The sequence below is a fragment of the Cibotium barometz genome, chromosome 8, assembly GCF_041138505.1.
Source record: "Cibotium barometz isolate CiBa-2024 chromosome 8, ASM4113850v1, whole genome shotgun sequence".
NCBI lineage: Eukaryota > Viridiplantae > Streptophyta > Polypodiopsida > Cyatheales > Cibotiaceae > Cibotium > Cibotium barometz.
In genome coordinates, this window is record NC_141053.1 from 33745989 (window position 1) to 33818077 (window position 72089).

At 42.5% G+C, this 72089-nt stretch overlaps 1 protein-coding gene across 3 annotated transcripts; it reads right to left on the reverse strand.

The window, feature by feature from the left end:
• Positions 1–8311: 8311 nt before the first annotated feature.
• LOC147636172 (remorin-like) lies at positions 8312–34855 on the reverse strand. 3 transcript variants are annotated; one of them, XM_086801611.1, is made up of 7 exons: positions 34655–34855; positions 33553–33706; positions 23680–23751; positions 23473–23562; positions 23201–23288; positions 8842–8923; positions 8312–8746 (listed from the first exon to the last, which is right to left on the reverse strand). In XM_086801611.1, exons 2-7 carry the CDS (start codon positions 33668–33670, stop codon positions 8552–8554), a joined length of 645 nt encoding a protein of 214 aa, XP_086657737.1. In that variant the 5' UTR covers positions 33671–33706; positions 34655–34855; the 3' UTR covers positions 8312–8551. The 3 variants fall into 3 exon arrangements, with proteins under 3 accessions (XP_086657737.1, XP_086657735.1, XP_086657736.1); XM_086801609.1 differs by lacking the exon at positions 34655–34855 and adding an exon at positions 34520–34648; XM_086801610.1 differs by lacking the exon at positions 34655–34855 and adding an exon at positions 34270–34435.
• Positions 34856–72089: the final 37234 nt, after the last annotated feature.

Sequence of the window (72089 nt, forward strand, 5' to 3'; positions counted from 1 at the left end):
ACTGAGTGGCCCACAAATTTTACATGTGGATTCAAAAATCTCTACATGTTGAATAGGATCCCCATCCCCAGAATTTTTGAACAAGCTTGGAAATGGTGTGGCTTCATTTGGGAGGGTCGGGATATTTCCCTAACCATTCCTTGGCCCATTTCCTATGGCCATATTCAATAGATCCATCCTTGTAGCTGCATTAAGATCAATGGTTGGATCCACCCTTGGTCTTTGAGGAATTTCTCCCCCCTACCTAGACCTCGTCCTCTTCCTATGTTGGCTCTTCTAGGCATCTCCGATCTATGGGATAGTCCTGACACTTCACTTTAGAATGGCTCATCATTAGCCGCCTCTGTACGCCTTTGCAGAATTAGGAGTTCCATGTCCTGTAGGAACGTAGGATGATTGATTATCTACTCGATGTCCTTTTTCGTGTACAGGTGGTCTTCCACTTTGCCCGCCGCTCTTGCTAGGTTATCCTCTTCTTCTAGGGTTTGTTACAACCCCTTTCTCCGCTCTTCGGGCTCTTCATTTATGGGTTCTAAGTTTGGAATTTCTCCCTCACTTCTTCCCATGACTATTTTCAGCTCTTTACCCCGTGATTGGAGTAAGTTTACACTTCCCATGTCCTTTTGTTCGACTCTCGTCCTTCGAGTATCGAGCTCTTATTTCCTAAAGCTTAACTTATATAGCTGTCGTTCCACCATGACCGTTTTCAGATCCAACTCTACTTCCTCTGAGGTTGGGAAGAATACTTGACCCGTCCTGGCTGCACTTTCCATGTCTCTTCTCATTCGGGGGGTGCCAGTGTTTGACAACCTCGAATTTGACATTTGGATGATGGGCACTTCTTGCCTTGGACCAAGTCTAGCGGCGCTGGTTGATGGACCCATGCCTGTAGATTGCGCTTCTTCATTATTACTGGTTTGGAGACCCGAAAATCCCCGAGCGATATCAATGATACCATTGGATTTGGTTAGGGAGGGTGGTTTCTCCTCTTCCCCAAACCCAGAGTACCGCAACCCTTCTTCCATGGATTCTTCACTACTAGTTTCAACAGTGGTCAGATTCCTTAAGACACTCAATTAAGTGCTTACTGAGTGGCATGAACCCGTACTTTTTTGATAGGAAGATCCTAGGTGATTTAATGCACTATCGTTTAGGAGTAAGGTCATCTCCGATGAGCTTTCCAGACCTCAAGTGCATGTATGTATGATTTGATAAGCTATTTTGTTGCCCCAATTAAATCACAATGCACTACCAGAATGCAAGGCAATCATGAATCTTATGCAATGGGAGCTGAAACTCCAAGAGGAAGGTCTTTCCCATGCAACAGTGCCAAAAATGTTATGAGCTACCACACCTCCAGGAGGGAACTTAAAGCATTCACCTAAAGGAAGAGAAATAGAACACAACTGTCGTAGGGCACTTACCAATGCTTCGAACTTGAGTCCCTTGAGGCCTCCAAGCTCACTTGTTAAGCTCCAAACCTCCAAGCTCCACCTCCACGCTGTCACCGTAGAGTCACTCGCATCGTCGCATAAGATAATCACTCTCTCTTACTTTCCCACACAAGCATGAAACATACAAGCATAGAAGAGGCACAAATGCTAGAATGCTCTCTCTCAATCTCTCTCAAGACACAAAGAAGAGCTCTCAATAGCATAAAGGGGGATTGCGTCTATTCATTTTATGAGAAAATGCCTTATATACATTTGGCCCTTATTCACATTTGGGTGCCTAAAAACTTACTTAACTAAGGCCTTGGGTGGCCAATATCTCATAATGTACAACTTTTATAGTGCCTTTTCATGAAACTTATTAATGTCCTCAATTAGAGGAGCATACTTGTGAGTCCAAAATGGGATTAACACACTCTCTCTCTCTCTCTCTCTCTCTCTCTCTCTCTCTCTCTCTCTCTCTCTCTCTCTTCGTAAATAGAAGATATATTATCAAAATTACTTTACAAATGGCCACATGGCCACCATGTGATGTACTTTCTTTCGCTCACTAATTACTCCGAACCACAGGTGTAGGTCGGAGTACCCTCATCCAATATATACCCATGTCATTCTCTGCCAACAAATGAGCTGACCACAAGGAAGAAACTTGCCACAATAGTAGCCCTTTTATACGACCTATGTGAGCCATAATACCAGCTTTTACATCAAATATGAAGGCATTCCTAGTTAACTAGATATGCCACAAACCTATCCACCAGAAAAATGAAAGAAAACTAAATGTTCTGGGTTATCTGACCCATTTGGAATCTTGCCAAAAATCCAGCCTTTAACCTTTATGAGCCTATCTATCAACGAAGTCCATACACTGAGAAAGGAAATCCCACACCTTCTTTGCCATTGGACATGAAATGAAAAGATGCAAGCATGTTTCCAAGCATGTGGTACAAAACACACAATTACTTGAAGCAATCCACTGCTTTCACAACTGGTCCTCCAATGGTAGGCCTCCAACTGGTCCCCCAATGGTAAGCCTCCAACTAGCATGCGCCATAGGAACACCTTCCCTTGATATGGAATCTTAGACCAGCAACCCTGTAAGATTACTTTTCCTTCCACCAGGTCCTACTCTTCCTGATGTTCCATACCCTATTAGCCCTCTCTCTCTCTCTCTCTCTCTCTCTCTCTCTCTCTCTCTTCCCCATGTGAGCCTTATGCAAATGGAGTAATACATAAGGTAAAAATTTAGGTGATTTCAAATCCAAATGTGATTTTAGATTCAAATGAAGGCTACTAGCAACCTAGCAGTGCTAGGTTGCTAGCCTCTTTTCCCCCTCATATGAATGAGACAGATTACTAAACATTTGGGTGCCCGTTACATGTGCTCTCTCTCTCTCTCTCTCTCTCTCTCTCTCTCTCTCTCTCTCTCTCTCTCTCTCTTGTATTGAAGAGCGCGCTCCCTCTCTCCCCTTGAGGTTGTAGGGCCATAACTTTGAAATATGGGAGAATGGAATTTAATTCAGCTTCTTGCTTTGACTAGAACAGAGACAAGGTGGTCTCTGAGCAATGTGTGCATGCACAAACCACCTTGTCTCTGAAACATGGGCATGTAAGCAGATGGCATGGAAGATGAAGGTTTTTGCTTTTACACACAAGTGCAGGTTACATAGGAGTATATCAATGGAGGGTTGGGCTAGTGTGAAGTGATGTAGTAGAGAGAGAGAGAGAGAGAGGGGGGGGGGGGGCACCCAAGTAGAGGGATAAGGCATTTGTATGCATTTGTGTGTGTGAGAGAGAGGGAGAGAGAGACAGAGAGAGTGTGTGTGCACAAATATGCTTTGTTTATGTCCAGGTGTGTGTGTGTGTGTGTGTGCGCGCGCGCACGTGCATGCACATAGGCAATAGAGAGAAACATTTATCATGTGTGAGAGAGAGAGAGAGGGGGGGTGCGAGGTGGGCAGACAACTGCTAGAGAGAGTAGACAAATCTATCACAAGTGTGGTGAGAGAGAGAGAGAGAGAGAGAGAGAGAGCTGAGGGAGCTAGAGAGAAAGCAAGGCAACTAGAGAGAAGCGAGAGGTAGCTAGAGAGCTGAGAGAGAGAGAGAGAGAGAGAGAGAGAGAGGGTGTAGGATTCCAGGGGAGAGAGAGAGCACATAGGTTTCCAAGGGGAAGAGAGAGAGCACCCGACTATAGAGAGGATTGTAATATAGAGAGAGAGAGAGAAATGGCGAAGGGGCAAGGCGACATTCAAATGCTACTCGCTTGAAGGCTACCCGTAGGATAGATCATATTTGGTCTCTTGGGATTGTTCCTACGACTTTAAAAGAGCTTCTTCTTCTTCTTCTACAAAATCTCTCATGAGCATGGCTACCCAAGAACAAGAGCGAGCTTGTCTCCTCATGTCTTCATCGCCATCATCATCATCTTTCTCCATTTCAAACCTCTATCTCCCTATTTTCCACCAAGTCTATTTGGCCTTCGGTTGGTTTGTCCATTCTGGTGAAGAGATGAGCTGAGGGCGGGCGAGCAATGATAGGAGTAAGTGAGAGAGAGAGAGAGACAGAGAAATGGCAAAGGGGCAGGGTGCCATTCAAATGCTACTCGCTTGAAGGCTCTCACTCGGCTTCTCTTGCTTATTTCACACTATTGGCCGTGTGTACAGGCAGCCTCTTTTTCTCTACAAAAGCTCTCATGAGCAATCAAGAATGTCGATGGCTACCCAAGAACAAGAGCCATCATCATCATCATTAGTCTTGTGAGAAGATGAGCTGAGGGTAGGCGAGCAGTGATAGGAGTAATTGGCCGGTAAGCAGGGATAGAAAAGTGCTTGCCAAAACCATTAAGAAATGCTTATTTGTACATAATACGAGGACTTTAATATAACACACACTCCATGTCATTATGTAGTTTTTTTAGAATCTTTTTATGAATTCCTTTATATTTGTTCGTCAACTCTAAAACCTTTCTTTGCAGTATTCTGAAAACAAGTTGTTTACTTCTGTTTAAGTCTAATTTAGCTTTAACATGTCTTTCTTTCTTTTTTAGATATTTAGATGTGTTTTAAAAAAATCAATAGGAAGTTTATAAAGAAGACTATTTATTGTGTTGCGCATGTGTACATACATATGTACATTTGTAAACACACACACATGGTTCATTTGGTGCACAAGAAATATGGGGATTGTTTGATCATCACATTGTGGTGGGCTCCCCTAGCAACTCATTAAATTGTCATGCTTTTGACAAACCTGAGCTAAAGACTAACCTTCTCAAGATTGTTAACACATTGTGACATCTTGATTCATTGTATCAACCAATGTATCTTTGTACCTCATGTCCCTTATGACATTTGAACAATATCTGCACTAGTCTTTAAAAGAGAGATTTGTTTACTTTTGTGTGGGGAAAGCTAATGAATTTGCCCACACTCCTATTTATTACTCTTTTGAACGGGGAGATGAGAGGGAACAAGCTGAAAACTTTGCCATATTCAAATTTTCAAACTTTAAAAGTGAACTTGAGCGAGGCACATTCCAAATTCAAATCCACCGTGGCATGTCACTTGCAAATAAAAATAATAAGTTTACAGAGGCAACAAGATGTTTGGCCATAAGGCTTCCTTCTTGATATGTTTGGCAAATGTGAAAGCACACTGAGCGCTTTAAGTATTCAAGACGAGGCCACCTGGCTCCTCCAATGTGTCACTCAATGGTTGCTCCGCTTTAACATATGGTCACTCTCTCAGTCTCAACAAGCAAGAGGCACAATGTATAACCTAATCTCAGGTTATGAATTGTGCCTCATGCACAACGTAGAGTTGAGCGCATCTTCGGAGCCAGAAAGCTCATATGGACACCCAGAGAGGAGAGGATCTGTCGACTATGCCACACAGAGGTTGAGACGGAGGAGCATTACATATGTCGCTGCCCAGTATACTATGAGATCCGTGGGAGGTTTCACTGTCTATTTCATGAGGGATTTGGTCCACTCTCTAGGATCATTGACTTCTAAGACCAGCGTTGCCTGGGCCTCTTCCTGCTTGAGCTCTGCAGACACAGGGACACCTTCTTCAGACACAGGCCCCAGCCACCCCGCCCCCTCCCTCGGTAGCCAACCATCACCAGTTTCTTCCGGGCCCATGAGGTGGAGGACACCGACATAGTGGATCTTGTGGACCCTCCACGAGCTGCTCTGGACCTACCTCGCCCAAGAGGAGTTACCTCGGACCGAGCCTTTGCACTCCAGCGTGCCCAACGCCCTCGACCCCCTAGTTGGCCACGATCACCTCATCAGCTCCAAATCCAGGACATGCTCCACCGCCATCGAGCTACCTTTCCATGTGACATAGCTGAGGGAGACCTCTCGGCCATACTCGTCAGTCCCATGCTTGACATTTTGGAGAGTGGTATACCATCTACTCGGAGCTGATGTTGCTCCCATGTTTTTATGTTCTTAGTATTACATGATGAGTTTCCATGGACAGTTTTGTATCACCCCAGTGAGAGAGCTATATTTATGTTTTCTTTCTGTTTTATTTTCCATTCCATGATGAGATATGCCATGGACATTATTGTATCACTTTGGTCTCATAGGCCCATTGGGTCTTTAGTAGACGCTTAATCTCTCTCTCTCTCTCTCTCTCTCTCTCTCTCTCTCTCTAACATATGGCACAATGCTTAACCTAATCTCTCTCCCTCTCTCTCTCTCTCTCTCTCTCCATCTAATGGTCTGCACATATCTCAAGCCCTGACTAGACATTCCCATTCACAGAAGTATGTGGTGATTGCTTTTTCTTTGAGAGTTTGAGAGGAGGTCCCTATAACATGTGTATGCAAAAACAAAAACCCAATATTTTTTTTATTAAAGTGCAAATAAAATAAACATGTACATGTGAAAAACAAAAACAAATGAAAAAGATTCAAATGGAATGCTACCTGAAGATCTAGTTCTTTTTTCACACCACAGATTTTGCAGGTCAGCATCACCTTCTCCTTGGGTAGTTAACACTGTATCACACACATGGGTACTAGCAAACTATCTTGTTTGATTCTATGGAGGCAGCCCATGTGAATGCTACTTGAAGATCTAGCTCTTTTTTCACACCACGCAAATTTGGTCAGCATCACCTTCTCTCCAAGGGTGACAATACATGGGTGCTTAACATTTACATCACATAGGTAATAGCAACCTACCTTGTTTGACTCCAAGGAGGCTGCCCATGTGAAGAGTATTATGCAATTTGCCAGTGGCAAAAGACGGGAATAGATGGAGAGGACCTACCAGTGGGGCAGGTGGTTATATTTAAAGAAGATATGCCACTACACATTCTACAAAGAGAGCAAAACAAAAACCCGAAACTCAAAAAATGGAAAACCAAAAATTATAGGGAGCATGATTCAAATAGAACACTTTTTATTACCGTACTCTGCAATCAAAAGAGAAGGATGGCAGGGATAGCAATCATATGTCGCAAAAGAGCAGCAGAACACCATGCATATACCGGCATCCTCTAGAAGATGCAACACAAGTGAACATAAAATAAACTTTCCCATTCACAGAAGGATCTGATGACTGCTTTTTCTTTCAGAGTTTGAGAGGAGGTCCCTACGACATGCATACGCAAAAATACAAACACGAACACTAACCATCTCATCATCGAGAGAGATGGGAGGCAGAAGGCAAAAGAGACAGTGTACTCAGCAACACCAAAACAGTTGTTGCTGCTAGAATGTGATAAGAGTTTTCAAACACCTCCCCTGCAACTGGGGTCCTTGTTTTTCTCCAAGCATTGATGGGAGTTCATGTTCACGGAAATAGAAAGCCAAGAGTGATGCCATGCAGATATTACTAAACTTTCATCTCCAAGCTTACAAATTTATAGATCTCAAGAAATGATAATGGATCAGCCTTGCGACGTATTCTTTTATGAACCAAGAATGCAGTGCCCAACGATGGTCTTATGTGTTTATGTGTGAGTAAATTGGACGTGATGACGGTTAAAACATTCCATTGGGTACTCTTGCTGAGCACTTATACAGGCCCATTGAATATGTCAATCAAAATGGAAGCTTGTAAGATTCTCTCTCGAACGCGTGTACCTTGCACAAAAATGAAAATTGGTAGATTCGAAATAAGCAGAGCAAGTCTCAACAAGTCTGGCTACCTTCTCGGTTGAGGTGGGCATCTACATCTCCCTCTCACTTTAAGTTTGAAAGGAACATAGCCGCAAAAAGGTAGGATAGAGCAAGAGGTAGTAAAGGATGAGCTTTGAGAACACCCACAAATTTCTGCTTTTAAGGTATATCTTATTCATTAAATCACTCAACCTTTAAATGTAAGGTGTCCTAATATGTTCCCCTCATGTCTTTCTTTTGTATTTTCAATTTATGCGAGGGATATGCTTCAAGAGCTCTCTCTCTCTCTCTCTCTCACACACACACACACGCATTGTAGGAGCAGTTGGCAAGGATGCAGTCAAGGAGTGGCCGGCGAGGAGCTTCAGAGGGTATAGGGGAGGGGCCCCATAATTTTGGGCTTGAGGATGGAATCCTCCCTCTACATCCTTACATGAACTCTTGCTATTTATTCTAACTTGAAATCCTACTTCAAACTTACAAGTAATGCTGTAGCGTTCCAGCCTAAATCAATCATAATCAAACTGATAGATCTCTGTAGCCAAATCAACGATTTCTTTTTCACATTCTGGAAAGTTGGCAATGATGCACGAATGCCTTCCTCGGAGATGCATTGATTGTGTGATGAAAACTTCTCCATAAGGTTAAGTCTTGTGCAGCAGTGTGGGAAATAACAGCAAAATAAATCTATCCAACAAAGTAATCAGACACAACTGCTAGAGCAAATATAAACCACATGATATTAAAGGGCCAGAGATGCAAGCAGTAACCCTGCAGCCTCTTGGGCTTTTTTTCTACAAGAAAAAGAATGTATTGTATATGCTGTGACCACACATGGTCCAATAATCAAGACAGACATTCATACAAGTTTCCAACAAAAATAAAACCAATCCATTAAAAAAGGTCATTGGCAGCTTTTGCTAAACATCATGTCCCATAAAACTATGAACACCTGGCCAATCTGCTCAAAAACAGAATGTGAACCTCCGGGGTCGAGCTCCAGATGCCCGACATTTAGCGGCGACCTCCTCAGCTTTTAGCATTTCCTGTCCATGATGAGCTTCGGCAAGGGCTCTCTGCTCCTCTGCGATTCGCTGCACCAGAGCCACCTTGTTCTTGGTTCTCTCAACACAAGCAGCCTTCGCATTCTCCAACCTTTCCTGTGGTTTCCAATATGTTCCTTCTGTGAGCATTGCAAACCTATGTGACTTCCATTATAACTCTCAATACTCTTTCAAAGACATTTGTAACTCACCTCTGATGTTCTCAAGCTTGCCTCAGCCCTTGCTTTCGTGGCCACCTCCCATGCGCCTATTTTGGCTACTTTCTTGTTATAACTGTGAATGTAAAGCAATCACATTTGAATGATAAAGGTGAGAAATAGAATTCAATAGGCTTAAGTAAACTTTATAATTTGCAAAGCTAACTTTATACAAGAAACTACCTCATCTAAAGCTTGTCTTGACAGCAAATTGCTTGTCAATGCTCCTAGCAGTACTTAAAACTATTAGCTACCAATTCGGGGAGGGGAGGGGGCAAGAGAGAGTCAGTCAGCCACTTTCACTTCTATTGATAGCAACTGGGCTGAGTAAGATGCATTGACTACCTTGACAAGCTGGAGTGCATCACCATATGATCATTCACGAAGCGTTCTGAATTGTGTGTACAAAATAGAGAGGGCTGTTTTAGGACACCTTACAAAAAAATCTGAAAACGCAATCCATGAAAGAGCGGGGGTATCGTATTGAGATAATCGAGCTCAACTAGTGTGGATATGGATGACACACCAGGATGATAGCCCCGCACTTAACGCCACTGGCATAGTCGGTGAGATTATGGTTGATATGCCGCCAGTGGTTTACACGCTGCATGACAGCCACTTTGGTTTACTAGAGTTATATGGCGTAGTTATAGTGCCAACTCATATAGTCGGGTTCACACTATGAACCGACCTTGTATGTTTTAGTAGACGAGTACTTTCCCTTATAGTATGTACTCTTATCTTTATGTTATAATTGTAGAGAAGTGATAAGATAGAAGAAAATTCAGCCATCCATTTCTCTTGTGTGCTTGTCTACTTGTGTGTGTGTGTGTGTGTGTCATGTGAAGAAGAAAGTTTGCAAGGAGCTAGCTTACCCAATCCCCCGTATAATTCTTATGGCATCAAAGCGCACATTCGCATGAAGGGCTAAGGGGGAAACAAGAGGCAAACAAAGGAAGGGGTACATGAGTTGATTGTGTATGTATCTGTCAAATAGATTATTGGACATTGCAAGATTGTTGTGAGTGCAAAATTAACTAGTGTCATTGGTATAAAAGCACAAGTTCGCATGAAGAGCTCAAGGAGCAAACAAGAGGCAAGCAAAGGAAGGGATACAGGGTGATTGTGTTATGTACCTGTCAGACAGATTATGCACGATTGCTATGTGCAGAATTTACTACAAGTGTCCTTTGGATAGAGGAATATCATTTATGTTACATGTGAAAGTTACTGCAGGTAGCTATAGCTAAGAGTCTATCCAGCATTGTGAATGAGAAGTTGGACAAGAACTTTCAAACATGTAAGTTCAAGATGAGAAGTTTTGTACCAGGAAAAGGCTATTGGGAATTCATTACAAGTGATAAGCAGGAGTCAAAGCTTCTCGAAGAAAATCCCACTCTGCAACACGTACAAGATTTTAGAGCATGGCATAAGAGGGTCAACAAAGGGCATGTACTAGCTCTCTATTAGTGTGTCGGACTCTATGATTGGTCACATACAGGATGTAGGGACACCTAAAGATGCATCGGATACCTTGGTTAAGCGTATAACAAAAGTGAAGACTGGAAAAAAGATGCACTTGAACCAGAAGCTGCATAATGTGACAAAGGGAAAGCTATGTATCAATGATTATTCATTAAAGGTTAAAGAGCTTGCTAATGCCCTCGGTTCTATTGGAGCACTAGTGTTGATGATGATGACTTGGTGTCAGCCACATTCAATGGGCTAGGAAAAGATTATGAGCAATTCCGGACTTCTATCCAGACTCAGAAAAAAACCCCCTTCTTTCAGGACCTTCTAGCCCTTCTAATCAACGAGAAGAGAAATGTCGGGAGTAAATCATCTTGCGAGAATATGCAGGAGCATGCCTTCTACTCGGACACGGGCAGAGATAAAGGCAGATCCTCATCACCAGGCCAAGGTGCACGTCAGTATGGAAACAGGAGTCATGACAACATCAAGACTCTTAATCACAAACAAGTAGAAGAGGTGCAGGTCAGTATGGAAACAGGAGTCATGACAACATCAAGACTCTTAATCACAAACAAGTAGAAGAGGCCACTCTAGAGGTGTTCCGGGCATTGATAGGTCTGAACCACAGACTTTTGATCGGGCACTTTCACTTGCGCAAAGTGCCAAGACAAAATACAACAATGGAAAACTGAAGACCTCCTCACCCGGAGTAGCCAAGGCAACCACTGCCACTAGTAAGAGCCAAAACTAGACCCAGTTAGGGTCTACTCCGGGAGCCTGTAGCTCTAAGAACTTAAACCTCGCCTTACTCTAGACTAGAAGGCTCTAGCCGGCAAAACAAGCAGCAAGCTCAGTCTCGAAGAGCACAAACAATACAAGGAGGGACGATGCTTCTTTTGCCATACAAAAGGACACACTTCTAACACTTGCCCTAAGCCTCAACACTTTTCGTGGTAAGCCAAGCTCCCACACCAACCCCCCTAGTTGTCACTAGTCCTCTAGCTCCCACTCCTACGGTTGGCGTCGTCGTCGGCCGGGAGCTCGAATATAAGCAAAAGGGCAACCATGATCAGGAGTATGAGCGAAAAGAATTGCTAAACACATTGATGGCCGGAGAGTCGTCGTCTTGTTTGACAACGGCAGTACAAAGGACGTGGTCACGGAATAGGCCACTCAACGAGCCCGTTTCTCGTTGACCTCAGTAGATAAGAAGGTGGAGGGATTTAGCATGGGCATGACAACGAGCATCAAGTTTGAAGCTCGTTGTGCTGAATTAGTTATCCAAGGCATAGAATTTGTGCGCGATTTCATGGTTGCCCCTCTCGTAGGTGCAGATATCATCTTAGGGATCCAATAGTTTCACAAGACGTTGACTAGGACTAGCACACGTTCCGGATTACCCAAAATGTGTCAAAGGCTCCCATGATCATTAAGTGTGCACCAGGCATACCGGTCATTAGGTATATCCAAGCTAAACGAGAGATTCGAAAAGGTGCACAGTGTGTGGTGATATATGTTCAGACCACCCAAACAGTTACAAGTGCTTCAGAGAAGTACAAGGCCCTTCAAAAGATCTTTCTTCAAAATAACCTACCTCCTAAATTTCCCCCTTATAGACCAGAGGACCACAAAATTGATCTCCTCCCAAGTTTCGAACCCCCAAGTAAGTTTCCATAAGGCCATGGACTCAGAGTTGGACCGTCAACTCCACGAATTACACTCTAGTGTGTGTCCATTCATAGCCCCCATTCTTTTTGTGAAAAAGAATGGATGGATCCTCCCGGCTTTGCGTAGATTATCACGTGCTCAATAAGCCGACGATTAAGATAAAGTTCCCACTGCCTCGGATTGATTACATCTTAGAGAGGTTGAATGGAGCGAAGGGGTTTTCAAAGATTGACCTCAAGAGTGGATACCATCATGTGCGAATTGCGTACGGAGACATTCTCAAAACACATTCCAAACTGAGCGAGACCACTACGAGTTCATGGTCATGCTCTTTGGTTTAACAAACGCCCCAACTACAATTAACCACGTGATGATGCAGGTTTTCACGACTTGATAGGCAAGTGTGTGTTCATTTTTTTGGATGATATATTGATTTTTTCAGCTACATAAGAGCAACATGACATTGACGTAGAAAAAGTGATAAAATTGCTAGAATGCAATGAGCTTTATGTCAATGAGAAAAAATCAGAGTTTTATTTATACGAGATTTCACTACCTCGGATATATAATTAGTGCTGAAGGTATCCGATTAGATCCTACAAAGGTGACAAAAATCCTTAATAGAAGATTTCGTAAATTGCATATGACATTCGATCATTTGTGGGCATTTGCCATGCATATTCTACCCACATCAACAAGTTTTGTGATGTCTCATCAGCTCTCAGTGATCTGCTTAAAGGTGTAAAGACTCGGAGGGAATGGATTCATATGACCCCTCGGGTTTTACAAAGCTTTCAAGGACCTTACGGTTGCATTATCTGGGACTCCTTGTTTAGTGTTAGTCTCCTAGGATGACCCATTCCAAGTGATCACTAACGCAAGTAACATTGCTTCTAGAGTGAGCTTGCAATAGAATGGGCATCTAGTTGCTTAGACGTCCCGTAAGTTGATCCTTGCAAAAAAGGACTACTCAGTCTATGCCTCAGAACTCCTCAAGCCCTGAAGCATTGAAAGCATTATATTTATGGGTGCGACTTTGAGATTCGCACAAATCACTAGGCTTTGAGTTGGCTTCAGACGATGCCAAGCGTGACTTGGAGTGACTGTCAACACCGCTGGAGCCAGATTTTCGAGCACTTTGGTGAAATGATAGAGCACCTTCCAGGCAAGGCCAACCCAGTGGTTGATGCCTTGAGCAAGAAAAGAACCGTGTTCCACATCCAATCCACAAGGATGAATCTTGCTTGTACAGGACAAGAGGAGATGAAGCACAAGTATGTAGATTTTGTGGAATTCAGTACTCAATGGAAATAGGCGTTGAACGCCGTAGGACCATGCCATTTGTTGATACCTCATGGTTGGCTTTTCTACAAAGGCCACCTTTGTATATTGAAACAATTCCAAGCAACTCTTCTCCACGATGCCCATAATGCCTTATAGACAATCATAGGGGCATGAACTCGACTTTGGAGAAGTTAGAGCGGTAGTTTTACTAGCCCAAAATGAGGCAAGCCGTGTTCACTCATGTGCAATACTATTTGGTTTGTCAAAAAGTGATTGCCAAGAATGTATGGCTATATGTGGATGGCACTGAGGAGCGTCCTCTCGCACCTGCTCCAGTGGAAGGTGAAGAGCGTCCTTTCGCACCTGCTCCAGCGGAGGGTGAAGTCGTCGTCCTCCTACCCAACAGCAGCGTACTTGGGATGCTAGGGATGCTCAGGCCCATGCATTGATTGCTCTCTCGTGCCGCAGGCATATCATTCCGCACATTCGTTCTTGGACCACTGCAAAGGGTGCTTGGAATACCTTGGCAGCGTTGTATTCAGGTCACAATGAGGGTCGTGTAGCTTACCTTCGGGGCAAGCTTGAGACTGACCGCATGCTTGAAGGTGACTCTATCGATCAATACCTTACGCATGTGAAAGACCTACGAGAGCAGCTCATTAACATTGATGAGGTCTTGACAGATGGCTATCTTGTTCAAACAGTTTTGTGTAATTTACCCAACTCTTATCAGACATTTGGCACCACTTTGCGGTTGTTGGCTGGCAATGCACCTAATGCGGTCACTTTTGGCAAACTTCTGACTCTCTTGCTCAGTGAAGAGCAATCCCGTTCCAACAGGAACAACATGATGTCTGCTGAGTCAGCAATGGCTGCTCCCTTTCGTGGAAATCGATCTAGACCTAAACTTAGCCCATCAGATCCTCCCAAGACAAAGGACAAGCTTGAAAAGAAAAAGCGTTGTAATTATTGCAGGAAAACAGGGCACACCATAGAGGAATGCAGGAAGCGTATTGAGAGTGAAAAAAAGAAGAAGCTGGCATGTTCTTCCACAGGTGCAGATCAAGCCAATTTGGCTACACATGTATTAGCCTTGACCCTTACATCTTCATCACCTATAGAGATGTCTTCTGATGCCGTTGCTTTTGATGACTATGCCCTATAGTCAGTACTTCTTGGTATGCATTGTCTGGCAAATGCATTTCAAGGGGGGATTTTACTTGCCCACAACAGTTGGTGATGCTTCATGGTCACTTATGCTTGTTGACCCTTATCCTTGTCTATGCTAGACGCTTTCTCTTATGTGGTGTCTACTGGAGATGCCTTTTATGCTGTTTTCCCTTGCAGCGGGATTGTTTCTACAGTGTTGACATTGTCACTTTCTCACATGTGATGTTTACTGGGAGTGCCTTCTACACACTTGGCCAGTGTTGGCTTGCTCCTCATGGTTTTGACATTTCACATGTATATTATTCATTGTGGGATTATGCATCTTTACACTTGCCACTAATCATGGCATTGCTGAGAGTTTACTCATCCTCTCATAGCATTAGCTGATGCCCACCCCAAGCCCCCACTTTTTCTCCCGATTTTCAGCTTTTCCCATTGCTGAATTTTTTCTTTTATCAGCCCTACCATTGCTGATTTTTCCTCATCGGATCCTCCATTGATGAGTTTCCCTCTTGCAGCTTACATTGCATGTCTCACAGGCATGACTTATGGATCCTATTGCCTTTACACATGCGTATATCTGCTACCACTTCTTATGCTTATCACTGGTGCAATTACAGAGCTATGCTTTGCTCTATCGTTGTCATTGATATGGATCACATGCAGTTCAGCTTGGCATTTGGATGCTTGCCTTCAGGGGGGTATTATGCGATGCCTCTTGATTTGATGCAGTTGATGTCCACATGATCTTTGACATGCATTTAAGGTGATGCGTTTATGTACTACTGTACTCTAGCATTAGCATTGTAACATTGGGGATTCTCCTTTTCCCCGTCATATAGTGCTTGCTTTTTCAATTGGCACTGCAATTCATCTTTGCCATCGTGATCTCTCTTGATCACTCTTACTGTGGAGCATAGCGCAGGGCAGCATTCACAGCTTTAACACCTTGCTGCCTGCTACCCGTTCACACCGTTCACTTGGGGGGGGGGAGGGTGTTGGTTATGTCCACTCCCGGCTAGTTCAGCTGTGAACCCAGCTTACTCACGGCTGGACATGGGGTTTTTCCCCATGTGAGCACACGTGATCTCTCTTGATCACTCTTACTGTGGAGCATAGCGCAGGGCAGCATTCACAGCTTTAACACCCTGCTGCCTGCTACCCGTTCACACCGTTCACTTTGGGGGGGGGGTGTTGGTTATGTCCACTCCCGGTTAGTTCAGCTGTGAACCCAGCTTACTCACGACTGGACACGGGTTTTTTCCCCATGTGAGCACACGTATGTGTGTTGGGCACTTAGCCCTAGGCTTTTTAGTACTCACTTGTACTTTCATTTCAAATCATTATTGAGTACATCTTTTCCAGTGTGTGTGCGTGCATGCTAGCTTCCCTCGTCATCAGTGTGTTAGTTTTTGTGATAAGTAGAGTCAAGAGATAAGGCAAGGGACATTGTACTTGATTATTTCACAACATTAATCATAAGCTTCTTTGTGCCTAGCAATTGTCGCTCTCTCTCTCTCTCTCTCTCTCTCTCTCTCTCTCTCTCCATGGAGCATCACGATCCACCATAGCCTTGATTTCACAATTGGTATCAGAGCCACTATGTGACGTGTGAGGTCTTTGACCGTCACAAACACAACCTTAGTCTGACTAAACTGCACTTAATGATGCTTAAGAAAGACAGATAGTGTCAATGCAATGCAATGCAGCTATATTAGATGAATGGGTTACAATGAGATCTGAATAGATCTATGATGTTTGTCCTAGATGACTATCCTTCTCGGGATGAGAGGAATAGGCTGGATGTTATTCTTCCCCAGAGAGTTCATGGGCAAACATGTATGCCTTGCAGATGCAAGTCTGACTGCTAAGATGACTGCTAAGATGACTACTGTGCAAGCCATGTGCAACCCTATATGCTGTGCAAGAATGCAGATGGATGGGTTACTAATGCATACCTAAGGGAAAATCCCTAAGGGTGGCCTGCAAGATTTTGAGAACTGGGTTTAACTGTGCGGAAGCGATTAACATGATGTCTGACTGAATGACTGATGGAATGAAAATGATCTAAGGCTGGTTACCCTGTAACGCTCTGATACCAATGTGACATGTGAGGTCTTTGACCATCGTAAACACAACCTTAGTCTAACTAAACTGCACTTAATGATGCTTAAGAAAGACAGATAGTGTCAATGCAATGCAATGCAACTATATTAGATGAATGGGTTACAATGAGATCTGAATAAATCTATGATGTTTGTCCTAGATGACTACCCTTCTCGTCGGGATGAGAGGAATAGGCTGAATGCTGATGCTGAGGACTGTTCCCTGCTCCAATGCTGAGGTCCACCCTTCGATGCCGGCTTCCCTCTATGTAGGAGATAGGAATGATGAACTATATGCTGAATATGCTGCCTATATGCTGAATATACTGATATGCTTGATGAACTGCTGTCCCACTATCTTTCCCTTGTCTCCTGGGAAGGAAACACTGAAGGGATGGCTTTGGGACTGATGCAATGCTGATGCGATGCTGAAAACACAGATGCTCTCCTGTTGCCTGGGAAGGAAACGCTGAGGAGATAGATGCGTTGGCTAAATCTGAGGGACTGAACTGGATGAGATGCGCTATGCTGAACTGGATGCGTTGATGGGCTGAAAACGCTGATGTCAGATGCTATGATGGACTGAATGCTGATGCGCCTCTATTTATATGAGGGACTGGTGCTGGTCGGCCAGCCTTGCTGCAGTCGGCCAGATGCAAATGCCCACGACTGCCATAAATACCATAAAATGCCAGTCGGCTGGTTTATACATGCTGTCGGCTGATGCATATGAATGCCTTACAATGCTCATGATGATTAGGATGCTGATGTTGGTGATGAAACACCTCCATATGATGCTCATACTGATATATGCCTGAGTGAATATCCTGATTATATGCCTGATGATGCCATGCCACTTGTACACCTGATGGGTGTGCACGTGACACACTAGCCCGTCGTTGTCTGGACCTCGCGCGCCACGCATCTTTGGTTATGTTGTCTCCGCCTACGCCGCCCATCCTCTGCCACCACTGCCCATTTGCGTCGCCCGCCTGGCGGACCCCATGGTAGGGTGCCGACCGGGCTGAGCTTAGCGCTACCGCTATGCTGGCTCAGCAAACCGCTCGGGGGGGGGGGGGGGGGGGGGGGGGGGGCATCCCAACTGAGCCGCTCGTTCGACTAGGCGGAGCTGGGCACACATCTACCTTACCCAGCTACCCCCTATTTTGGGCTTATTTGGAGATTTTTTCGCTACACGTCTCTCGCCTTGGATTTTTTCACCCTCGCGCCGTTTTCAGCTCGTCTTGCTGCTCGACTACTTGACTGCTTGGAGCCTCCTGACCGCTCTCTCCAAGTACAGAGCTACCCGACTGCTCTCTCTTGCCCGGCTCCTCCAGGGCCTCTCGCCACTACAACTTTGCCTTTGTCAGCATCAGCATCTACAAACCCTAATTTCTAAACTTGAGGTTTTTCAAAATTTGGTGTAAAATCATTTAATTAAAGCTTCTTTATTCAATAAAAATTGGGGGTTTCTTTGAAATCTGCAAAATCAGTCAAATTAACCCTCCTACACTTGTTAAAATTGGGGCTTTTCCTTGATTTGTCAAAAATTGGCAAAATCGCAGCCATCTCCGTCACTTTGAAGACGCCATAAGCCCATAGACAGGGGGATAGCCTAGAAAAGACGTCGGAAAATGCAACATCACCAGCATCAAGAGGAAATTTCACCTTGATTTCCTTTTTTTATGTGTTTGAGTCAGGGTTCTCTGCTCGGAATGTCCCTCGAAAAAGGTTTTTAATAAATGTTCATGCATTTCAATGTTTTCCCATCTATGTTTGTACCACATTGTGCTATAAAAGGCTTCGTAATTTACTTGATTATCCTGTTTTGAGTCAGGGGGTAGTCTAGAAGGGTTGAGGAATCTTATGTGTGGTCAAGCTCCATTTGCAGGCTTGACTATGATCCGTTGTATCACGTCAAGTATGGCCACTGTGATCGTTTGCATCACGTGGTGCCAACGAGCCCAAATCAACGTAAGTATGAAGGCCACTTCATAAGATATCACCTTTTCTCCAAAGGGGGGTTTTTTGGGTATTTCGGAGCTTCACGTGTAACCATCATGTGTACCCGTGTAAGTGTCCACATGTGTACCCACGTGTGTCCGTGTGTAAACTGGCCCCAGAGGGCTAGTATCTGTGTGTGTATCCTTATTCATGTATGTGTGTAGCAAATCTCTCTCTCTCTCTCTCTCTCTCTCTCTCTTTGCAGCCATGGAGCACCACGATCCACCATAGCCTTGATTTCAAAATTGGTATCAGAGCCACTAGCTCGTTGTTGTCCGGACCTGCACATCTTTGGTTTTGTTGTCTCCGCCAGTGTTGCCCATTTGCGCCGCTCGCCTAGCGGACCCCATGATAGGGTGCCGACCTGGCTGAGCTAAGCGCCACCGCTTGGCAGGCTAGGTGGCTGGGTGGACCAGGGGGGGCAAGCACCCCGACTGTTCGACCAAGCGAAGCTGGGAGCCCATCTACCTTACCCGGGTACCTCCTATTTTGGGTCGTCCTCACTAAACCGACTTGAATCTGGGCTCGTCTGGTGATTTTTTCTTCACGCATCCCTTGCCTCGGAATTTTTTCGCCCTCGCGTTGTTTTCAGGTCATTGCTTGCTACTGTCCGCAAGCGGTTGCCCGATTGCTTGGAGCTGTTCGACTACTCTCTCCAAGTACAAAGCTGCCCGACTACTCTCTCCACGCACAGACCTACCCAATTGCTCTCTCATGCCTGGCTGCTCCAAGGCCTCTCGCCACTACAGTTTCACCTTTGTCAACATCAACATCAGCACCTACAAACCCTAATTTTTGAACTTGAGGTTTTTCAAATTCTGGTGCAAAATCATTTAATTAAAGCTTTTGTATTCACTAAAAATTGGGGGTTTCTCTGAAATCTGCAAAAATCAATCAAATTCACCCTCCCACACTCGTTAGAATTTGTGACTTTTCCTTGATTTGCCCAAAATTGGCAAAATCGCAACCATCTCCGTCGCATTGAAGACTCCATAAGTGATGGTAGTCTAAAAAAGACGCCGGAAAAGGCAACATCACTGGCATCGAAAGGGGATTTCACCCTGATTTTCCTCGGAAATCTGTTTTTTGTGTGTTTGAGTCGGGGTTCTCTGTCCGGGATGTCCCCCGAAAAAGATTTGTAATAAATGTTCATGTGTGTCAATGTTTTCCCATCTATGTTTGTACCGCCTTGTCCTATAAAAAGCTTCGTAATTTACTCGATTAACCTGTTTTGAGTCAGGGGAGTAGTCTAGAAGGGTTGAGGAATCTTATGTGTGATCAAGCTCCATTTGCAAGCTTGATTGTGATCCGTTGTATCACGTCAGGTATGTCCACGACAATTCTATACAAAGTTCAAGGACCGAGGCACTCATGAAGTCGTATGGCTAGATGAAGAGTTCTTCCAGGAGTACTCACAGATACTGTCGGACTACTTGGAAGCCATGAACCTGCCACCAAGCTAAGCAGGAGGGTGGGGCTATGTGACATACTGGCTCAGCATTTTATGTAACATCATACAGTATTAATACTCTTTTTAGGAATATTTATTGTATGTCATGACCCCATTGTGAGCCCCAATTCGGAACATGTCAGGCACGAGCTACGTAGGTCACTCTTCCACGCCTTAGAGCATCTACATGTGTCAGTCCTTTTACCCACTCGGAGAATTCATCATGTAGGAGCATGTAAGAAGTCAACCTAGCAAGCACTAAGTCAGTCACATAGAAGCATTGAGAAGCATGTACACATAGGCCAGCCTGTGGGCCAGCCCATATGGCACCCCGTGATGGGGGTTGCGTTGTATATGGTGCTAGACACCATAGCTACCCTTCGAAAGCAGTCGGCCAGCATATAATCAGCATGATATGCATATAATGTCAGTCAGCCAGCATAAGTAGGCACCCAACAGCACTCGGCCAGCACTTAGCATAAAATGCTGTTTTCAACAAGTCGTGGGACATATGAAGCTGGCCGTAAATGGACTGACCAGCAGCCCCTCACTCACATATAAGCAGCCCACAATCCCTTGCATAAATCACTTCATAATTTAGAATTCAGCAAAGCAGTTCAAGAGAACATGTGTGTGCTTGAGATCCCCCGGCTTCTTGGAGCGTACAAACAGCCTCAAGCACTCCGTGCTTCAGTCCAAGGCAGCATAGAAGATCCTCTCATCTTCAGCCAGCATGTGTGTATATCCTCAACAGTTCTAGATTTATGTAAGTGGCTTCATAGAGAAGATCTTCTACAATGCTATTGGTTCAACATATGGTTCAGCTTGCATTCGGTCTTCCTTGTCCTTGCATTGGGCAGTCCTTAGTCATCATTCATTATCGTTGTAGAGAGTTCTCCAAAGAAATACAAGCAAATACTTGTGCTTGCAGGGGGGCCCTTTAGTGGGTAATTGGGACCCAACCTGGTGTCAACTCTCATCTTCTCTCTATCTACTCTTCTCTCTCAAAGTAAAGTGGATTGCATAAACTCACAGGTTTAAAGAAGGCTTTGTTGTGCATTACAATGGTCAACTTATTGCATGCTACATGTATTTTTATAGAATTGGCTTCATAGAGAAGGATTTGCAACACATAAAATTTTATATGTTTTTGCATACCTCATTATGAAGAGTGTGACTCGTCTCCATAGTCATTGACACAATTTGCAGCTGCTAGGAGTGCTTCTTGCACTATGCTAAAATGTTGCATGTCATGCTAGGAACGGGTACTGAGTCTAAAAGGCTTGACCAATGCTTGAGTGACATTGAAGGATTACAGTATACCTTAGAGACTAATTGGCCACATGACAAAGCATTGGGCGAGGGGGAGTGTGGCTCAGTGTCATCAGCCTAGAAATTTCCCAGTATGAAAGGGATCTGGTGGACTCCAGGATATCTAAATATTTGGAAAGTACAAGCTTTGGGAATGGGGGATTATCTTGGAATACAAAGGACCACACTCCTAAAATTTAGGAGAGTTGCTATTTTCGGCCCGACTCCGATGGAAATTCTGTTCGCGTCATTACATCTGGAATTGAGCAAATACCAAGAGTTGGCAAAGTGCCTATGACAGAATGTCTACTAGTTGGGATATTTTTAGAGGTAAAGATTATTGGAGAACCCATCTCTTAGATTGGGATATGTGGCAAGAAAGTGGATCAAAGTGAGACAAGGGGCCTCACACTTGTCAGAAAGTGGATCAAAGTGAGACAAGTGGCCTGACACTTAGTCAGAAAGTGGATCAAAGTGAGACAAGTGGCCTGACACTTAGTCACTCTAGCTATTGTGTGGCTCTCCACTTGTCATCATAGCCTTCTCTTTTCATTTTCACTCATGGGAGGCTAATTCTATAAATTGGAGCCCTCTCTCTTCATTAATGGAGGCTCTCTTGCTGCACACTAGCCTCTACCACCGTTACAGGCTGCCCTAATGATGGCTACTCTCTCTCTCTCTCTCTCTCTCTCTCTTGAAGGCTTCCCATGAAGAATACCGGCTGTTGGGGACTGTTTTGGAGACTTCCATCGCGAAGAAATACTCAAGGCAAGGATATGTAATCATTTATTATGATTTCTAGCCATTGTACTTGTACCAGCCCTTGTACTTGTTGTACCAGCCACTGTACTGGCTGTACAAGCCCTTGTACTTTGCTGTACCAACCATCGTATTGATTGTACCAGCCCTTGTACTTGTTGTACCTGCTATACCAACCCTTGTACTTGTTGTACCTACTGTACCAACCACTATACCTATTGTACCAGCCACTAATTTTGGCTGTACTAGCCCTTGTACCGACTGTACCAGCCATTGTACCTACTGTACCTATTGTATCGGTTGAATGGAGAGTTGAACCTGTTGTACCAGCTCTATTGCATGAAGACCCGTGGTTTTTGGGGAAGAACCAGTACCCACACGGAAGTATATGGATTATATTATTGGCTCCGCATTTCTACAGCCTGTGTTCCGGCTTGGTTGCCTCGTGTTGGGCTATGTTATGGCATTTGTATATGGATAATCCGGCATCTCCCGTGGGAAGAGTAAGGCCCTCAAAGCTTGTACATGATATTATTCTCCTTGGGTAATAAAATACTCCAAGGGGGGGGTCGGCCCATTCCGGCCTCTATGTGGTGTCACATGTGCAAGCTCCATTTTTCCGTGGGGAGAGCAAGGCCCTCAAAGCTTATACATGATATTATTCTCCTTGGGTAATAAAATACTCCAAGGGGGGGGGTCGGCCCATTCCGGCCTCTATGTGGTGTCACATGTGCAAGCTCCATTTTTAGCATTTGTGGATGTTTTGTCCAGCTTTTATGTTTTATGCAAAGTGATGATGGATATGTGTTAAGGTTGTGGCCATGTTTAAGTGTTTTAATATGCATTGATGGTATCAACAAGTGTGTCAAAGGCCCTAGTCCCCCGGGCACCGCCGCAAGTTACACTCAGCATGTGATAGAGGCCACAAAACATGAAATGCTCAATTGAGGCTTTAAGGAAAAAGTCATGCTGTAGACAAGCCATACTATGGTTCGTTGGAAAAGTGCAGGAAAGCTACAAAAGCAATGAGGTAATTAAGTGCAACACAATGTCTGTTTCACAACAATAAACACAGGCCCAGAATTTTTTTTTAACTGCCAAGTTAAAAGTGCATCACCAAGAAGTGTACCTGTTCTGAGACTTTCTTTTCATGTTCTCTTCCCATGCTTTGATAAGAGAAAGCACCTTCTCTTTATTTAACTTAGCCAAAACCAAGTCTGCCAAGGAAATGCAGGTAAGAGAATCTCAAACCTCGTTAAAGATTAGAAACAATTTGATACTCTACATAGGCATGCATGAATTACCAATAAAACTATAGTTCTACGCATGTGTGTGCTGCCCCCCGCCCCCCCTCCCCCAAAACACACACACACACACACACATAGAGGGAGAGAGAGAGACCCCTGTTCAATGAGCTCCCTGCCATGGATACACTGCCTGGAGAGCCTTCGCCAACAGAGAGCAACTGCACCTTCCGTGCCATATCTAGTGCTAAAAAACATCAACTATATGTTATAAAGTTTCCACTAACGGTAATCTGAGGATCAACAAACCTTGCCTTATAGTAATCTCAATTAACAAAAACAATTACAGTTGATATAGACTAACCAGGATTCAAGCAGACTCCTGCTTGGGACTTTGGAGTGGCAGGGGAAGCGAGCTCAGAAATCACATCATCCTCTGAAGGGTAACACAGAAAACAATGACAATGACAAAAAGTACGAAGTCCATGAACACAATCCCAAGATGTTTTGAAAGACAATAACCAAGATTGTAGGAGGAGAGCGCACCAAGCCTCTACCAAGTTTCTCTTCCACAGAACTTTAGATTAAGAGCATGGCCTCCTTTACATACACACACAGCGGATATCCTCTGAATTTTCATCCCGCCAAAAAGGCCACTCCCAGGTGGTTACTAATACAGTCATGAAAAGAGTTGAACTAGCCAAATGATGAGTTGTGAATATTCAGGTGGACTAAAAACATTCAAGACACTCCAATTGCCACAAACGAAATTCTCAAGCCCCCGTGAGTCCACTTCACAGTGAGAAGAGATGATGGGATTGATGTGATAGACTGTCAAATGCAGAAGAACTGCCTATACTAAGAACTGTGCAAAACGCAGAGATGAACAGAAAGAAGAGAGAGAAAAGTTGTTGTAACAGTGTTTTCTGTATATATGTATCAATAGGTACATAGATCCTAGCCAACATGGCCTCCACAAGGAAACACTTTAGCCTATGACCTGTCCCACAAAACCTCGGATCAGATGAATACAATGGAAAAGGTTATGCCTATTCATATGCTACAATTTACCCTATCTACAGCCGGTTTCTAGAACTGCTGTTGGCCAACAAGCCGACCACCACAGGACATGCATAAAGGTGCATAAAGTCCTCAATATGCCCTTATGCTCCTTATGACTGCCTTGGGTAAAAAATCATGGTTATTCAATGCCAAAAGCAAAGGAGAGAGAAGAAGAAGATCCTGTGGGCGCCTGAATATTCAGCCACACAGCAGCCAACCAGTCCTCCAAGAGCCAAAGAGATAGAGAAAAGAAGGCCTGTGTCTCTGCCCTGTAGCACAGCACAATAGCCAACTTTTATATCCCAAGAAACATGCGTAAAGAAGTATTAGGCTGCGCCTCTGCACTCTGCAACACAGCCCGCCTGTATCCCCTTCCAAAAAGCAACATATGACCAGCAGCGCAGACCCCTTCTGTAGCTGTTTTCCAAAAGCCAGAATCCAGCGCTGCCCACCAGCACCCCTTTCCCAAAAAGCATGAGAGAGAAAAAGAGGCATGTCCCCCCAAAAGTAGAGTAGCCTCCATAAATAGCCTAAGGGCCTCCCAAGGTTATAAAACCTTTTAAATTTTAATTCCTGTCCCCTTCACACTTGGGGTTGTCCACACATGGGTTTCCTTTTTAACTCCAACCTGATGCCATTCACACTATCCACCATGTCCCCTTCACACTTGGGGTTGTCCACACATGGGTTTCCTTTTTAACTCCAACCTGATGCCATTCACACTATCCACCATGTCCCCGTGCACACCTGCATACTGTCTAGAGAAAAACACAGGGTCACGACAATAATACATCATCATCATGATCTGAATCTGTGTCGGTATCAACTGCATCCTTAGAAACATAATCATGGTGGCTCAAGAGTGTGGGACACTCGTATAAGTGGCCAAAGAAAGAATCATCCCATGCGAACAATGCCGAATCCTCCGTGTCAGAGTAGCCAAGCAATGTAGCAAAGAAGTCGCTGTGTACGGATGATCTGGACCATCTCGCATGAATCTCCTCCTCATCAAACAAATGCCTCTGATGGCTAGGCACCAAACTCTCAAGCTCAAACAACCAGCCATGACATGAATATGCCACCTTGTAATATAATAACAAAAAGTCGATGAGTCGGGATCTAGAGGTCTAGGCCTCGATGTGCCGAAGTATGTGCAAATGCCACAAATGAGATGTGCTCCCTAACAAAAAGTGACCACTCGTGATAACAAGCGTAGAGCCATGAAGACAATCCATGCGCGACCCTCCTAAAATCAGGATCTGAGATATTGTCATAGTGATATCAATGACGAAGATGATGTGTGTGGTGTGTCGGTCATAAGAAGGATAAAAATAGTAAGAAACACCCCTAGTTGCGTGTGAACACAACTCCAAGTGTGTGAACAAAGTCTACAAAACCCAAAATGTGCTAACATGCGTGAACACGCCCTATAAAAGTCCTAAGCATGTGAACAATATCCAATGAAAGCTCAAAGCGAGCGAACACCTCACACAAATGGACTCGTGTGTGAACAAGGCTCACAATGTGTAAAAGCATGTGAAACTCAAATAGTGTGAGAAAACAATAGCAATACCAAAATACTTGTGAATCAATGCATAAAACGCACATCACGCATGAACAAGCCCAAATAATTCATCAACATGTGTGGCACACCACAAATGATCATCCCTTGTGAACACCCCAAGTGAGAATAAAAGAAACCCCACAAACACAAAAACTATGTTGCGTATAAGCAATCCCCAATAGACCAAATGGTTTGTATATGTGAAGTGGCCCAAACCCTCAAGAGAATGTGGAAAGATAAAGAGATTGGACAAAATAATAGGAAGGAGTGTGGACAATTGGAGTATGGGCCAAAGAAAATGGGTTGGACAAAAGGAATAAAGGTGGGAAATGTGGACCAAGGCACTGAAAAAGGGTTAGAACCCTAAAAGAAATTTTAAAGATGAAGTCCCCTGCTCCTTCACCTTCACCTTCACACTGGTGGCTGCAGTTTTGTCCTCTTCCTCCTCACTGTGGCGTTCTCACTGTGGGCAACCACCTGCACTTGAGTTGGTTGAGCCCTCTATGGCAATGAAGCTGTTTTTCTTTCTTTTTATAAAAAAAAAATGTTTGCTCTTAGGATATGCTTGAGAGAGATGAGTTGGCTGAGCCCTCTAAGGCAATGAAGCTGTTTCTCTTTCTTTTTTTTAATTTGTTGTTTTTTTTACACGTTAGATAGTAGCGATGATCTGCTATGACTTGCTGGCCTGCAAATTGAATGAAAAGCCCGTCGCTCCTATACTGGCCTGCAAATTGTTTGCACTGCTTTGGAGTAACGCTGTGAAACGCCTGCTAAAGAGCCCGTTGCGGTGCTTGCTGAGACAGACGAGCTGCTGGGCTGAGCAATCACAAGAGAATGCCTGAGCTTGCAAAAGCGATCCGACTGTGATGCTAGCTAAGCCTCCTCGGCGATATGCTGCGTGCTTGCTTAGCTGAGCCTTGCAGTCAAAGGCGATGAAGCACTCGTGTAGGAAACGACCACAGTATTTTTTTTTAAAAACACTACGGTGCATGCTTGCTTAGCTGAGCCTTGCAGTCAAAGGCAAGGAAGCACTCGTGTAGGAAACGACCACAATACAAAAAAAAAAAAAAAACTACGCTACCTGCTTGCTTAGCTGAGCCTTGCAGTCAAACGTGATGAAGCACTCGGTTGCATTGCTATGAAACGCTTACATCAAGAAGCGCTGCAAGAACAGAACTATACTTGCAAAGAGCACTACCAACAGTGATGCACTCTAAGCGATAATGCGCACTGAAAATCTCCACTGTTACATGCTATAGAAAGAAATGAACCAAGCTCTCCTAAGCCAACACAGAATACAGAAGTGTGAGGACAAGGGGCCATTTTATATGGCCCCTGGCTCCTGGTCAGCCAGCTCAAAACAAGCCGACAGAAGCCTGACTGCTCACGACTAGCACAATGGTCAGTCGGCCAGCACTAAGGGGGTGGTCAGGCATCAGTAGAGCAGTCGGGCAACCAGCAGACAAAGTCAGCCAACACCTGGGGGCAGCCGACAGCCCACACACAGCTCCAAATAAATGGGAAAAAATACGGAGAGTGAGGAAAAATGGGAGGACACCGAATACGGGCAGGCACACCCACAACAGAGGCCCTGACATAGTGTACAAACAAGAGATGACTGCTAACACCCCCTCTTAGCTCCTGGATGTGGAACCAACCCCATTGAGCTGGAGTGCTGCCAGAGCATAGCCTGTTGTAGAGACTTCGTGAAGAGGTCCGTTGCATTGTCCTCCGTCAAAGAATAAAGAAGCAAGATGTCACCAGCCAAGATCTTCTCACGAACAAAGTGATATTGTATCTCTATGTGCTTGGTCTCGGCATGGAAGACCGGGTTCCGAGCAATAGCGATAAAGCTCTGGTTATCGCACTGGATGACCGTGGGCTCCTTCTGTGGAAACCCAATCTCGCCAAGCAACCTCCGCAGCCACACAACCTCGCAAGCAGCACCACAAGCAGCCCGGTACTCTGCCTCTGTCGACGACAAGGCAATAGTTGGCTGCCTCTTGTTGCTCCATGAAACTGCTCCTGAGCCGAGGGTAAAACTGTAGCCTGATGTAGACCTCCTCGTGTCTAGATCTCGTCCCCAATCTGAGTCACTCCAACCTTGGAGTCGAACTCATTCCTTTGTTTCACCTCCAGTGGTGTAGAGTTTCACCTCCAGTGGTATAGAACAGTCCAAGATCCTTCGCACCCTGCAGATACCGCAAGATCCGCAATCTTGCGTCCGAATGAAACTTCAATGGCGTCTATATAAATGAGCTCAACAGCCCCACAGAAAAGCTCAAGTCCAATCTGGTGTTCAACAACCAGATCAATGAACCAACCAGCTTCCGGGTACAAAGAGGCATCAACTGGCTCACAAGGATCATTCACTGTAAGTTTTGTGTTCGGGTCCATCGGTGACGTGATAGGCTCGCAGTTCTCCATCCCAAAGGCCTCAAGCAACTCATGAACATACCGCTGCTAAGAGAAAGAACCCCCTCTAGGTCTGCCAGATCTCCAATCCCAAGAAGAAGTGGAGTAAGCCTAAATCGATCATCTCAAACTCCTTTGACAAGGCAACCTTCGTCACTACAATGTGCTCCATATGACCGCCGGTGAGAATGACGTCATCCACATAAAGGATGATCAACGTGACCATGCCGCATTCCCGAAAGAGATATAGGTTGGGATCTGCAACCGATCTCTGAAATCTAGTCTGTAGAAAGAAGGAATCAATCTTCTGATTCCAAGCCCTGGTAGCCTGCTTAAGACCATACAAGGCCTTCCGCAACCTGTAAACCATCCCCCTTGATCCTAGAACCTCGAAGCCTGAAGGCTCCTCGACATACACCTCCTCCTACAGGTCACCATTAAGGAACGCAAATTTAACATCCATCTGAAATACGGGCCACCGCTGAGAAGAAGCAAGGGAAAGAACAGTCCGAATCATGGTCATCCTCGCTGTCGATGAGTTTGGTACTCAATACAATTTGGTCCTCACTTCTGAGCTTGGCTATTACTCAGTGCAGAACGGTTGGTTGTTCTACAAGAACCGCCTCTCATTCGGGAAAAGCGAGCAGCTCTTCTCCATGATGCCCATGACTCCTTAGTTAGAGGACATAGAGGTGTCAACAGTACCCTCGAGAAATTAGAACGGTCCTTTTATTGGCCAAAAATGAGGCGTGATGTTTATTCACATGTTCAAGCCTATAAGATTTGTCAAAAAGTTAAGGCTCCACATACGAAGAAGGCTAGGTTACTTAAACCTTGCCTATCCCCGACGGACCTTTCTTCGATATTTCTATGGACTTTGTAGAGCCTCTACCAACATTCAACGGATCTCGTAACACTCAATGTTTTACCATTGTGGATCACTTCAATAAATTCTGCATGCTCATCCCATGCAAGCATACGGCCACAGTTGAGGACGTAGCCCGCCTTTTTCTCAAACATTGGTACCCCATTTGTGGTTTGCCCTAGCACCATTACATCAAACAGGGATTCCAAGTTCACCCTGCATTTTTCGAGGGTATTATTCGAGAACTTTGGAACCAAGTTACAATTGTCTAGTGCATTCTATCCACAGACAAATGGCCAGACAGAAATCTATAACCACTTGGCCTTTGATGTTCTCAAGTCATACTGTCATGACCAGCAATCCAAATGGGAGCATTATCTTCCATTGGTCCAAGCCATCTTAAACGATACTCATTCATCTAGTGTCGGATGTACTCCGTATGAGGTAGCCTTTGGTTGCCGTTTCTCCTCTTTTGACGAGAACAGTGTCTCCATCTCTTGACAACGGAAGCATTTTTCGAAATCATTGAGTCAATTAAAGACCGCTTAACCAAAGCCCAAGAATCTTATAGCAGACAGGCAAATAAGTCTAGACGAGATGTCCACTTCCTTGAAGGAAGGGAATTGGGTCTATTTGTGCATCATGAAACAGAGATTAAAACAAGTGGACAAACGTTGTCCCAAGCTTTCTTTCCGTAGTTTTGGACCATTTCCATAGTTAAAAAGATAAGTGATGTCTTCCATGAAATTGAAGTTGCCTAACAGTTGGACGATGCATGATGTTTTCCATGATTCTTGGCTAAAACCATATGTTGAACAAGAAGTGTTTGATGTTTCATATGAACAGCAACCAAATGTGGTAAACAAATCAGAAGTCATTGAGCCTGAGCAGATCCTTCTTCATCGTTGGAAGCATGGTTCTGGTCGAAGACTCCGTCAGTTCTATACGAAGTTCCGAGATCGAGGTACTCACGAAGCAGTTTGGCTAGACAAAGAGTTCTTTCAAGAGTACCCCCAGTTGTTGGCAGACTACTTGGAAGCCATGAACCTGCCGCCAAGCTAAGCAGGAGCGAATGTCACATACACTTTGCACTGTGGTGCATGGTGACAAGATGGCTCATCATCAATGCAACACCATACTCCAGTAGAACCCTTTAGGATTTAATATTTGTCGTACGTCGTGACCCCATTGTAATCCTCAGTCTAGGATATGTCAGCAGGCACGAGCTACGTAAGTCATTCCTCAACCATTTAGAGTCAATCAGTCAGTCAGTCAAGTCCCTTAACCCACTTGGAGAGAATCATGCATATAGAAGTCAGTAGAAGCCTTAGGATTTGCATTTTGCATATCATTCATCCCATATGCATATAGACCATCTAGATCGTTGCAAAAGACTTAGAATATCATCCAGTATTTTTTTCATATTTTATAGCATTTATTTGGCATTTTTCCATTTTATTATCAACATTATCCAGCTCATGAGAGGCATATAAATAGCTCAACCTTGCATTCATTCATTCATCTCATATTCATTGGAGTCTAGCGTTTCCCTTTAGCACAAGGAGCATCTATGCATGAAGCATTCAACTCTACATCACAAAACGCAGCATCCACAGCATTCAGCCAGTAGAAGCACATCGGTACCTTGCATTTTCAGAATACATACATTTTTCAGCATTCACTCACATCATCGTTTTGCTACAGCTCTACCGGTGAAGGTAAAACGCATTCACTCAATCATTTTCAGCATATACACACAGCCTTGAACAGTCCCAATCAGCCCCTTCTCTCAGCCTCAGATTTGCAGCCTTCCTACATTCCATTGGAAGAGTGCATAAGCTTGAGATCAGTCATCATTGGTGCTCTCTATAGCCGTGTACAATTCAGCCTGACTCCTGGTCTTTCAAAGGTCTTGTGTTTGGCTTATCTTCCGTCCAAAGTCAGTCTCATAAAGTCATCCTCTTCAAAGATAATAAAGCAAATACTCCTGGCAATAGGAGGGGGCCCTTCAGTGGGTAATTTGGGACCCAATAAGGTGTACATATCTATCTCTCTCTCTCTCATCTCTTCAAGTTTGAAGTGATAAAGTGGATTGCTAAAGACTTGCGAAACTCAGGATAAAGAAGACGATGTGAGACTTTGTGTGATAGGATCCTTCATTACGCATAATTCCATTGCATGTTACAAGCTATGATAAAAGCACATCATTAATATATCGAATGGATTTTATGTCCAGTCAGATTTAGCTGACAGCACCATAGCTGGCCGACCAGCACTCCTAGAGTATATATAAGCATCTCACATAATTAAGCACAGGACATTCAGTCATTCAGTCATCATTCATTCATAGAATCAGTAAAACATCATGTAGAAGGGCTATGGGTCAACCCTTATGGGCTGATCATAAGCCTCAGCCATGTACAAGCAAAAGCCATCTTTTTGTAACCTGGCACCTAATCTCTCTCTTCTTCTCTCTCCTCTCTACCTTAATCATGTGTTAAATAGATTCAATGTTCTTAATCCTGCTTAGGGCTGTGGATCAGTACAGCAAGGTTTCCGTGCATGCAACATTTCTACATGCTTCTATTGACTTCTATGCTTCTTCAAAAGGTTATGCTGCAAATGCAAATGATGACTTCTACTTATATAGGGACTGAAAGTGCAGGTCGGTTCACCATACTGCTGTCGGCCTGCTGTGGACAAAGAATATTGCCAAAAATGCTTATTTAAACGCTGCGCTAAATCCCTTAGTTGTCCAATCTTTTGGCCAACTAGCTGAGGTTGCCAACTGCATGCTTGGGTGCCCCATTGGCTGCCAACTGGTGTATGAAAGCTCTTATGAGAGCCGAGACTGGATGGTTTTGGTATCTGATGTTTGATTTCTGAAGTAACAAGTTTTACAACGTGCGGCAAGGGTTTTGTGATTACTAATCAAATGCATATCAGCAAAGACCTTATTAGATTGTCTTGTAGGTCTCTCTCACAATTTAAAATGTATTTGGATCTTTTTATGTTTATTTTGATATGAAATGCCATATAGATTGATATTTTTTACAATGGTACGTATTTTTACGTACACAAAGATTTTATCTGTACGGAACAACGTACAAATACGTACCGCACATTACGTACAGTACGTACACATCAACTATGCCCCACACATGAGAAGAGGTGCATTTCCCCCTCGAAAAAAAAAAATCCCACTCCAGCCCATTGAACCTTGAGTAAACAGCCAATTCCACCACCAGACCAGTCCCAAAACTCAGCAAAAAGAAGGGAGATCTTTAGGACCTTCAATTTGGCATCTGAGTATGCAGATTTTGAAAAGAATAGACTTAAGGCTCCTAACCTAGCCTGGTGTTGCACATTTGAGTGCCTTGCATAACAAAGAAGAGAAGCTTTTTGGAAAAACGAGGAGTATTTCATAAGTGCAGAAGCTTTGATCTTTGTAGTTGGCTCTTGGTTACTACTCTTTCACAGCTACACATTCAACTATTCATTGTGAGTGTGTTGAGCTTCAAAATCATAGCAAGTTGTAGCACCAGTGGAATTCAAAGAAGCGCGTCAACGTAAGGCTCAATATACCAACAAAAATGTCTCACTAATGAAATTTCAAAGAAAAAGCAAAGCCTTAGAAGCAAGCCCAATTCATGCCTAGTAGAACGTGTACATATCTTTTGAGGTAGTTATAGAAGTTTTTTTAATAAAGGCATCCAAACCTTGTAAGCAACCTATTACCTCATTGCTCTACGCAATGCAGTACTTTTTGGCCTGTCTTGCAAAGGTAGACATAGCAAGGGTGGGTCAGTTCAGAGTGGATATTGTAGGACCCACGAACTTGTTATGAGTGCTCTAAGATGTATGGAACCCCCCTCACAACACTCCCTGTCTGTAAAAATTTGTAGTGGAAAATCCTTTCTCTTGCACAAAAGACCCAGCAGCTCAGGATGGCCCATGGTCAGGCTGGTTCACTTCAGTGAATACTATAGGACCCATGAACTTGTTATGAGTGATCTAAGATGCATGGAACCCCCCTCGCAAGACTCCCTGTCTACAAATTTCTAGTGGAAAGTCCTCAGGATGGCCTATGGTCAGTCTACCTAGACTAGCTAAGCACACCTTGCTGACATAATTTTTATGAAAATCATCAGCTAAATTAGCCCCAACTTTACTCCCTGGCTTGTGTCACAGATTAGTACATAGACTGACACCCTCTGCTCCCCCTCCCTCCTCATCCAAAAAAGAAAAGATAGAGAACAAAAAAAATTGATGGATGCTAAAGAAGCCTCTACTTGGTTCAACAAGTAATACCACGCCCTTTGAATTTCTACCTGGGGAAGCCCTTGGAGGCAAGGGTCCGCTTGCCTTCTTTTCAATCTTGTCAAAATAATTCACAATTCTCTCCCCGGCCATATCGGCATTCAAAGCTCCTTGTGCTGGTGGTTCCATTCAATTGCAATCTCTGTCCCCCTTCCTTTCCAACTCCTACATTACAGAAATGAAAAGTTACACCTGTATTAAGAGCCTCCAATTCATTGAAAAAAAAAAAACTCTGCCACAACAGTCTCCAAAACGTCAGAACTTGCTTTCCACATTCTTTGCACAGCTTTATTCGACAACCAAAAAGCCATGATTAACGGTAACCCTAATCCAAGCCTTGGCCCTCACCTACTACCCATATCCCTGTCTTTCAACTATTAGCCCTAGCTTTAGATCATGGAAGCTACCCTCTGTTCTTTGATTCAGCTACCAAAGAAAGAGACAAGGGTTGAAGTTAAAATTAAGCCATGCATAAAAACTAACCGAAAATGAAAGACTCCAGCCAAACCCTAACCCTTGCCTGAGCTAATCCTAATCATACTCCTAAAGTGACCCTCCCCGAAAACCTAGCACTGGCAGTACCCTTACCCTAACCCCTATCTGTAAAACGGCCCTAAATTTTAATCCCTTCCCCAGCCACACTGAAGACTATATTCTCTACTACAAATAAAAGAGACAGACAGTGGTTGACATGAAGAATAATGCAAGCACTAGCGAGTCCAGCTTACATTCTGATGTTTATGTCAGCTACCAACAAAGAGACGAGACTGTGATTGAAATCTTGAATCAAACCCAAACCCCAATCCGCCCTGGTTAAACCCTAACCGTAGAGCTACAGTACAGGAAGTGGTTGAGATGAAAAATCAAACCCAAACCCCAACTCAAGCCCTGCACTAACCCTAACCCAAACTCCATCAACAGAACAGGCAACCTTAACGATAGGACCCACGCATGGCAACCACGGAGAAGAAATCTTACACAGTGAATTAGGCTGGATGCAGTATGAGAGAGATGAAAGAGGGGTAGAAGGGGGATGGAAGAGCAGAGCTCTTTAAGCTTAAGCTATGGGGAGTTGCTTGGAAAGGAAAGGAAGGGTTTGCAAAGGGGACCTACCTGCTGCTGTGGGTGCAGCATGGTGGTGGTGTTGGTGGTGCACTTTGCTTCTGTCTCTCCTTTCTGTTTTGGCTGGCCGATGCTGAAAGCGGAAGCTTCTGCTGCAAACTTGCCCACCATCCCCTCTGCATGACGAAGAAGTTGGTAATGGACCCATCATCATTACCCTGCCCTCCCAAGCAATCAAAAGCACATGATAGCTCCTCCTTCCCTCAAGTACATTTACACCATCATTAATGGAACCAACTATGGAGCTTTTACCTCTTTGGGACTTTCCCTCTTTTGGGCAACTTAACCTCTTTGAGAACAACTGGTCCTCCTGAAGGGGCTAATTCACCCTTCAAAATGATTGGCCTACTAGGAATAGTGCATCCACTCAAAATAAGTGGGTTTAAGTTGCCACATATTAGAAATAGTGCTTGTTTTTCACATTAAACTTATTTTTTTTCTTTTTTTGGATACCATGTATCTTGGAGCCAATCTTCCTTTGTTTTTGGGAAAATGGGGAACTTTTATGTAAAGGATCTAGAATAGGCTCTGGTCTTGGGCATCTATGAACTTTTTGTAAAGGAGTTTCTATGATAACATTAAACCTATTTTTCTAAAGCCACTCAAAATAAGTGGTTGTATTTAACGACCAAATTGCCCAAAAAAACTGGCAAAAGCAACCCTTGTCCTTCTTACTCTTCATAAGAAGTAGACGTTTCATGTCACTTTAAAAAATTGCCAACTTTTGTGGCACAAATTTTATTGATCAATAAGGAAAAAAAGCAAACAAACTTTTTCCATCTCTTGTTAGAATGTCAAATATTTATGATAATTTTACCTTTTTTGTCCTAGGGTCTAAGACTTAAGTATTGGGACTTTTGAGTTAACCTCAAGAATGGCCACTAGCCAATCACCTTCATGGCCACGTCTGAAAATTCATTGGCTTGACCACTTGGCAATAAGGGAGGGTTTATTATGGTGTGAAATGAGTATTATGAGTTTTCTTTTCTCCCTCTTGAATGCTTAAATTTCTCTTGAATGTTAGAATTTGCATCTTAAAAGATTTTGAATTTTTTATTTATGTCAAAAACTTAAACTCTTTCGTGTAGAAGGTTATTGTATTTATTGTTAAAAATGTTTTTCATGAATACTATCCACATGGTAATGGAGTGTGGAGTGACCCTGTTAAAAAAAAAAAACAAATAAAGAACCTTGACCCCCCTCCCCTCGTGACTAGTGCATATTCACCCCCACTCATAAATGATTTCTTTAATAAATTTAGGTTGCTATAAAAGGAATAGAAACCTAGAGTTTTTGCTAAAATTACATCAAAAAATTACTCCCCAAATGATACCTGGTCACACCTACACTCACTACCATATGATACTTTTAACCATACAGGATCTCCAAACCTTGCTTTTAAGGCACATAGAAATATATCCCTTTTTAGATTTATAACTAGTGATAAGAAATAAACTAAACTAGTGTGTGGCTAAAAGTATTTTAATACCCCTAGTTAATTTTTATTAATACCTCTTTGAAATTTTTATTCAAGAAGTTAAAAAAATGTGAGCAAAGCTCTTTGCTTTTTCTGTTTCTTGTTTGTTGTACATTTGCTTAAAAAATTTGGGTGGATCATCCAAGTAGGCTATCATTTTTTAATCAAGTGGTTTCCTAAAAGAAAACTTTGCCACTTATGAGGAGTGTATTGTTCATTCGCCCCTATTGAGGGCCAATAATTAATGCATTTTTTATACAAAAACCTTAAGCATATGTAACATCTTATTTGCCCATTCTTCCATATGCATGAGAAATATGTTAAAGAAATACCTTATGTGTGTAACATCTGCTTTGCCCAATCTCCCTTATATGTGAGAAATACCATAGGCATGTAGAATCTCATTTGCCTAGTGCTCTCTCTCTCTCTCTCTCTCTCTCTCTCTCTCTCTCTCTCTCTCTCTCTCTCTCTCTCTCTCTCTCTCTCTCTCTCTCTCTCTCGCACACACACACACACACACATTCACCTGCATACCCCCTAGCAAACACCTTTTCCCTTACAACAATCCATGCCTAGAATTTAAGAACTTAGATCTCATGGACGCATAATATAGCAAACCAATATTTGATAAAATTTTCCTACAAAGCTTCACCACATTAACCAACATTTGATAAAACTACCCTACAAGCATCATCACATTGACCAATGTCTGCCTGCAAACAATACCAGTCTTATCTTGATATATTTGTCAATTAAACTAAGGTTCAAATTTTTTATTAATTAGGCTAAAGTTTAACTAAGGTTTTGATAGTGTATCCCATGCAATTAATATAAACATTAATGAGATAGTGAGGCTTCCATAAATAGTTATATAAGTCTATTTATAACTCTCTACCATGTTCAAGCCTACTTTGACTTAAAAAAAGGTAAAATCACATATAAAAAATGTCTTTGCCCAAAGAAATGTACTTTTAAAATAAAATGCCATGAACTAACAACAGGCAAAGGGTGATTTTAATTAACATTTACCATGCAAAAGTGTACCTCTCCCCATAGTCCTCAAAGGCAAGACCAATAAGGTGTCACTAAGTAAGACCAATGGTCAATTTTGGGCTTTAAGTCATACAATGCATGCATTTTGAAGTGGTGGTTCTTTTCGCTCTTTAGGCCAACTGCTGTGAGAATAAGGATTTGTTGAGTAAAATTCATTAGGCTTTCACTTTATTGATGCATGGATAGGGTCCCCATTATTTACAATTCAATCAAGTGCAAATTGTCCACTTTTTGGTATATGTCATATGGGATTTCTAAAGGTAATACATCCTTATTCTCTCTTTTTATTTGTTTATGCCAAATGGGATTTATAAAGGTAATGCATGGATACACGGGTAGGGTCCCTATTATCTACACTTCAATCAAGTGCAAATTGTCCACTTTTTGGTATACGCCAAATGGAATTTATAAAGGTAATGCATCCTTATTCTGAGTCTCTTTTTCTTTGTTTACTATAGGAGCATATTGAATGCATATAAAGGTAATGCATCCTTATTCTCTCTTTGTTTACTACATGTTGAATGCATATATGGGTGCCCTATTAGGAGATATGATACCTTCATCATAGTTCCTCCACTAAGTACAATCTTGACATTGATGATGGGTTTTTTCATTTCTTGAGTTTTAGAGCGGTAGTGGCAAACATTTATATGTCTTAATAGCAAGTTCAAGCTTTCTTGCAAAGCATGTCCCTCCCTACCTTATCACATTGATCACCTTATTTTATCATTGGAAAGGTCATATGTACTCACTTCATGTGATTCATCAAATTCTAGTCGAACAAAGGATTGCATGTTTACCTTTTCATAAAATGTGCATGTTCATCAAATTCTATTCGAACAAAGGATTCCATGTTTACCTTTCCATAAAACTTACAAGAGAACACTAAAAAATACCATGTTACTTATCATTATGTAGCATGCTTACGGTAAGAAACCAAATATATAGAAAATTTGGAGAGGTAGCATGCTTCTTCTCCTTTTATAAATGCTTCACGTATGTGTTTGTAACCTTAATGCTTAATTTCCTTATTCTTTTAGGGTACTCACCCCTCGACACAAGCCTTCCTATATTCCTTAATTGTGTTATTTTAAGGTACTTATCCCTTGACATATAAGCCTTCCAATATTCCTTGATTCTATTTAATCAACCGATCTACACAAGTAGATTTTCACTAACGTTAGACCTTCTTAGAGAATACACACTCCATGGTTATCCAATTAACCTAGTCATGTCATATAACACTTATGTACACAAAGCATGATCATTATAACACCTTCATTGAGAAAATGTGATTATGAGTCTCTCCATTTGAATGTGGCTACACATGCACAAGCCTCCTTTGTATGTGTAGCCTCCTTCCAATATTCCTTGAGATTTTGTTCAATCAACTAATCTACATGAGTAGATTTTTACTAATGTTAGACCTTATTAGTAGAGAATACACACTCCAAGGTCAGCCAATCTACATGAGTAGATTTTTACTAATGTTAGACCTTATTAGTAGAGAATACACACTCCAAGGTCAGCCAATCTACATGAGTAGATTTTTATTAATGTTAGACCTTATTAGTAGAGAATACACACTCCAAGGTCAGCCAATCTACACAAGTAGATTTTTACTAACGTTAGACCTTCTTAGAGAATGCACACTCCATCGTTATCCATTTGACCTAGTCATGTCGTATAACAATTATGTACACAAAGCATGATCATTGTAACACCTTCATTGAGAAAAGGTGATTATGAGTTTCTCCATTTGAAGTGACTACACATGCAAAAGCCCCTTTGGACTCCGTCATCCCAATTTCCAAAACACTTTCCCACCTACTCACATGCTTTTAGTGCTCTCTTGCCTTCTTTTATACATGTCTTTTGCACCTTTCTTATCTCCTTGTTCCCACTCTAGTATTCTCCATTTTAAAGGAAACACATAATGAAGAGGGGACTTGCATTATTGTTCATGTTGTTTATATTAATTACCTTTTTAAGGTATTTCATATTATAACTTTAATGGTTATACAAACACTACAAATCATCATAGAAAAGAGGCATGTAGCCCATTTTAATTACAAAGTTATAAAAGAAAGAATGCTAATGAATAGAATTTTAGAATAGCCATCCTTCATGGAGAGTTGGGGTGTCATGAAGTGTGCAGTCTGCAAAAAGGCTTCCACCCAGTATGAATAATGTGTATATCATTGTTTAGCTCATCTAGCAGCTATGTTCAAGAAGTTTGGGAGGTCACTTCAAGGTGATGTAGCATGTCATTATCTAGGTGCGTGCTTAAAATATGCTTAAAGGTGGCACTAGAACTGTTGAAGTCATGGGAGAGTCGATTACAATTGTTGTTCGTTCACTAGAAGTGTTAGTCATGGGAGAGTCAATTACAATTGTTCGCTCACTAGAAGGGTTGAAATCATGGGATAGTCAATTATAATTGTTCGCTCACTAGAAGTGTTGAAGTCATGGGATTGCAAATGAGTTAATATAGCATAAAAGAATCTTCCGCCACTCACATGAGCTATAGAGAGCTACGAAAGCACCTTAATATGCCCCTAGAGTTGAAATTATAGTTGTGCTATGTTGAGGAGTGAGGAATAAAGCTCTCTTTGTGTCTCTAAGAAGATTCTTTCTCTTTCTCTTTCTCTCACAACTATGCATAAAAAAAGACGTTTCTTGTCTCTTTGTGTTCTGTCTATCTCTCTCTCTCTCTCTCTCTCTCATATATATATGCATACATACATACATACATACATGTGTGTATGTATGTATGTATAAATGTGTGTGTGTGTGTGTGTGTGTGTGTGTATATAGGCTTGCCCAATCAAAATCATTGAAGAGTTGCAATTCTAAATCACTCCCCTTGGCCTAAAACAATCCAAGATCTTGAGTATACATTTAGTTTCCTAATAATGCTTAGTGTCTAGGCAATGTATGAACTTTGAAAGTTTTGACACAGCTTACTGGGTATCTGGCTATGAGTTGCACAAATAGATTAGGCATCCAGCATAAGTGGTTATGTTGAATGGCTCATCGTTATTTTCTAAGCTAAGCTTTACACCAAGTTTCATTGGTGTAGAGATTGGTTTGTAATTTTCCATATCAAACCTCTTGAGTAATGTCTTGATGTACTTTGACTGCTTAATGACCATACCATCATCTTCCTATATAAATTGCACACCCAAGTAGTAGTGCAAATGACCAAGACCTAACATCTCAAAGTTTGAGGCAAGGTCAATTGAAAGCCATAATGAAATCCTCATTGGTGCCTATCACTAAAATGTTATATATATAGAGAATGATAATAAGCAAATCTTGCTTGTCCTTTTTCACATATAAAGTGCTTTTGTTAGGACTATTTTGAAACCCATATCCAATCACATACGCATAAATCTCTTAGTGCCAAGCTCTGGGAGCTTGTTTCAAACTATATAAAGCTTTATTAAGATTGCATACCTTTTGTTCTTGACCAAATTGGGCAAAATCAGTTGGTTGACTCACATAAACTTCTTCCTATAGGTCACCATTCAAGAACGCTATTTTGATGTTCAATTGGTGTACTTTTCATCCATGATGGGTTGTCAAACTAATAACAAATCTAATAGTGGTCATACAAAAAGTGGGAGCAAAAGTTTCATCCTAATTAATCCTTTTTTGTTGGGTATAAGCTTTTGCAACAACGAGTTTTTCAACCGATCCGTCTGCCTTTCTCTTGACTTTGAAATCCCACTTAGTACCAATAGCTTTCTTGTCAAGTGGTATATCCACTAAATCTTAAGTATCATTTTTTTGAATGGCATAAATTTCATCTTGCATGGATTTCACCCAATTTGGATCTTCTTGAGCCTCTTCAAAAGACTCAAGCTCATCTACATCATGTAGATAACTAAGAAATGTAAACTCAAAAATATATGTTGTGAAGAAGTCATTCGTCGTCTAGCCTCTTCCAAAGACTCAAGGTCATCTACATCATGTAGAAAACTAAGAAATGTAAATTTAGAAATATCCATTGTAAAGAAGTCATTCTAGCATTGGATTTGGTTCTACTATGCAAAAGATCAAACAATTTGCTATCTTGTAAGGTGTTTTTGGTCCATCTAGATGTAAGCCTAGATACATTGATTGTTGGTCTTTTTAGCATTTACTGCACCATCTAATCGATCTGAAGTTGGTGCATCAAATCCTTGAACATTCCCCCTTGCAATAAACAAGGATCAATAGGGAAAATATATGGAGAATCGATAGATACTGGCACAGGTGTTTGAAGAATTGGCATAGGCATGCTTATTGAATTCCATCATTGAATAGAAAAAATCCTTTACAAAAATGACATCTCTACTGGCAATAATCTTCTTTTTGTAAGATGAAAATAAATGTTGGAATTAGGGTTGCAGGAATGCACACACAACTTCAAGAAGATGAGGAAGCTTGAGCACAACACAGTAGTGTATTATGAGTGCCAAAAATGAAAGATAACAAGCCCTAGAAGATAATGGGCGTATATACAATGCACGGGGGAAAAAACCTCCTAGTGAGGGAAAAAGTGCCCCGGCGGTCCTAAGTGTGTTCACACACATCACTACTATAATATGGTAACAAATCCCCCCTGGAGTGATGCGGTGAACAAGAGCTAGCACTCATGTATAGGGAAGTGTCTAGCTATGTGGACGAATCCACAAAAGGGAGTAAGCCCAAAGCTTTGCGAAAAGCTTCGAACTTCTCACGAGGCAGAGCCTTTGTGAAAAGGTCTGCAAGGTTATCCTGTGTTGGCACATAAGCCAAACTGATCTCTCCTGCAGAGAGTCTCTCCCTGACATAATGGTAGTGCACCTCAATGTGCTTCGTACGAGCATGGAACACTGGGTTCCGCGCAACTGCCAATGCGCTCTGACTGTCAGTGAAGATGGTGGTGGCAGATGGCTGCCCAACACCCAAATCAGCCATAAGGCGTCTGAGCCACACACACTCAACCGTAGCTGTGAAAGCTGCCCTGTACTCAGCTTCACAACTAGAAGTGGCCACAGTAGGCTGCTTCTTGCTCAACCATGATATGCATGAGCTTCCAAGCATGAAGCAAAAACCACTCGTGGACACGCGTGTGTCATAACAACCAGCCCAGTCAGAATCTGAAAAAGCATGTAAATCTGGCGGCAATGATCCCCCCTTGGGATAAAACAACCCAAGATGCCGAGTACCACTCAAATAGCGAAAGATACGCTTCACTGCCTGCCAATGCTTAATGCCTGGGCTATGCATAAATCTGCTCACCTGTGAGACTGCAAACTGAATGTCTGGCCTCGTAATGCATACATAAATGAGGCAACCAACAGCTGTCTGATAGAGTGTGACATCAAAGTGATCTCCAGCATCATGAAGACTCAACTTCAAACCTGTCTCCATTGGAGTAGCAATAGGCTTGCAGTCTTCAAGGCCAAATCTCCGCAACAATGTTTCAATATACTTTGTCTGACACAAAGCAATACCTCCATCACACTGCTTAAATTGTATCCCCAAATAATGATGCAAATGCCCCAAATCTGACATCTCAAAAGAGGCATTCAAATCAGCCTTAAAATCAGCAATATGACTCTTATTTGGTCCTGTGAGCAGCATGTCATCGACATAGAGAGCAATGATTAGATGTACACCATCCACACGTTTAACATACAAAGTGCTTTCTGTTGGACTATTCTGAAACCCATGTGCAGTCAAATATGCATGTATTTTTTCATACCAAGCTCGTGGAGCTTGCTTTAAACCATATAAAGCCTTTTTTAACCTGCACACTTTGTTTTCCTGCCCTCTTTGAACAAAACCACGAGGCTGCGATACATACACCTCCTCATGCAAATCTCCATTTAAGAACGCAGTCTTTATGTCCAGCTGATGTACATTCCAACCATTATGAGCTGCTAATGCACAGATGCTACGAACAGTGGTCATACGACATGTGGGAGCAAAAGTCTCATCAAAATCAATGCCCTTCTCTTGAGCATAACCTTTTGCAACAAGCCTAGCCTTATGGCGATCCACTGTGCCATCAGGCTTACGCTTCAATTTGTATACCCACTTAGTGCCAATGGCCTTCTTGCCAGGGGGCAAGTCACATAAAGACCATGTACCATTCTTCATAATAGCATCGTATTCTGCTTGCATAGCAGCCATCCAATTTTCTGAACTTTGTGCCTCATCAAATGAAACAGGCTCACTTTCATCGCACATACTAGAAACAGCCAATGCATAACAATCTGACGCATAAGAGGCACCATGAGAGCCAGAACGAGTGCGACTAGACAAAGGAGCATCCAACTTGCTGTCACGCAAAGTCTGCACCAGCCATCTAGGCATATTCCTAGAGCCCTCAATCTCTTGTCTCTCATCCTCAAGTGCATCATGCACATCTGCATCAGATATAGGCTGATCTGTGCCATCATTTAAAACCTGCATAGGCTGAAAAACTGCCTCATGAGGTATTGCACTTGACTGTGCACCACTGAAAAGAGGCAACAATGTATCATAGACATCACGTGAGCTGATATCTGTTTCCTTAGTACATGAAACCAAGGGCTGAACTGCATCTTCCACAAATACAACATCACGGCTAACCAAAATGCGCTTTGTCTGTGGATGATACAAACGATAGCCTTTGCTCTCAGCACTATATCCAACAAAAATACATTTGACAGCTTTGTCATCCAATTTTCTGCGATGTTGCACAGGCACTAATGCATATGCCAGGCAACCAAAAACACGTAAATGGCCAACAGATGGCTTGCGGCCATGCCAAGCCTCATATGGAGTGACAACCTGTAATGCTTTGGTGGGACACCTGTTTAGTACATAAGTGGCACACATGACAGCCTCAAGCCAAAAACCATGTGGTAGACTTTGACTCTTAACCATACATCTTGCCATTTCCATGAGAGACCTGTTTTTTCTCTCAGCCACACCATTTTGCTGTGGTGTATACGGCACTGTACATTGGTGTTTTATCCCACGCTCAGCCAGAAATGCATTAAATTCTGAAGACATATACTCCCCCCCTCGATCTGAACGGAGGGTGCCCATCTTACTTTCTGACACATTTTCAGCCATAACCAAAAACTGTTTGAAGCACAAAAACACTTCGGACTTTGCCTTCAAAGGATATACCCATGCATGCCTGGTAAAATCATCAATGAAAGTCACGAAGTAAAGGTAGTTTCCAAATGATGGAGTTTGCATGGGACCACAAACATCACTGTGAACAAGCTGCAATCTGCGTTCAGCTCTCACTGATCCATCTTTGGGAAAGGAAGCACGCTGCATTTTACCCAATATGCAGCCCTCACAAACATGCTTGACAGGTGCCTCAAGCTTAGGCAAAGAAGACACCATTTCAGATTTCTGCAGGCGCAGCAAACTTGCAAAATTCAGATGACCAAAACGTGCATGCCACAGTTTTGCATTTGAAATAGCCTGCGTATCCATAATAGCACATGCTGAATCCTCTACACATTTGCCATCCTTATTGAGCTTATACAGCCCTCGACATAGTGAACCAGATGCTACAATGATGTCACCACAAGAGAGATCATGAACAGTACATCTGTCATCCACAAATTTTACAACCAAACCTGTTTTGGCAAATGCGGAGACTGACAGCAGATTCTTTTTGATCCCTGGCACATACAATGCATCAAAAAGTGTAAAGGTGTTGCCATTTGCAACATTCAGCACAATCTGTCCAACTCCTTTAACGGGATAAGAGGAGTTATTGGCACAAGTGACAGTATTCCCTGTGGGAGCAGACTCAAGGAAAGTGAATAAACTGCGCTGCGAGGTGATATGCTTAGTGGCACCACTGTCAAAGTACCATACATCTGAATCTACTGCAGACATACATGTGTCATGCAAAGATGGGTCATAACTGCACTGCGCATTGAATGCCCATTCTGTATCTAGCACAACATTAGCAGATTCATTGTTAGAAGGAGAGGCATCTGCAACAGCCATACCAGCCTCTTTCTTCTTAGCCTCTTTCGCAGCCAGCTTAGGACACGCTTTGATAACATGATCATTTCCCTTACAGTACTTGCAAAATGTCTTCTGTTTGTCACCCTTCTTCTCATCTTTGTCTTCCTTCTTTGGTTGCGCAGCATTTGCAGATTTCTGCTTACTAGAAGAAAAGCCAGCTTTACCTTTCCCGCTTCTCTGACTAGCACCGAAAGCTTGATCTGCGACACGCATACTATTCCTGTTTTGCCTTGACTGGTCTTCTTGCAGCAAAACAGAAACTAACTCCTCAAATGATAAGGCATTGGGATTGCCTTTCATCATCAAGCGAAGAGTGGAAGCAAAACCCTGATAAGAATCTGGTAGACCATTCAAAACAGTCTGCACAAGTGAACTGTCTGACAGGATTTCATCTGCAGAAATGAGCTGCTCTTTGAAATCCTTGATCTTTGTCAAAAAGCTATCCATAGAATCACCTTCGTTCATATGCTCATTCTCCAACTGTTTTCGGAGATAAGCAACACGAGCCTCATTTCTTGCCTGATACAATGTGGCAAGTACATCCCAAGCATCCTTAGAAGTCCTGCAGGAGCGAATATGTGGGATAATGGTACGTTTGACAGACAGCGCAATCAAGGCATGAGCCTGCGCATCTCTACCATCCCAACGAATCTGCTCTGCTGAAAGTGGTGGTTCTCGAACAGCTGCTACAGCACTTGTGCCTGCACCATCATCAACAGTACCTGTTTCTGATGTGTTTGCAGCATTTCCAGCCACAATAGGACGTGCATCAATACCCTGCACAATATTCCATAACCCCTTTGCTACCAATACATGTCGCATCATATATGCCCACAATGGATAGTTGGTGCCATCCAACTTATCCTCAGCAGCCAACATGCGGAATACATCATTGTTGTCAGCCATGGCCAATGACTGTACTACTAGATGTAAATGCTGTCTGCAAGAGGTAAACCTGTATAAAATCGACCTGTGCTATATAGCACAGCCCAAAACAGACGAATGGGCACCTGTCCTGCAGATTTTAATCTTGACAGAAAATCTGCACAGTAGGACGATTTTGCCTGCGCAGTACTTGGAATGCAAAAACGGAGGGCGAAATGACTTCAGATCAAAATTCTGAAACGACCGAGCCCTACGGGCTGTCCCACGACATATACTAACCTGCAGACGCTCGTGAAACCTCGTTGCAATCGGAGGAGATGAAGCGGCAGGTGCCGGTGATGCTGCCCGGGAGGAGGAAGCCTGCTCTGATACCAATTGTTGGAATTAGGGTTGCAGGAATGCACACACAACTTCAAGAAGATGAGGAAGCTTGAGCACAACACAGTAGTGTATTATGAGTGCCAAAAATGAAAGATAACAAGCCCTAGAAGATAATGGGCGTATATACAATGCACGGGGGAAAAAACCTCCTAGTGAGGGAAAAAGTGCCCCGGCGGTCCTAAGTGTGTTCACACACATCACTACTATAATATGGTAACAATAAACACGCATGTGTTTATCCTTAGCTTTACCTCATAAGGAGTGATAGTATTTAAAAAGAACCTAATTGTAGCACAAAGAAGTGCTTCCATTTAAAACTTCTATAGGAGTTGCAAATCTTTAACCATGCATCTAACTATCTCCATGAGAGTCATGTTTCATGTTTCATGCATCTAACTATCTCCATGAGAGTCATGTTTCATCTCAGCAATACCAGTTTACTATGTGTATAAGGAGTTACACACTAATGCTTAATGCTTTTTTATGCCAAAAAATCTTTGAATGCATTAAACATATATTCTCTCTATCTGTTTGAATGGAGAGTTTGAATTTTTAAGCCAATTTCATTTTTAACCATAGCAACAAAGTGTTGAGAAAATACCTATGATTTTTCTTTCATAGGGTAAGATTAGCCATACGTATTGTAATCAACTACCTCCAATACTATCACCTCAGTCAGTTCCTCTAAGAACCACACTAGTACAATAGTACTAGTACACTGCCAACAAAGACATAAAACTAAGAACAAGGTAGCTATGACTTATCACTAATAAGGCCATATGAGCAGCAACAATATAATCCCTATGGGTAACCTAAACAAGATTCATCCATAGACTATGCCTCTCTATTCGAAGCCATCATCTATCGTGCAACAAAGAGCAAGAGACCTCAATAATATGATATGTAGGCCATTGATGCCATACTTCTAATGTAAAGGCCCACATCGTACTACAGAGTGTCCTCACAAAGACCCCTAAACTAGAGCCAATATTAGAGCAATGGTCGAGTACGAACCATTAAACCCAACCTAAGTGTATCCCAAATCCAATCATGGAAAGAGTAAGGGCACACATAGGGGCCCTTGCACATGTAACTCCCTCCTCTCTATCACCAATTCCACACCTCACTTCTCCCCCTTTGCCCCCGCTCATTGGCATAGCTCCATGCCACTGCACATGTCTTGCATGTGTCTACCTGTGCACTCGATCCCTCTTCACCCCTACTCGTTTGGCATAGCTCCATTGTTGAGATATCGAGCTCAACTAGTGCTACAGCGGACATTGATGACCCATCTAGGTGATAGCTTCCATATCTACACCACTGGCATGGTTGGTGAGATTATGGGTGATATGTGGCCAGTGGGATGATAGGCTGTGTGACAACCATTTTGGATTACTAGAGACTGGCATAGTTATAGCGCCAGCTCATTTAGTCAGGTTCACATTATGGACTGACCCTTGTATGTTGTAGTAATTGAGTACTAACCCATATAGTGTGTACTCTTATCTTTATGTTATGTTGGTTGAGTAGAAAAGAAGAGGAAAATTCAGCTATCCATCTCTCTCTCTTGTGTCTTGCTCTCTCTTGTGTGTATGTGTTTGCTTGCTAGGGTTTGAAGCTCTCCCTCTCCCCCACATTCTCTTTATGGTATCAAAGCCTAGTTCGTGTGAGAGCTAAGGAGGCAAGCAAGAGGCAAGAACAAGCAAGAAAGGAAGCAGTACTACACGAGTAAGAGCACATTAATCTCTTTCCCCTTCTTGGTTTAGGTACAACACCCCTTCAGTAGCTCTCTAAGAGCTACACATCTCCGATTGAGGAGCTGTCTTCGCAGGAGAGGAGTTACAGGGTAGGCATAATTCTTATTGGACAAAGTTTTTTCAGCCAGATTCGTGTTTCGAGTGCATTACGGGCCCCGTTTCATCACTGCAGGGTATTTTCGATAGTTTTTTGGAAGTTCTGGTAGAGAACTGTTTCTCCTCGAAATCTTATTATTGCAGTGCAGCGCATTTTGGAAGTGCAGACAGGGTTTGTACATGTATTGTTGATACTGGGTGTATGTACATGTACTCTGGTCACATTTGGTGACACACAGGCTGTGTTGAAGTATCGCTGGTGCAACAGTTACACGAGATATTGCTGTATTACAGGTTGCATACAAAAGTTGTTTGTTTGCAAGTTATTTGATTTGTTGCAGGAAAACATGTCTGATGGAATTAATCAGATTGTTAGTGAGAAGTTGGATAAGAATAACTTCCATGCCTGGAAGTTCAGAATGACCAATTTCCTAATGGGTAAAGGATTTTGGGATTATGTAGAAGGAGACAATAAGGAGCCTCCAGAGTTATCTAAGGAGAATGCCACTCCTGCAATTATAAAGGCATTTAAGGATTGGAATCAGGGTGTAAGAAAAGTCATGTACTGGCTTTCAATTAGTGTCACAGACACTATGATGATAGGACACACACTCCAGCGCTTGCATGGAAGAATCTGATTCAGATGTTCCAGACTAACACAAAGGCAAGGAAGTTGTAGTTAAAGCAAGAGTTGCATACTGTGGAAAAGAAAAGCATGCCATCAATGAATATGCCTTAAATCAAGGGCATTGTTAAATCCCTTGGGTCTATCAATGTATCAATGGAGGATGATGATTTGGTGAGTGTTTGTCTGAGTGGGCTTGGCAAAGAGTATAAGCCATTCAAGACCTCCATTGTAGTTCGGGAGAATATTCCCAACTTTTGGGACTTGATATCTATGCTGATTATAGAAGAAAAGGCTTTAGGTGAGGATTCTTCCTCACAAAGCAAGAACACATCGGAACAGACCTTCTACTCTAATTCAGGTAGAGGCAGAGGTAGAGGTCGTGGTCGAGGCCAAGGTGGTGTGGCCAACAAAGAAATTAGAATTTTGGACAACAACAGTCCAATGATTCACAACAGCAATCATATACATGTGGAAGAGGCCAGTCTAGAGGAAGGGGGAGCCAAAGAGGCCGAGGTGGTTGGCAAAGAAATCAAAATGCAAATAGCATAGAGTGCTATTATTGTGGCAAACCAAAAAACACGAGAAAGGACTGCTACAAAAAGCAGAATGACATTAAAAGTGGGAAGTTGTAGGCAAGGCAACTATGCATCATCTAGCAAACATGGAGGTGATACCAGAAGTGAGCAACTGTTTTTGTGAGGCAACACATGCTCAGTTCCATAACAGGGGGGGATGTGTCAAGATCTCAAGATATATGGTATGTGGATTCTGGCGCCTCTAACCACATGACCATTCATGCTGAGTGGTTTAGAGATATGTAGAAAATGAAAAAACTAGGTTATGTAGAAACAGGTGATGATATTGTGCATCCCATTGCACATGTTGGTAAAGTGCCATTATCTATGCAGGATGGCAAAATGGAAAGTGAGGTTTAATCCTCAAGGATGTTTTGTGGAAGACTTAAAAAATAAGTGTCGCTTGGTTGCAAAGGGTAACAGAAATGGCAGGATGTTTACTTTGGATGTGAACATGCCTGAGATAAAGGCAACCATGATTGTGCATGGAATAGGTGTCATTGTAGATATTGACATATGGCACAAGCGTATTGGTCATGTGAATGTACAATGGACTGAAGTCTATGCAGGCCCAAAATAATGTTACAGGTTTGCCAAAGTTTAAGGTTGACGATATGCATAAGGTATGTGAAGCATGCCAACTTGGTAAGTAGGCCAAACATGCTTTCCCACACATGAAAAGCATGTCAGTGCAAAGGCCATTGGATGTCATACATTCAGATGTATGGGGACCGACCAAGACTGCAACAATTGCAGGTTGTAGGTACTGTTACATTCATTGATGACCACACTAGGAAAGTGTGGGTTTATTTCATAAAGCAGAAAAGTGAGGTGTTTGCTCACTTTCAGAGATTTAAAGCCTTGGTCGAGAAGGAAAAAGGCATGTAAATAAAATGCCTAAGATTAGATGGTGGGGGAGAATATTTCTTCAATGAGTTCAGCAATTTCTTAAGAAAGGAGGGAATTAAGAGGCAGTTTACGTGCAAATACACTCAGCAAAACAGAATGGTGTTGTAGAAAGAAAAAACAGGCACATTGCAAATCCTGTAAGTGCTCCAAGCGCCCCAAATCCTATGCTGAATTCCAAGGTAATTCCTTACAAAGGCACATGCTATTTGACCATGCTTACAAGGATTGTCCCAACAAAGTAACAATTGCCCTTGTTTGGCACAAAAGCATCTACTGCTACTACCACTTTGACAAGCCTTAACTTGTTAAGTGTACAAGAAGGACTTATTCATATAGTCTCCCTTAATGCCATCAGAAGGCTCTAGATCAAGATGAGGAAAGTTGCTAACAAAATATCCAAGCCAGCTAAGAAGTAGAATGCTCAGGCTTTAACCTCGAAGGCAGTCCCATCAAAGATCCCAAGGACCCAAAGATTGTAGTAGTCTCTAAAAAGACTAATGAAACATAATCATAGGTCTAAAAAAAGAAGATCTCAGAGAGCGCATGTAAATATAATGCATGATAAGTTAGGCAATGACGTCATAACCATTGAAGTGATTTAGATAAGACCTCCAAAGCTGTCTCCCTAGCAGAGACATACAACGATCCCTACTCATATTTGCCCTTCTCAAAGAAAAAAGCCCCTAGATTATGAAAACCTTCTAAAGAAACTCAAGGAGTACCCCCCAACCATGTGTTGATGGAGAAAAAGAGAATGAAGCAAGCCCAAGAGCTTATAAGGAAGATACGGGACGTGCCTTGATGGTGGCTGAAAAGAATATGCCACATTACTTTTGGGCAGAAGCAGTAGCAACTGCTGTGTACATTATGAACATGACACTCACTGCAGCTATTCATGGTATGACTCGTGAACAAAAGTTTATAGGTATAAGACCGGATGTGTCTCACTTGAAAGTGTTTAGGTGTATTGCATATGTACATGTTCCTAAATGAAGTGAGAACAAAGTTGGATCCAAAGGCAGAGAAATGCATCTTCATTGGTTATGCTCATACATGCTATAACCCTACCACTCGTGAGATGCGAGTAAGCAGAGATGTTGTCTTTGATGAGTTGAGTAGCTGGTATGCACCAATAGTGAAGGCAACAAAAGATGCAAATGTAAGAAGTGGTGATGTTGCACCACATGTAGAGCAACAATCACAGGTGCTGAGTGGACCTGGGGAGTCCTCGAGTAGTGGATCCAATGTTAGCCCATGGTCAGCCCATGGTTAGGCCGGTTGAGGAATGATGCAGGTACACATGTATCATGAAAAGGAAAGGAAAATATTTTGTGCCTGATCTGTCAGCAGGTCACTCATATGTGGATGGTGACTTTAGTGGATCTGATCAGAGCCTTGATAAGGAGCTTGGCATTTCGTCTATGGTGGTTACTCGTGGTGTAAGGAGAACCATGGCTTTTTTGAGGACACCTGGTAGTGATCGAGGTGTACGCAAGTCTACGAGGGTTAGATACCCTGTTGACAAGTTGAGATATGATGGATATACAGCCCATCATTATGCATATATGGTAAAAGCAATACAGGAGGTTTAGCCCACTTGCCTTTGGGTAGGCAATTGGAAATAAGAAATGGGAAGATGCCATGGATGAGGAGATGGCAGCATTGGATGCAAATGTAACATGGGAGTTAGTGCCTTTGCCTAAGGAAAAGAAGGCAATTGGATGTAAGTGGGGTGTATAAAGTCAAGCACAATGCTGATGGTTCAGTGAGCAGGTACAATGCAAGATTGGTTGCCAAGGGTTATGCGCAGATTTATGACATAGACTATGAGGAGACATTCAGCCCGGTTGCAGGAATGGCAACCATGAGAGCTGTCATTGCTATGGCTGCAGCAAAGGGTTGGTCTTTACATCAAATGGATGTAAAGAATGCTTTCTTGCATGGTGATTTGCAAGAAGAAGTGTACATGATGCAGCCCACCAGGTTATGAGAGTGATGCACATCCAGATTTTGTGTGCAGGTTTTACGCAAAGCCTTGTATGGCTTGAAGCAGGCACTGAGAGCATGGTCAAACAAGATCGGGGAGTATCTTGTCACCATTGGATTTCAGATATCCAATGTAGATTTTTCACTATATGTGAAAAAGAGAGATAGAGGGATCATGCTATTAGTCATCTATGTGGATGACTTGATTATCATTGGTGATAATGATGCAGACATACATGATGTTAGGATGCTTTTGAAGTAGAAGTTTGCGATGAAGAATTTGGGTGAGTTGCGGTATTTCTTGGGCATAGAGGTGGTGAGATCACCTCATGGCATTTTGGTATTGTAGAGGTAGTATGGCTTGGACATGTTGTCCACGTATGGTATAACAGGCTGTAAGCCTATTTTAGTGACATCTTCACGAAGGCATTGGGCATAGAGAAGCTCCTCAGGTTTAGGAGCTTACTTGGAGTACAGTGTGTGGAGTTGAGCTCGAGGGGGAGTGTTGAGATATCGAGCTCAACTAGTGCTACGCTGGACATTGATGACCCGTCTGGGTGATAGCTTTCGCATCATCTATACCATTGGCATGGTTTGCTGAGAAATATGGTGCCATGGAGCACAAGGAAAATATGGAGTGAGTGTCAGAAGCCACATCACCTTGTGAGAATTATCCCACATGCAAGAGAAAGGCCAAGCTGTATTCTCCTCATATAAAAGGGAGACATTTCAAGCAATGCAAATGTATCATTTGCACTTATCTTATGTCTCTTTATGTGTCCAAGCTAATTCATCTTGGTGTCTAATTGTACTTGCGTGCATCTTAATTAGCACAATCCCATTATGAGTTTTTTTTCCATTTCTATCCATCTTAGTTTAGCATTGTGATTAGTATAAGATTAGTTTATCTTTATGTAAATATCTTGTCATTAGGAGATCTTGATCCATGATTGTTAACATGGTGTCAGAGCCTAGGTCTAGCTCTCCTAGCTTAGCTTAGTTGTAGTTTTCTAGCAAGTTATTATCTTGTGTGATTAGATAATGATTAGTTTTAAAAATAAGCTCCAAATTTGAGAAACTCATCACTCTCCTTTCCCTCATTCCCATATTACTTCCATTGCTTGCTAGAGATAGAGAGGGTAGCCCAAACAAAGAGAGAAGGAGGAAGGCATAATCTCTTGGGTAGAACAAGATAAGAGAAATTGAGGAACCTTGTGGAGCCCTAGAGAAAGAAAGGTGCTGCCTCCTCTGTGCTCCAGAGAGGGGCTAGTTTGGTAGCCAGCCAACGGGCTCAAAGGGATTGTGTGTTCGAAGAGCTTGCACATAGCAAGTGATTCCTGATCAAACTAAGTAGTGAGGTGACCTGGGCCTGCAGCAGTGACTACACCTGCCTTCTCCACCTCTGTCTCACGACCCTGCCTTGGCGTTGGCTCCTTGAAATCAGAGTTGCTATAGTGTATGGTGTGCCGGCCTTGGTCGTCAAGCGCTCGCCTCACATAGAGGCTAGTGATACCAAGAAGATCCCTCCCTACCAATAAGGGTTGCTAGCAGTAGCCGCCGGTAGAGTAATCGTCGAAGTATTCACCCAGCCAGTAGGCCGCCGCATCCGGGAAAGATATGGTCAGCGTAACTCAGTGCCACATGTTGAACTTTGCCATTTTTTAAAGAAAAAAAAAAGGAGAAAACTTTTTGCTCTAAAACTTTGTGGTGTGAAGACTCTTCCTGAACAGTTTGTTCACACATGGACAACCACACTTTTGCTTTCTCAAGTTTTTGCATTGCAAAATATGCTTCACCAAAGTGTTACTTGAGAAAGATCTTAAATTAGGTGACATTCAATTTTTCATGGAGAACAAAAAATTTATCACCAAATATTGTGACCACCAAGGGAGAGCACTACTCCAAAAATGCGTAAGTAAAAATCTTTGTAAAAGCGGCCAAATGAGTATGCCAGTGTGTGTCAAAATGAAGAGTAAATTCTTTGTAAAAATGCCGCAACCAAATAAGTATGCGAGCATATGTGTGCATAATCAAAGAAAAGGTATATACACATCAAATCTAAGCACACTAAAAATATCAAAAGAAGCATCAACAAAGCAACAAAGAAGCTACCAACAACGACTACCAATTCTTAAACAAAAATATGTTGGTAAAAAAAACCTACTTCCTATAAAAAGTGCTTATAACTAGCCTCTAGGACCGATGATGTACCCAAGCTAGAAATTCATCCCTCACCTAAGAGCCAAAGTAGCATTAAGGGAGGGAAGTGCCAAAGTAGCACATGGGCCAAAGTTGCTCATAGCACATAGGGAATGTAGAAAGTAAAGTCAAACAAGACTTTGTAACCGACATCCAATCACCTTGAGTAGCCCAAATATTTGGCACCAAGGGGAGGTGAGATGAGAAATATGGCGCCATGGAGTACAAGGAAAATATAGAGTGAGTGTGAGAAGCCACATCACCTAGTGAGAATTATCCCACATGCAAGAGAAAGGCCAAGTTGTATTCTCCTCATAAAAGGGGGACATTTCAAGCAATGCAAATATATCACTTGCACTTATCTTAAGTCTCTTTATGTGTCCAAGCTAATTCATCCTGGTGTCTAATTGTACTTGAGTGCATCTTAATTAGCACACTCTCATTATGAGTTTTTTTAATTTCTATCCACCTTAGTTTAGCATTTTGATTAGTGTAGGATCAGTTTATCTTTAGGTAAATGTCTTATCATTAGGAGAGCTTGATCAATGATTGTTAACATGGTTGGTGAGATATGCAGCCAGTGGGATGACACACTGTGTGACAGCCATTTTGGATTACTAGAGACTGGCATAGTTATAGTGCCAACTCATTTAGTCAGGTTCACATTATGGACCGACCCTTGTATGTTGTAGTAGTTGAGTACTAACCCATATAGTGTGTACTCTTATCTTTATGTTATGTTGGTTGAGTAGAGAAGAAGATGATAGAAGAAAATTCAGCTATCCATCTCTCTCTTGTGTCTTGCTCTCTCTTGTGTGTGTGTGTTTGCTTGCTAGGGTTTGAAGCTCTCCCTCTCCCCCACATTCTCTTTATCCATGCCACCACATTCATTGCAAATGTTGCCTGCGCACCACCTCGCTCCCGTCGACATCCTCCATTGCCTCCTTTTTTCCAGATCTGTAGCTCAGTTCCATCGCTCCCTACTTGGTGTGTAAGGGCCCATCGCCAATGTCACCTCCGCCTCTTTTCCCAACCTGTGTAGTGGTTGACATCCCTCATAGCCCTTGAGCTCTTGTGTGCCCTCCTCTGGCATAATCCGTTGTCTCCATTGCTTATATCCACTTCCCTTATGCCATCATCCACCTTGGGCAATGACATCATCACTACCTCCTATGGCTCAAAATCTAGGCCCCCGTAGGTACACACACAAACACACACACACAGGTCTTCCTCCATCAACACCCCTGATCTTCCCATAATACCTACATCACCAACCCCCCCATTGCGACACTATCGACCCCGACTTCTCCAACAATAACAAGGACATTTACATCCCAACCAAAGTAACTAGCACGCTTGCACTGGCAAATCATAAGCCAATGATCCCCTTACCTTAACAAACTGCCACCACATGAAAAATGAGGCTAAGCACTAGCTTCATCAAAGCCACCAGCAAAGCTACAAGCCCACCCAATAAGAAGATCAAGATGCTGGTACACACAAACTGTGAAGCTGGCACGATCACAAGCAACTCTTGGGGGATAAGAATCACTAATGCCTCCAATGATCCTGTAAGGCCATTGGTAAGCTCAAAGCACCCCCTAACACTTGGCAAGGTCATCGGCATACCGGCAAGCTCAAAGCACCAAAGCAAGCACCCAAACTTGATGCTAGTGTGATAAACTCAATGTTGGTACCTCTCTCTCTCTCTCTCTCATACACATACACAAAAGCAAGAGTAAGGAGAAGACAAGAGCTCACTTAGCATAAACAGGGATTGTGTCCTTATAATATGAGAAATTGACTTATATACAATTGGTAGTGCCTTTGACACTTATTGTGCTACTCCTGTCTATAGTCGAGAGTGCCTTTGCTAAGCCCAAAATGGGGTTAACATCCCCCCCCCCAACCTGATGGAAGTTCTGTCCTCAAAACTATTTAATGGCCTGAAAGCTACGTTGCCAAGCTTGAATCAATAATGATTTCTTCTTGATTGAAGCTTGTGTACTGTTCTTTAGAAATAAGGATGGGTGGCCAAAAAAATGTGTCTATTATATCTTCAAATTTAACATGTATATAGCTAAATAAGAACCGAAGGTAATGATAGCTATACAAAATTTCCTACTCCTCTAGACCCCTATTTATATCAAAACGCAAGATCTCCTTATCAAAATTCTCTATGTCCTCCTTCTTTTGGTCAAGAAGTTCCATGATTAGCTTTATGAAGCTGCATGACATGATGCAATCATTGGATCATCGGGTATTCTTTGCCAAGTGCATATCCATAGAAGGAGACCTTATCGTTGACTCTCTACATTGTTGAAGCATGTTTGATCAAACAATGGAAAATTGCAACTTACATAAGAGCATTTTCTTTGCTGAGCAAATTCTATTGGTGTGAACTTCCTTTGATTGGCATATATGGAGGATCCACTCTTTGTGCTGGTAATGCCTAGATGTATATTTGCACATTTCCTATATGGTGAGAACTTATTTTATCCACTTGGGATGTATACCAAATTCTTTAATTTTGGGGTTTGCATCATTGGTCTCGATCTTTAAGTAACCTCCCCATGTGTGAACTAGTGGATGTTGCCTTTTCCACCTCATGTAGTTATAAGCAATCATGTATGTAACCATTTTAACGTCAACCCTTGTAGCTATGGATTTGCAAGCTTGGTACTTATTGTCACATTCTTCCATATTTTCCCTTCCCTTGCCATCATGGGTGTAATTTCCTCCCACTCTAACATGGGTGCCCTGATTGGAAATGGAATATACAAAAATTTGCAAGGGGTTATGCTGGATGCTTTTGGAAACAATCTTGTTGTGGGCCTAATAGCATAACATGCATTAGCACCTTAAAAAAGAGCTTTGGCCACAACATGGGATTTCCAACTATGTTTAAGTCTTCATATTCTATGACAGACAGTTGCTCCAAAACATTTGTGTCAGCGTGCAAAGGAATAGGAGGTAGTATTACCTCTGTGAAGCCACTCATTATTAGCCTTGGTGCCAATGACTCCTTGAGGGCGAAAGTGTTAGTAGGGGAAATCAAAATGGCGAGACAAAATTAGTATTTTAAGGGTTGGCCATTAGTATTTTCAGGGATGGGTTCATGGGAAGGAAGGAGTTTAGAAGTAAGAGGTCAATGGATAAGTATAATAATAGACATTTTCTCCCTCCCTATCCTGGGGCTTGGTGCTGCTACATATCTATATCGATTTTTTTTAAAGGGATTAGATTGGTATATTCAATATGTTTAATATAGAAGTCATATAATATGGTTACTAATATTTTCTTTAGATGTTTATATATTTTTTGGTATCCCGTAGGGATGATAAAGAGAGATTTCATGTAGACATTAGTATTTATGTGTATCATCAGCTTCTAGCCACCCCTAGGTTGCAAAGCTATTAGAGAGGGTTTCAAAATTAGCTGGGGTAGAGGGAAGGTTAGGTGGCATAAACAACTCGAGCATGTCTTCCCTCTAATCCAAAATGGTGGAGTTTATAACAACTCAACACCATGATCCAAAATTTAGGACTATGGGATACAAAGCATAAGTATACATAGCTCCGTGTCAGTTAGATATATGACATTATGAAAATATAGCCATTTAGAGATACATAGCCATGTAGTCAATTAAAGATATGTCATTATGAAAAATAGCCATGATTATACATAGCTACATAGTCAGTTAGATATGTGTCATTATGGGATGCAAAGCATAAGTATATAGAGTTGTGTAGTCCAGTTTGATATATATCATTATGAAAAATAGCCATGATTACTATTGGATCTACATCCCTATCCAAGTTTTGTTAGATGAGTCCTATATGCCCCTCTGGTCAAATCCTCACTAGCATTTGCATTATATTGTAAGAAGGAGAGGATTAATGAAGAGAAAAACAAGTTAAGAGTTTGTGGAGGGACCCTCAAAGTCACCAAATAGCAGCGAGGCTGAGGCCAGCTATGATGCGTGCTCCACCAGCTGGTTTAGTTTATCATTAGGTTCTTCTATGTGTGGATTTTATTGTTGACTCAACTTCTATTCTAATCTTAAAATTTGGGCATCCATTTTTTGTTAGATGAGTTGTGATGTTCTCCTCAAGAGTTTCCCTTGCCTATACGAGAGTGGCATATTTTGTGTTGACTTCTTGGGCTTATCTTATCATATCTTTGAGTTGGAACCGATCCTTTTGAAGAAAATATTCCTTTGATTGTGCTATCTTTACGTCTACCAAATTAGCCACTATTCTGGTGACTATTGATGGCTATTTCTAGTTGCTCCTTGCATGTTTGGACCTTTACATGAGGAGAGTAGATTGTTTGCGCATGTGCCTTGTTCATCTTTTCTCGTTCCTTTTTCAAATGTTCTATGCATTGCCTTTTGATCTCCTTAGCCTCGTGAAGCTCTCTGCTTCGATTTATTATAGCTTGGACTTCATTTCACTAGACAAGTCTATCTTAGATTCTACTCATACTCCTCTGCTAGGTTCTTTAGATGTTGGTCTTGTTGGCTCACTTGTTTCTTTAGCTTTTTGGACTCTTTTTTTTTCTTTTCTTGTAGCTCTCTTTAATTGGAGATATTTGTTGAGACTGTTAAGTCTAGTTCAACATTGATTTTCTTGTAGCTCTCTTTAATTGGAGATATTTGTTGAGACTGTTAAGTCCAGTTCAACATTGATTTTCTTTAGCTTATTCTCATGCTTTTGATGTTGCTCCTTGAGCTCTTGCTCTGCTTTATTTCTCTTTGATCATTCTACTATCAACTTTTCCTATGTCTTTAGCTCCTCTTCACACACATTGAGCTTCTTTCTGTGTAGATATTAATTGTGGTCTAGCATATAGCTTATGAGCATATGATACTCTGAAATCAACATCATCGTCTTGTTACCATATTATAGTAGTGATGTGTGTGAACACACTTAGGACCGCCGGGGCACTTTTTCCCTCACTAGGAGGTTTTTTCCCCCGTGCATTGTATATACGCCCATTATCTTTTAGGGTTGGTTATCTTTCATTTTTGGCACTCATAATACACTACAGTGTTGTGCTCAAGCTTCCTCATCTTCTTGAAGTTGTGTGTGCATTCCTGCAACCCTAATTCCAACAATTGGTATCAGAGCAGGCTTCCTCCTCCCGGGCAGCATCACCGGCACCTGCCGCTTCATCTCCTCCGATTGCAACGAGGTTTCACGAGCGTCTGCAGGTTAGTATATGTCGTGGGACAGCCCGTAGGGCTAGTTCGTTTCAGAATTTTGATCTGAAGTCATTTCGCCCTCCGTTTTTGCATTCCAAGTACTGCGCAGGCAAAATCGTCCTACTGTGCAGATTTTCTGTCAAGATTAAAATCTGCAGGACAGGTGCCCATTCGTCTGTTTTGGGCTAAGCTACATAGCACAGGTCGATTTTATACAGGTTTACCTCTTACAGACAGCATTTACATCTAGTAGTACAGTCATTGGCCATGGCTGACAACAATGATGTATTCCGCATGTTGGCTGCTGAGGATAAGTTGGATGGCACCAACTATCCATTGTGGGCATATATGATGCGACATGTATTGGTAGCAAAGGGGTTATGGAACATTGTGCAGGGTATTGATGCACGTCCTATTGTGGCTGGGAATGCTGCAAACACATCAGAAACAGGTACTGTTGATGATGGTGCAGGCACAAGTGCTGTAGCAGCTGTTCGAGAACCACCACTTTCAGCAGAGCAGATTCGTTGGGATGGTAGAGATGCGCAGGCTCATGCCTTGATTGCGCTGTCTGTCAAACGTACCATTATCCCACATATTCGCTCCTGCAGGACTTCTAAGGATGCTTGGGATGTACTTGCCACATTGTATCAGGCAAGAAATGAGGCTCGTGTTGCTTATCTCCGAAAACAGTTGGAGAGTGAGCATATGAACGAAGGTGATTCTATGGATAGCTTTTTGACAAAGATCAAGGATTTCAAAGAGCAGCTCATTTCTGCAGATGAAATCCTGTCAGACAGTTCACTTGTGCAGACTGTTTTGAATGGTCTACCAGATTCTTATCAGGGTTTTGCTTCCACTCTTCGCTTGATGATGAAAGGCAATCCCAATGCCTTATCATTTGAGGAGTTAGTTTCTGTTTTGCTGCAAGAAGACCAGTCAAGGCAAAACAGGAATATTATGCGTGTCGCAGATCAAGCTTTCGTTGCTAGTCAGAGAAGCGGGAAAGGTAAAGCTGGCTTTTCTTCTAGTAAGCAGAAATCTGCAAATGCTGCGCAACCAAAGAAGGAAGACAAAGATGAGAAGAAGGGTGACAAACAGAAGACATTTTGCAAGTACTGTAAGGGAAATGATCATGTCATCAAAGCGTGTCCTAAGCTGGCTGCGAAAGAGGCTAAGAAGAAAGAGGCTGGTATGGCTGTTGCAGATGCCTCTCCTTCTAACAATGAATCTGCTAATGTTGTGCTAGATACAGAATGGGCATTCAATGCGCAGTGCAGTTATGACCCATCTTTGCATGACACATGTATGTCTGCAGTAGATTCAGATGTATGGTACTTTGACAGTGGTGCCACTAAGCATATCACCTCGCAGCGCAGTTTATTCACTTTCCTTGAGTCTGCTCCCACAGGGAATACTGTCACTTGTGCCAATAACTCCTCTTATCCCGTTGAAGGAGTTGGACAGATTGTGCTGAATGTTGCAAATGGCAACACCTTTACACTTTTTGATGCATTGTATGTGCCAGGGATCAAAAAGAATCTGCTGTCAGTCTCCGCATTTGCCAAAACAGGTTTGGTTGTAAAATTTGTGGATGACAGATGTACTGTTCATGATCTCTCTTGTGGTGACATCATTGTAGCATCTGGTTCACTATGTCGAGGGTTGTATAAGCTCAATATGGATGGCAAATGTGTAGAGGATTCAGCATGTGCTATTATGGATACGCAGGCTATTTCAGATGCAAAACTGTGGCATGCACGTTTTGGTCATCTGAATTTTGCAAGTTTGCTGCGCCTGCAGAAATCTGAAATGGTGTCTTCTTTGCCTAAGCTTGAGGCACCTGTCAAGCATGTTTGTGAGGGCTGCATATTGGGTAAAATGCAGCGTGCTTCCTTTCCCAAAGATGGATCAGTGAGAGCTGAACGCAGATTGCAGCTTGTTCACAGTGATGTTTGTGGTCCCATGCAAACTCCATCATTTGGAAACTACCTTTACTTCGTGACTTTCATTGATGATTTTACCAGGCATGCATGGGTATATCCTTTGAAGGCAAAGTCCGAAGTGTTTTTGTGCTTCAAACAGTTTTTGGTTATGGCTGAAAATGTGTCAGAAAGTAAGATGGGCACCCTCCGTTCAGATCGAGGGGGGGAGTATATGTCTTCAGAATTTAATGCATTTCTGGCTGAGCGTGGGATAAAACACCAATGTACAGTGCCGTATACACCACAGCAAAATGGTGTGGCTGAGAGAAAAAACAGGTCTCTCATGGAAATGGCAAGATGTATGGTTAAGAGTCAAAGTCTACCACATGGTTTTTGGCTTGAGGCTGTCATGTGTGCCACTTATGTACTAAACAGGTGTCCCACCAAAGCATTACAGGTTGTCACTCCATATGAGGCTTGGCATAGCCGCAAGCCATCTGTTGGCCATTTACGTGTTTTTGGTTGCCTGGCATATGCATTAGTGCCTGTGCAACATCGCAGAAAATTGGATGACAAAGCTGTCAAATGTATTTTTGTTGGATATAGTGCTGAGAGCAAAGGCTATCGTTTGTATCATCCACAGACAAAGCGCATTTTGGTTAGCCGTGATGTTGTATTTGTGGAAGATGCAGTTCAGCCCTTGGTTTCATGTACTAAGGAGACAGATATCAGCTCACGTGATGTCTATGATACATTGTTGCCTCTTTTCAGTGGTGCACAGTCAAGTGCAATACCTCATGAGGCAGTTTTTCAGCCTATGCAGGTTTTAAATGATGGCACAGATCAGCCTATATCTGATGCAGATGTGCATGATGCACTTGAGGATGAGAGACAAGAGATTGAGGGCTCTAGGAATATGCCTAGATGGCTGGTGCAGACTTTGCATGACAGCAAGTTGGATGCCCCTTTGTCTAGTCGCACTCGTTCTGGCTCTCATGGTGCCTCTTATGCGTCAGATTGTTATGCATTGGCTGTTTCTAGTATGTGCGATGAAAGTGAGCCTGCTTCATTTGATGAGGCACAAAGTTCAGAAAATTGGATGGCTGCTATGCAAGCAGAATACGATGCTATTATGAAGAATGGTACATGGTCTTTATGTGACTTGCCCCCTGGCAAGAAGGCCATTGGCACTAAGTGGGTATACAAATTGAAGCGTAAGCCTGATGGCACAGTGGATCGCCATAAGGCTAGGCTTGTTGCAAAAGGTTATGCTCAAGAGAAGGGCATTGATTTTGATGAGACTTTTGCTCCCACATGTCGTATGACCACTGTTCGTAGCATCTGTGCATTAGCAGCTCATAATGGTTGGAATGTACATCAGCTGGACATAAAGACTGTGTTCTTAAATGGAGATTTGCATGAGGAGGTGTATGTATCGCAGCCTCGTGGTTTTGTTCAAAGAGGGCAGGAAAACAAAGTGTGCAGGTTAAAAAAGGCTTTATATGGTTTAAAGCAAGCTCCACGAGCTTGGTATGAAAAAATACATGCATATTTGACTGCATATGGGTTTCAGAATAGTCCAACAGAAAGCACTTTGTATGTTAAACGTGTGGATGGTGTACATCTAATCATTGCTCTCTATGTCGATGACATGCTGCTCACAGGACCAAATGAGAGTCATATTGCTGATTTTAAGGCTGATTTGAATGCCTCTTTTGAGATGTCAGATTTGGGGCATTTGCATCATTATTTGGGGATACAATTTAAGCAGTGTGATGGAGGTATTGCTTTGTGTCAGACAAAGTATATTGAAACATTGTTGCGGAGATTTGGCCTTGAAGACTGCAAGCCTATTGCTACTCCAATGGAGACAGGTTTGAAGTTGAGTCTTCATGATGCTGGAGATCACTTTGATGTCACACTCTATCAGACAGCTGTTGGTTGCCTCATTTATGTATGTATTACGAGGCCAGACATTCAGTTTGCAGTCTCACAGGTGAGCAGATTTATGCATAGCCCAGGCATTAAGCATTGGCAGGCAGTGAAGCGTATCTTTCGCTATTTGAGTGGTACTCGGCATCTTGGGTTGTTTTATCCCAAGGGGGGATCATTGCCGCCAGATTTACATGTTTTTTCAGATTCTGACTGGGCTGGTTGTTATGACACACGCGTGTCCACGAGTGGTTTTTGCTTCATGCTTGGAAGCTCATGCATATCATGGTTGAGCAAGAAGCAGCCTACTGTGGCCACTTCTAGTTGTGAAGCTGAGTACAGGGCAGCTTTCACAGCTACGGTTGAGTGTGTGTGGCTCAGACGCCTTATGGCTGATTTGGGTGTTGGGCAGCCATCTGCCACCACCATCTTCACTGACAGTCAGAGCGCATTGGCAGTTCCGCGGAACCCAGTGTTCCATGCTCGTACGAAGCACATTGAGGTGCACTACCATTATGTCAGGGAGAGACTCTCTGCAGGAGAGATCAGTTTGGCTTATGTGCCAACACAGGATAACCTTGAAGACCTTTTCACAAAGGCTCTGCCTCGTGAAAAGTTCGAAGCTTTTCGCAAAGCTTTGGGCTTACTCCCTTTTGTGGATTTGTCCACATAGCTAGACACTTCCCTATACATGAGTGCTAGCTCTTGTTCACCGCATCACTCCAGGGGGGATTTGTTACCATATTATAGTAGTGATGTGTGTGAACACACTTAGGACCGCCGGGGCACTTTTTCCCTCACTAGGAGGTTTTTTCCCCCGTGCATTGTATATACGCCCATTATCTTTTAGGGTTGGTTATCTTTCATTTTTGGCACTCATAATACACTACAGTGTTGTGCTCAAGCTTCCTCATCTTCTTGAAGTTGTGTGTGCATTCCTGCAACCCTAATTCCAACACGTCCTCTTTCTCTAGATTTGAAATATGAGTACATCTATCCTTGTATTCCTTGCCAAGCCAATGCTCTAGGGAAGATATGTAGCTTAACAGATTTAGTTATGTATGGCTTAGAGACAATAGTGGAAACTCTTGGAGAAAACTTGCATAGGCATTTGTAAAATTCAAGTCCTTGAGAGAAAATCTTTGCTACAATTTGCTTGAGCCTACTCTGCTTCTTTCTCATCTTCATCCTTGCCCCATGATATTATATCAACTTCAATGGGTTTAGGCTTAACTACATGTTCTTTGATTGGAGTCTCTTCTTTTGAACCTCTTTCACATTGGAGAGCTCTTCTTCTGGCACCACTTACTTTGACCAACCATTGTGGAGTAATTTTAGTGATCATGAAGGGTCCCATTCCTTGGAGTTTCATCTTTTCCTATTTGGTGCTCCTAGTTCCAAACAACATTACTAGGTTTCCCTCTTTAAGCTCCTTATCTTTAACATTTTGGTTAAATCATTTTTTTCCAAAGATGTTCTATGATTAACCCATACATAGCTAATAGTCTGCTCTTTTTTTAGGTCAATTAGTCTCTCAGCCCATAGCATTTTCCATCAACCTTTCGTCATTGACTTGCAATTCTTAAACTTAGAACTATGTATTTCATGGCATTATACCTAGTTACCATTTTCTATGATGTTTAGTATGCCCATAGCATAGCTATAAGCTTATGTTCACAGTCCCTTCTACTGGCTAGAGCGGTCTTAGTTAAAATGCCACATAGGATTTTTTTTGTGCTCTTTGCCTAGCCACCATGTTATGGGCTACCGCACCTCCCAAGAGGGAACTCCACACATCCACAGTTTTGGATGAAGCAATAGACAACAACTATTGTGGGTACTTACCAATGCTTCGAGCTCACGTCCCTTGAGGCTCTCCAAGCTTGCTTTTGGAAGCTCCACTCCTCTAATCTCCACCTCCACACTGTCACCCATGGAGTCGCTCACACCACAATGTAAGGCAATCTTCCTCTCACTCTCCCACACACATTCATAGAAGAGGAACATGCACTAGAGCACACACACACACTCTCTCTCTCTCTCTCTCTCTCTCACACACACACACACACACACACAAAAGACAAAGCAAGAGCTCTCATAGCACAAAGGGGGATTGTGTGTTTCCATTATGAGAAAATACTTTTTATACAATTGGTCCTCATACTTGGGTGCCCAAAATTTACTAACAACTATAGCCTTGGTTGGCCAGTATCTCATAATGTATAACCTTTGTAGTGCCTTTACATAGCACTTATTAATCTCCTCAAATGGAGGAGCATCTTTGTTAATCTAAATGGGATTAACATCCCCCCCACCTTGATGTAGGTTTTTTTCTTAGAACCTTTACCTAGTTTGAAAGACCTGGTCATTGAACTCGCAATAGAAGTTGCGGCATGATTGAAACTTTTTTAGGGTTTTTTGGAATGCTGAGTGTGATGTCCAGAACTCGGTGTCTACCATGTCTTTGAATGTAACATGCATGTAACCTCGCAGACACATGAGGCGATGATAATAAAGCATCATTCCGTGATAATTTGGGCATTTGTGCATGTCAAAACATAACTACTTTGCCTCATATCCACCATACCTTTCCTTTGGTTGATTGATAAGAACTATGATCAACTTCAAAAAATCTGATTTGGCTGACACTATGTCGAGATCTGGTATCCTGTGCCATGCTCTTATCCACGTCATCATCTGATTTCTTTGCTTGGTAATATCATGGAATGTTGATTGGCAATAATTGAGGGAAGTTATAGCTAAAGAGAAATGTGAGAATATACAATCTGCCTCAGTTTTGTTAGTAGGAGAGAAATTAGGGAAGGGATTTAGGAGTTTACTCGAGAGAGAAGTAACTACGGGGTAAGTTATGGATGTTGAGGATCCTGGGATACCTTCCTGACCTTCCCCTGAATTGGGTGGGGGCTGAGGGGGTTTCACAGCTTTCATAAAGTCATGAAGGTTGGAGATTTCTTCTAGGGCTATAGTGGGATAAGCAATATGTTCATGATCAAAATGATAATTAACATTAGTAAGCATGGCCTCCATATGTTTATGTATCTTTTTATAGAGTTTTATGATACCCAGGTGATGATAAAAGGTTGATTCAGAAAGATTTAGATATTGATGTGTGTCATAAACTTCAACCCACCCATGGCTAATAATCTACTGGTACCTCCTAGCAACAACCTCGTAGTTAGCTGGTGTGGATGACATGTCATCGAGCAGGAACAAGTCAAGTTTGTTGACATTGTCATCCAGAACGATAGACTATTGTAACACCCGACACCAACTACGGAGGTTAAGCACTATCGGGTGTAACTTAAAAAATAATAAGTCATTGGGCTAGTAAGAATGATATCACCTCTTAATATCCCCATGACTAGTGTTGGGTCTACGTCCCTTTCCGTATTTAGATGTATGAGAGTGAGATCTCCTATGCTGAGGTCTTTTGTTAGATTTATTTCATATTGAAGAAGAGAGAGGGTTAGTGTAGACAAAGAGTTTGAGGAGGGGCCCGAGGAGTCACTGGAAAGATCCTATCTCTGAAGCACGCTCGATGAGTGCCGTAATTCATTAGATTGGTCCTCCCTTTGAGGCCGTTGTTGGAGTGCCAGCCTTTGCTCTAGTTCTTGGACCCTAGTATCCTTTTCGTTGAGGATCGTGGAGATGGCTACCTCACGTAGTACTTCCCTAGCTGCTGCTAGTTCTGCATATCTTCTATCAGCTTCCTCATGAGCTATCCTAGAGGTGGTGGCATGAGCGTGAGCTTCCTCGACTTGCTTTAGACACTTATGTGCCAAGGTTGGTGAGCTATTGGTTTATATGTTCAAGTACCTCTTGGTGGCTGACCAACATCTATTCCATTTCTTGTGTCTTGGCACTAATACCCTCATTGAGGCTTTAAAGCTTCTTCTCTGCATGTGCCTTGTTTAGCTGTTCCCTTTTTGCCTAGAGGTTAAACACTCTATGTTCCGAGGCAACAAGTGCTTCCTTGAGCTCGTTGATTATGTGTATACCCATCTTCTTTAGCTTGGAATGTGGCATGTGCATCCGTTAGTTATTGTGTGTGATGTACCTCCTTCTCTTTGGTGTGCACCACCTCCTTATGGAGCTGTTCCTTTGCTTGATCAACTTGTGCTTTGAGCTCTTCATTTTCTTGGGTAGTTCTGACTATGGTCTTGCTTAATATCCAATTGTGTTCCTCAATGCTTTGCATACTTGCTTCTTGTTCTTTGGCTACCTTTAAGCTTTTAATGATGACTTCTTTTTGTGTGTGGCATTGACTGTACCTAATTGATCTGACTATGGTCTTGCTTAATATCCAATTGTGTTCCTCAATGCTTTGCATACTTGCTTCTTGTTCTTTGGCTACCTTTAAGCTTTTAATGATGACTTCTTTTTGTGTGTGGCATTGACTGTACCTAATTGATCTTTGAGAGCTTGTACCTGGTCTTTTGTGTCTTGGATCTACTTCCACAACTTTGTGTTTCTGTTATGCAGCATATGAGTGGTCAATCAGTGACAACGCCATACCCTTTGTTCATGTGACCATATTTGAACTTGTTGAGGTTGAGCCGTCTAAGGCATGAAATTGGTGTTGTAGCAACATATCCAATCCTTCCATGCTTTCCTCAAAAAAGATAACTGCATCCGTGGGCATTCCATATAATCGAAGAAGGATCTTATGCCTTGGATGTTTTCAGAGTTGATTCTCCATCTCTTACTTAGACTTGGGGCCTTCTTTATTCCTTTTTCGCTTTGTCAGCCTTTGGTAATTGTTCTTCCCGAGGAGCTTCTAGATTTTGGGAGGAGGCTTGTTTGTCCTCCATGTTACAATTCCTTGTGGCAATTGTTGTTCTTCCTTTCCTTTTATTCCCAATTGGGGGTCAAGGGTGGTGGTTACCTTCACTGGTGTTTGGTGTTTTTCCAGCACTACTTGATACGAAGCTATGTCTTTTTTGGCCACCTCCTCTTCTAGGCGCTTGGTCTCTACTTCCACTTGTTGGAGGTTTCCTCTCATCTTCTTGGGTTTCCATGGCTTCTTACCCTCCTTGGCTTCTTTGGTTATTTCCTTTAGGATATCTTTTGTTTCTTTAAGGACAACTTGTCCTTCTTGCAACTCTATTGTAAGGTGTGCCGGATCCTCCAGGACCTCTTGTTGTGCTTGGGCTTGTGATGCTTCCTGTTCTAGAGTTCTTTGGGGTAGTGGAATGTTTCCTGCATGGCTAAGTACTTTGGTGAGAATGTATGGGTTTCAAACCTTTGACTGGTGTGACTTGAGGTAGTTTTCCACTCCTTGTGGATATACCATGCCCAATCCTCCTCTTTCTCCTCGTGGACCTTGGCAATTATATGAAGTGGTACCCTGTTGTACCTATCTATTGGCTTTACCTGCTGTGCAGGATCATTGACATGGCTTGGTAGGCTTATTCATGTGGTTCTTCCTGGATGTTTTCATATTTAGTTCCATTTGAATTATATGCAATCTTCTTGAGCATGTCCTCCATTGACATTTGATCTATGGGATGAACATGTGACTGGATGGGGGACAATTGCAGTGCCTCTTTGATCATCCCCTCAGTGATGAGTACCTGTTCTATAGATTCATCTGGCTTTGTTATTGTTACCCTCTTTGTATAACTATCGTATGTTTCGAGGAATTGTGCATAGAGTATGTTCAGGGTAGTACTTCTACCATCTTTCCTAGCCCCACCTTTTCAAGCTTATATTGCACATCTATGTCCTCTAGAATTTGGAGGCACTCAGGGCTGTGGTATTGGAAGAGGATCTTTCCTTGATCCATTTGGAAGTCTGCCTAGAGCATTGTCCCCTTTAAATCCTATGCATACAGTCCAAGGTATGTCAGCTTGGTACCTCGTGGGGGGTGGCTGGAGACCCCATAGCATTGGCTTGAGCAATGACTAGGTTTTCTTCAAACTTCGGGTCGCTTCTTCTTTATGGTGGCTAGAGACCCTGTAGCACTGGCTTGAGTCATGATGATGACTGGGTTTCCTTCAAACTCTGGGTTAGAGTTTTCTTAGGATGCCACCTATAACATTATTAATAAAGCATCAGTCACATCATTGTTGACTGGTAGGAGCTCGTGTGTGAGTGGTGAGTTAATCGGTGATGTATGATGGGAAGAGTGTTAGTAAAGTTAGCAATAACAACACTACAATGTTGTGGTGAATTAGTAGGGTAATTAGATTGTGCCATGGAGTAGCAGATTGTAGTTCATGACATGAAAGCTTAACACGTGAGAGGTTAAAGTGTGAAAGGTTAATCCGTGAAGGCTTAAAGCGTGAAAGGTTTAAACCGTGAAGGGTTAAGGCATGAGAGCTTAAAGCATGAAAGCTTTAAACTATGAAGGGTTAAGGTGTGAGAGCTTAAAGCGTGAAAGGTTTAAACTGTGAAGGGTTAAGGCGTGAGATCTTAAAGCATGAAAGGTTTAAACCGTGAAGGTTCAAGGTGTAAAACTTAAAGCGTGAAAGGTTTAATGAAAGGTTAAACCATGAACTAGCATATTTGTGAAGGGTTAAATTGTGGATGGATAAACTGTGAACTAGCAAATTCATGAAGGGTTAAACCATGAACTAGTAGATTCGTGAAGGGTTAAACCATGAATGGTTAAACCGTGAACTAGCAGATTCGTGAAGGGTTAAACTATGAACTAGCAAATTTGTGAAGGGTTAAACTGTCAATGGTTAAACCATGAACTAGCAGATTCGTGAAGAAGCAAGTGCAATTCACAGCTTAAAATGTGAATTTGGGCTAGTAATTTGCTCTATTGCGTGAGCTACTTATTAGTAGGAGGTAGATGCAGAATCATTAGTTTGATATGCATGAAGTGCAGATGAGGCTTTGATACCATGAAATAGCAAAATGCTATTTCATGTGTTGAAATCTCGCATTTGTTGTGAGTGTAAGTGGAAGAACTAATCACATGGGGATAGAATAGCACATGGGAGGGAAGAGAACTAAAGTAGATGCAATTACATGTTTAAGCATTTCATGCACAATCTCAAATCAGAGATGATTGAAGCAAGCATAAGGCATCGAGCTCCTACACCTGAGACAACTGTGGCAAGCGTAGGTGAGAATCTTGGAGGATGGAGAGCACACAATGATTGTGAACGATCAATGACGAAGAAGACAAGTCAAAAATTGATGATGAAAATGCACGAAAGAGGAAAGACATGGTATTTATGTTCTAGCCGTCTTGGCAACGGTGGTCATCTTTATTGGCATACCACATGTCTACCTGACGATTCATGGAAGGTTTTTTATCGTTTCACAGTGTGAACTGTCATGAGGCAGTTCATGACATGAAATAGCCCAAAGTGTTTCACATCATGAAATAGCTCTAAGCGGCTCACAACGTGAAATAGCCCGTGCGGTTCATGACGTGAACTTATGCATGCAAATGTTTACCTTATGTAGTCCTATATCCTCAAACGTTCCAAGGTCACACAATATGCATTTAGAAGCGTAGAATTGTACATGTGAAACATATGAACATGTTTCATGGCATGAATTGCATACCCCCAACATATGAACATGTTTCACGCATGAATTGCATACCCCCTTACCTTATACCCATTTGGAGTTTTTGTTTGGAACTAAGTACTCTTTGTCACCCTCCTTCCTTTTATTGCCCACGGGAACCAAGTTTGTACTTGGGAGCTGGTGGGTATGTGTTGTTATAGCTGCTATAGTTTTGAGTGAGAACTTTTGATTTTTCCTTCCATCCATTGGAGGAGTACATTTACCAAATCTTGGTGAGCTTGTTTTGTTTCATGTATATGTAGGTGCACATCTGCATTACCCTAGTCCACAACTCGGCTCAGTTTGATATCTTTGGTGGGTGACATTGGAGGTGTCATACTCCTTTGTTTACTTGGTTGATCGGTTTTGTTCTTCCAGACCCATTTTGGTGTTGCCTTAACACTTGATTTATCTGGGCCTTGATTCTTCTTGTGCTGATGGCTCTCCTCTTGTAACTTTGGAGGTAAATGCCGCATTGGATCTTGTGTTGGTTTTTGGTACCCATACTTTTGCATTTCCTTGATACTAGTCCTGTGATGTTAGTAAGTCTTTTCTTACCCACCTCTTGTGAATGCCAATTTGTGTTTAGGCGTGCTTGGGTTGCAGCTTCCTCTTCCTAGTTTGATCCATTTGGTTCTTGCATTTGACTTTGTGTCGTTGTTGTGATACCCACCATGAGGTTTTGTCAAGATCATAGTATCCTTGGGCTTGAAGCTGGGATTTGGGAACCCATTGTTGTCGGACTGGATACATTCGTTGCCTTTTCTGTGGTCCTCTTGAATGGCGATGTTGGGTTGAGGTGGATGCTTGATTTGTTGATTCTTCTATTTTTCTTGGCATGGGTGGCTCC

Excerpts from the sequence above, each read along its gene's own strand:
- LOC147636172 (XM_086801611.1), bottom strand. The coding sequence starts at position 33,670 with ATGGAACCACCAGCACAAGGAGCTTTGAATGCCGATATGGCCGGGGAG. Across the intron at positions 23,289-23,472 it reads AGGGAGCTCATTGAACAGGG|ACTTGGTTTTGGCTAAGTTA; the intron begins GTCTCTCTCTCT and ends TTTCCTTGGCAG. Across the intron at positions 8,924-23,200 it reads AAAAGAAAGTCTCAGAACAG|TTATAACAAGAAAGTAGCCA; the intron begins GTACACTTCTTG and ends TTACATTCACAG.